Source organism: Dipteris shenzhenensis, chromosome 23 (assembly GCF_047967505.1).
Source record: "Dipteris shenzhenensis isolate YYH24624 ecotype China chromosome 23, Dip_SZ_1.0, whole genome shotgun sequence".
NCBI classification, from domain to species: domain Eukaryota; kingdom Viridiplantae; phylum Streptophyta; class Polypodiopsida; order Gleicheniales; family Dipteridaceae; genus Dipteris; species Dipteris shenzhenensis.
In genome coordinates this window covers 4,482,135-4,554,223 of record NC_141618.1, presented here as the reverse complement: position 1 = coordinate 4,554,223, position 72,089 = coordinate 4,482,135, and the positions used below count along the sequence as shown (strand labels likewise).

Sequence of the window (72,089 nt, the reverse complement as noted above, 5' to 3'; positions counted from 1 at the left end):
TGGGATGGTTTCCCATGCAGATGCTACAGCACACATTGTCTTATCTTGGGAATTGAGGATTTTTAGGTCCTTCATTTGTCAATCCCCCCTTGAGTTGTTGGCTTAGTTGATTCAATAAGTTGATGGCCAACTCTTCCATGTTTATGCTATTGGCAAGTGGGGCCATATCCTTGGCTTCAACAATACTAGTGAGTTTTTCGTGGTTTGGGACACTTTTGATGAATCCACTTGTGTCTTATCTCCTTGGGATTTCTTCTTCATATTATCCCCTAAGCATATAGCAGCCTTGCTACACAATTCAAATGATGTAGAGTTCACGGCAAAAAGATGGTCATGTCCCCCAAGCATATAGTAGTCTTGCTACACAACTCAAACGATGTAAGGTTCATGGCAAAATGATGGTCACGTCCCATAGCCCTATAAGGAAGCATGGTAGCTCGTAGCATGAATTTAGGTGCTTAATGTGGTTAATTTAGTCATAAAGGGACTCAGTCTCCTTCTACTTAACTTCATACAATTGGTTAATAGGGCTCCATTTAGGACCACTAGGGACAAGCCCACTATGAATGATCTTCTTAGCATGTCCCAATTGATCTTCTCCATGGGATTAAAGCCCTATTGAGCTACCTTGCCATCGAGGCTTATTCCAAAGGCTAACCTTGTCTAGGTTGCTAAAGTCCTCAAAGGTTTCACAGATTTGCTCAAATCTTTCCACATGGGACACTGGATCTCCTTCACCCAAGAATTTTGTTATGAGTTTGTACTACCAGTGAAGGTTGGTGGCATGGCCCCCCTTCCTAGTTCTTGCACTAGGATTCTCATGGCCTCATCAATGAGCACCATTTATGGCACTAAAGGAGTTACAGGTGGAGCAAGTATTGTTCCATAAGTAGGCAGTATTGGAGGTGGACTATAGAAGGTCATTGGCTGTACAAAAGTGCAATTGGTGGTTCTTGACCCACTAGGCCCTAGGATTGGCATCTTAGGTGGGCTTGGTCTTATTCGGCTACACTGGTGGTAGCCTATCCATAGGCATACTTTAATTAGGCATCGGTCTATAGGGAATAGCTGCGGGATGGGGAATACTTTTTGAGCAGCTCTTCCAAATTGGGTACAATGGAGGGAAAGAAGCCATCATTTTTGGCAATGTGTTCTCCCTAAGTTCAGTCTGCTCACCCATTTGTGCCATAGGATTTTGTGATCGCTAGCTGCTTGGAATACTTGCTAGAAAGTTCCACTAAATGAGGGTTCTCCCTCATAGAAGCTCACATGCAATTCCATAGAATTCACAGATATGGTGGGAATTGGAATACTTTGCATAACTTCTAGCACCATTGATGTTGGAGGCCTTGTGGCTCCTTCGACACTCTAGTTTGCCTTGTAAATGGGCTTACCATGTAAAGGTTAACCTCCCCATTATGTTGGAAATAGTTTCTCTAAGTGATTGGAGGTGTGTGGGGCCAAATCGAATTAGAATTAGGAGACATGGAGGACTTTGAGATATGTTTTCTCACCCATTTCTCCATGAAAGCTCATGGAATCCATTAAGATTAATATATCGGGGTGGCCTGTGTATAGAGTGTGACCTCAGGGTGAGTTCCTAGATTGAGCTAACACTAAGGCGGGCCTTGGAAATTTGATGTGGCATGATGAGTTGGCATTCATGAGGTGGTAGATTGACATGGCAAATTGAGGTGGAGGGAGTATGGGATGGTATAGATGTTGAGAAACATGACAAATGTAATGCTTGGGCCTGTACCTCAAGTAGTAATTTCTATTGGTACAAGATAAGAAATTTGCTATCTCTTGGTTAATAAGAGTTTAAGATATTTTAAATACACTTTTTGGCCATCTCGATGATGATACTTAAACTTGAATGCATTACTGATCATCTGCCAAATCACAACCTGAAGAGAAAAAGTTTATGTCAAATACTTGCTCAAGTTTAAGGATGTTCCGAGAGATGATGCTGAGTGGATGCCTGAGTTGTTCTTTCAAGCCTCTCCAAACCTCATTAGTTCCTCTAATCAAACACACAATTGAGGTTAGTTACAATCCAAGGAAAAGGGATGTTATAAAAAATCTATTTTTTTATAATTCTTGCTGTGGAAATTATTTTATTTTCAGACAAGTGTGACTATGGCAAAGTGTTCTATAGGAGTGCACCAGATGTGATGGAGGTCTTTGTGTGGTTTAGTTGGGGGCACCTAACTAGCCTATGATTCACCATGGTAGACGATCGGTATTGTGGGTGATTCCATGTTAATATTGATGTTGCTATTGTTGTTGGTGTCATGCTTGATTATTATACTTTGAACACAATTATATTGGGATTAACTGATTTGGTGATTCATCCAATTTATTGTTAACAACTAATGTAATTGGTGGCTTGAGTACAAGGGATGGAACTACTTATGAGGATTGGAATTAGTGCGAGGGTCTACTACAAGTATCTACTACAACAATGGTAGGATCTACTACAGGTGCGGTCATTGGTGGTGCAATTATAGATCCCACTGCTGATGCTATGGCAATAGGGGGAGTGGGGATTTTTGGCTCTTTGCCTTGGAATACACAATTATAAATACTCTAGATGGGAAGCAAGAGCCACCATCAAGAGGGGGCTGATTGGACCCCATGCCGAGTCACTTTCTTTTCTCTCCTTTGTTTTCTTATTCTTGGTTTCTATGGTTATGGTAATTTATGAATTTGTGGGCATGGCTAATGTAATCTTAGTTTTGGTTACAGTTGATGTTTAGTGGTTTAAAAGGAGCGCTTCTCTGTCCCTCATCAATATCTAATGGATTATCCATAGAGGGTTGAGCACTTGAAAAGTTGACTTGAAGAAGGGTTCTTGTGCCACTTTAACTCATCCATCCAAATAGATTATCCATGTCACCTAACCATCAACCAATTGACATAATGAGAGGGTTGAGTAGTTAAAATTTTGAGTTTGAAGGTTCCTCTCCATGCCACTTAAGTTAAATCATTCTTGCAATGGTTATCCATTTAAGTGAACCATCCACCTTCATAACATCATTAGCCCTATCACTTTATATAGAATGGCCAACCCCTACTGCTTATTATCAATCTAACCTAACCATACATACCTTCAATAACATTTTCATCCTTATCATTTTATATAGAATGATGATCTCCTCATGCTTATTGTCCACATAATATGGATAATTACAACATAAGGCTTGTTACCCTCATCTTGCATAGTGCCAAGAACTATGATGTTGTTTTTGACATCATGCAGAAACTTGTACCGTAAATGTGATGATGGTGGGCCAAGGGTTTATAACTTACACTGTGTGTATAAGATAATGCTAACTATAATCAATCTTGACCAAGTTATGCCAAGTTCACTCTCATGTTTAACTACCATAAGTGTGACTACTACACATGTATCGAGTACTTAACATATAAGAAGAGCCAACAAGAGTGTGGAAGGAAAACAAGGAGTGAAGAGGGAGTAAGAGCTCCAAAACTTTCCTCCTTAATTGACCATTTCTTGGTTGGAGTGATGACTTCAATTAAGTGCAATAGTTTAAGTAGTTTGAAATTGTTACACAATAGCCTTTGATTTTACTTCAAGCATATTATAAAGTAGCTTTTGATTTTACTTTAAGTTATAAAGTTATAAGTGATAAAGTCATAACTTAAATTATAAATTTATACTTTTGAAATATAAGTTATGCTTTTGATTTTAGTTGAGTAGCAGAGAAGGGTGGTGGTGGATGGAGAGCTGATGGGAGGTGACAGATGTGGGTGGTGGATGGAGGGGTGAAGGACGGATATCAAGAATTGTAGATTTGAATTAATTACAACAAACTTTTAAAAATTAGTCTTCACACACAAGCATATTTATGCTCATCCTTATGAATCCCTTCCATATCGGAGACTTGATTGTAAGTTAAAATGATGTGTCCAAGTAAGATACTAGCAAACTGTAAATGTATGTCTCATCAGATTCAAGCTCAACCAAGACTCTCAACATTTTCCAAAATAGAGCCAAAGTTGTTCAATGTGTTCATCATTTTTTTCAAACACACTGAAGTCATCCAAAAACAATCTTATGAAAGTTATGAGGTATGGTGCAAAAATCTTCTGCATCCATCCCTAGAATGTGGGTAGAGCATTTTTTAATCCGAAATTCATTCCATTGCTTGTTGCAAACACTCCCCATTCCATCACAAATACCATTTTATCTTTATCTTCCTCCACCATTTAGATCTGATTATACCCACTAAATCCATCTTAAAAACTGTATACTTCATGGCTTGCTAATATGGTCATTGATTTGAGAGTATCTCATATTTTTGTTATTGTTGCTAATAATGAGTAGATCAGAATCCATCAAAACTTTTAGAGTGTGAGCCTACCAGCATGCCTAAATAGGCTACTCCATGCTAAGCTAGTTAGGCTTTAATATAAAGGAAGCACTCCAAGAGGGTGGGATACTTGCACTTGAGGATGAAGGGCTAAACAATAACAAAATACAAGGAGAGTGCTTTAGTTGGAGAAGAAGCTCACAAATGGGAGAGGGAGAGGGAGAGATGGAGAATGGAGGACCACAAAAATGGAGCCACCACATCAAAATTGTATTGGCTCCTTCATAACATGGAAGGCTAGAAGTAATCCACCCTACAAGGGGGGTGACCACCCATTACATAGGAAACAAAGTCCTCATATCCTAATCTAAGTCCCATCCATCATCATCATCCTCCAATCAAATTAAAGTAGATTTAAAGCATTATAGTCATCTTGATGTACTAATATCAACACTCACCCTCAATATGATATGGATAGAGCATTGCACTAACATTAGGCGATATGAAACGGGAGAAGCTTCTATCATTTCAAGCTCATTACAAGGGTTCTGGATATAATCAAAGACATGGTGTTAATTCACAACACACAACATAAGGAGAATGGTGTACTGATTAATGTGAAACAGGAGAAGCCTTTATCAGTTAGAGGTCATTACAAGGGTTTTGGATATTATCAAAGACATGGTGTTAATTGACAACACACAACATAAGGAGAATGGAACCTCCTAAAAAATCCATATGTGTTATACCTTAGTCATCCTCACACAATGACTGAGTAATGTGCACATGGATATGATTCACTTCTACAAAGGTGCACAAACGGTTTCTCTACTAAAAAATGGAGGGTCTTACCACTCTCATTTACCATTACACGGAAGTGTCTACTTTGCAAAATGAATAGAAATAATAGATATGTATGTTACCTCAAAATGCGAATTTAAAATAAGAAGACAAGCATAAAATAGAGTCGACAAAAAATGTCACTATGAAATTGACCTCTCTGCATAATTTTTTTGCCCTCAAGACATCGCTAAAACAACAAATAATTTAATCATTAAGTTTTAGCAAAGCATAATCATGAGTGTGCTCATCCTCGTTCGAATCAAATGCACTCTCAAGATCAAATAATCTCTTAGGAAGATATGGCAATACTCAAATAATATATATGGCAATAGTTTCTTGATTAATAAGAGATTTTAAACAAAGTTCGCCATATTAAAAAATGCCTACAAGAAAAGAGTTTTGAGCCATAGGGCCCAAAGAATGTAAAATAGCTCCCCCTTTTTGGAATGGTTTGTCCTTGAACCATTTAAAAAAAAGACCTTCATTGAAGGTGTTAACACCCAAGGATGAAGGAAAATAGTGCTAGAAGTAAGGCATAACCACATCTCCCTTTCAATGGAAAAATGGCTAAAAAGTGAATAGTCAACTATGTAGTTGATCACCTTAAGGAACTTTGCAAAGGAAGCTTAGGGGGACCAAATATTAAAGTACCATGTAGAATCATTATAGAAGGTTTCCAAAAACCTTATCGAAAGACTTGAAAATAGAGGAAATGGATGTGAGGAGATGTCACACCTATTTTTTCCATGAAGCAAAGGTTAAATATGCAGCAACACCAGACTCGATCAAGAAAGAGTTAGTTCCCAAATGTAGAGAGCCTCATCAAAAGTAAAGCTTCTCTGAGATATATGTAGCCTTCAAGCCATTGCCAACATACAATAGGTTGAAAGCATGTAGATTGAAGAGAAAGGCAATGAAATAGCTATGGAGATAGTCGCTTCTCTGCAATAAAATAGCCGTGATGTGCGATGGAATAGCAAAAGTCTACAAAGCTTGCTTCATAACTCCTCGCAAGAACTTGAGATAGTGGGGACGATTAATGAATATCTTCTACCCCTAACTTCTAGCAGTTGTTGCATACTATCAAAAGTAAGCTTGCCATAGCTCAAGCTCCCTATAGCTCATTTCAACAATAAGATTTTAGAAATGCTATTGGTATAATAAAGGGGGAAACACGTGATTAGGAAACTTGAAGATTTGTCTGGCTTAGCCACATAGATGGAGCAAAGAGGGGCTAAAAACAACAAGGATGAATAGCAGCATGCTCCAAAAATAGTAGCATGTGCTCCTTCTAGCAACCAACAATGAAAGAACTAGCATCTATATCGCCTTCTTGCAAAAATGCAGTCTCCAGCACAAGATGGAAGAGATAGAGCCTTCATGTAACTTATTGAAAAACTTACTCATAGTATAAAGCATTGCACAGCACATATTTGAGAACTGTGACATAAAATAAAGTCCCTAAAAACCAGTAATGGCTTGAAATAGCCTCCAACAAACTTGGGTAGCTTAGCACAAGTGAGAACAATTGAAACCCTTTGCTATGAAAAAGAAGAATTGTAAGGCTTGGCGACAAGATGAAGGGCATCAAGCTAAGGAGAGATGAACAAGAGAGAGCTTCGAAAATGGGAAAAAGGAGAAGGGAGAAGAGCCTAGTGCTCTGATACCATATTACAAAAATACAAGGAGAGTACTCAAGTTGGAGAAGAAGCTCACAAAGTAGAGAGAGAGAGAGAGAGAGAGAGAGAGATGGCAACTAGAGGACCATGAGAATGGAGTCAACACATCAAGATTGTATTGGTTATCACCTTCATAACATGGAAGGCTAGAATTGATCCATGATCCATCATACAAGAGGGGTGAACACCCATTAAATTGGAAACCAAGTTCTCATCTCCTTATCCATATCCCATCTAATATCCTCATCCTCCAATCACATGGAAGTAGATTTAAACCCCTCTAGCCATCCTGATGTATAAATCTCAACACGAACATTGTAGAGCTCTATAAAGAAAACTAAGTGTACATAATGTACGATAGTGGGAGAAGCTTGTCTCATCAAATGGAAAGCCTCCATTTTATAGCCAATTCCCCCTTATAAAATTTGCATCCGACATGAACATGGTCGATGGGGGCATCTTCCATGTGAACATATATGGGCCAAATACTCTCACTTAGGTGTGACAACGCTTACCCTCCATTTTTGCATAAATCAAAATCTAATGACTGACATGGATGGACCCTATCCTTTTATTTTATTGGAGAAATACCATGTATATGTTTGGACAAGTGGAGAGCTCTTACAAAATGGTTGCCACCTCATTCTAGTGTTCTGCTTATAAAATATTATATGCTTGGACTCTACACAACCACCTTCTTAATGCACGTGTGGGGCTATCCATATGCTAAGATGGGCATATGGAAGAGCTTACCACCTCAACCATATGGAAGAGCTTGCCAACTTAACCATGGGCCAATTGCCCTCTTATCCACATCATAGATTCCATATCATATTACATGCAATCTATTATTAGACAACAACATTGAATAGGAATAACTTATGAGAAGGTTTGGAAATTTTTCAAACCCTTTTGACCCTTTTGAAAACCTTCAACTTTTTAAAGGGAATGCTATATGTGAGATAATTTTGGGGAAAGGGGGACCCTCCAATAATGAAGAGGAGTAGCTTTTGGAGAGAAGGGGGGGTGGAAGGGGGGACAGTGGGAGGGAGAGGTGCACTTTCTAGGGGATAGTGTGGAACGCCAAAACCTAAAGGGGTTCATTTTTTAGGGGGTGATGGACCCTCTCTAGGCCTTGTTAGTTTCTAATCCATTCCTTTTAAGGCACTTTTAAGTCCAAATCTTCCCCAATGGTACCCAAGATCATTTATATTAAAGAGAGGTCAACTTGTCCTTCCTAATAGAAATTACATCTTATCCTTGAAGCTGAAAAAGTAACCATGTGAGGACTGAAAGAACACCAAAACTAAGTGTAGAGTAATATATTCAAAAGGGAACTTTCTAGATGTTGCTTTATGCCTTAGTATACAAGAAATGAGGACACATGTGTACACATCTTCTTTTTATTTATCTTATCAAACGGATGTACAAAAAGCCTCAAAATGAGATACTCGTGAGACAACGACAAGGTAGTTGTAGTAGTTGAAAAGGGGTAGCATGTTACCTTAAGATCTTTCAAGAGGTGCCTATGTCAGTGGGGCAATATTAAATTCCCATTGTTTAGGATGCATGCTATCAAATGCCACATGGTACATGTAATACACATCCACAAAACCTTGCCTTTGTCCCACATAGGATTGAGTGTGGTGGAACTTGTTTACAAGGTTTAAAGGCCAAGTGGGAGTGCGGGGATGAATACATGCTATTTTATAAATTTTTACCTTGTAAAAACCAAAGGGGTTAGTAGTGAAGCCCTTGCCAGCTCAAACTGTGTGTGCGTGCGTGCATGTGTGTGTCCACGTGCACGCACGCGTGTGTGTGTGCACGAGTGCGCATGGGCACACGTGCATGCAAGTGTGCATGCACATACAGGTGTGTGTGCGTGTGCATGTGAATACTCTCTCTCTCTCTCTCCATGCACATGCAGGTGTGTGTGCGTGTGCATGTGAATACTCTCTCTCTCTCTCACTCACTCACTCTCAAGAACAAGTCAAAGACAAGGAAGAAAAAGAAAAGAAGAAGAAGAAGATGATTGAGGAAGATGATGATGATGAAGAAGAAAAAAAGGAGGAGGAGAAGAAGAAGAAGACGAGGAGGAGGAGGAGGAGGAGGAGGAGGAGGAGGAGGAAATGATGTATGGAGGTCTTGTCTCATACGTCAAACATGATGAGAAGAAGGAGGAGGAAGGAAATGGTGTATAGAGGTCTTGTTCCATACGTCAAGCACCATGAAGGGCCCTCCCACGTTCTAGAATGGAAATGACATCATTACGAGATTTCAAGAAGTTGCAAGGACCTTGATGAAGAACAAACATAACAAGGTGGTTCCAGGTAAGTGTGTCCCCATTGTTGACCAAGGGTAGTGGTTCCAGCCAAGTGTGTCCCCTTTGTCGACCAAGGTACCACCAAGAAACCCTCAACCAATCCCAAAAAGTAGTAGAGCATAATTCCTCACAATGAATGATCATAGCAAAGGGGATAGGGTGCCGCTAAAGGTCACAGAAGAATGCCAAGCAAGTAGAAGACAAGTAATCTATGATGTGATAGACGAGACGGGGGGGACATACAAAATGAGATGAATGCTCCCCTCTAATATTTGGGAAAGTGGAATGGGATGGAAAAGGTGAGTTGAATTCAAAAGGGAGACCTATGAAGAGAAAAGGACACAAGGGCGGCTTTAAGAAATGATATTAGAAATAGGCAGGCAACGTTCAAGTGTTCAGAAAGCTAAAGTGCGTTGAGCTCTCCTACTCTTTCCTAGAGTTCTCCTCCCCTTCTTGTTTCTAACAAGTCTTCTTCTTCTTCTTCTTCTTCTTCTTCTTCTTCCTCCTCCTCTGTTGAAGGTGCTCTTGCTATGCCCAAAGCTATGGCATCCTCATATCTCTCTGCCCTCCTCCTCACCCTCCTCCTCATCCAAGCTTTCGCCCCTGCCGCCCGCGCCCAACCCACCTCCGCCCCCTCCCCAACCAGCGATGGTGAGTCTCTCTCTCTCTCTCTCTCTCTCTCTCTCTGTTTCTTTCAGATCTGTTTCTTTCTTGCCTTTGAAGCATTTCTTTTTGCTTACCGTGGCTCCCTTTCTTTTGTAGCTTCCACAATCGACCTCGGAATTGCCTACACTCTGATGCTCGTGGCTCTCCTCCTTACTTACTTCACCACTCCCATGAATTCTTTCCCTTTCAACTGGTTATGAGCCGTTACCATGGCTGGGAAGGCTCTGTGCTTCTGCGCGCCTGAGTGGGACGCAGCTTGTGCTACTGGTGTTTATTCTTTCAGGAGGTTTTCTGTAGGGCTTCGTGCACAATCCACAGCGGGCGGTGCTGTAGCTCTCACGGTTCAATCTCTTAAGGTTACTTAGAAGAGTCCTTTTTGCAGTTGCATCGCCCATTGTGATGCCTCCTCTGTTATTCGCCTTGTAAAAAACCATGTGGACCGATCTACAGTTGTGAGTTACAGAATAGCGAAAATTCTTTGCGATTCTATTGTATTTTCTGTTAGAAGATTGCATATCTGTTGAAATTTGCAAAAGTTCTTCTAGAGATTTCTCAGCTCTAACATTGAAATGCGTTTTGGACTGTTCTCGCTACGCAAGCTTGGCGAGCTGGGCGGCTTCAATGTCTTTGAGATGTGTGATCAGAAAACGTTTCTAGCGTAAAGTAAACTTGTCATTTAATGAAACTTTCCCCTCTAGAGTGTGTGTTGTCGTTTGGAGCAACAAGCTGGCTTCTGTCCCGTGCACTGGGAAAATAAATGATTCCGATTCTTTCATGAATCATAAGTCTTAGTTTATGTTATTTAGCCTTTCATCAAACTTTAGTTCCCATGTCGCCAAAGATTTTTTTATTGCAATTTGTTACCAAATTAGTTTAAGCAATCTGATTTTTGAATGTGCATAATTCATGTATCCATGTAAGCAATACATTTCTTTGGACGAATAAGTTCAATATGGTTTCTATAAATTTACAAGGGGCTTCCTATAGGCTCTCTTTTATTGGGGTGTAAATGTGTCGGCTTATATTAAAAGATAAACAAATTTTTTGAAAGATGGCCAAATTTCGGGGGCACTTCGTCCACGGCCAGACATTGTCATGCAGTTTCTAGCATAACTCTTATTGATAAAGCTATCCTTGGTGGCTTCAATCTACCCCATATCCAACAAATACAACTTGATAGCTCGTATGATAGACTCTTCCACATGCCCCTTACTAGTCAAAAACTCTCTTATTTCTAACAGACCATACCCTAATGAAAGGCCAACACGTAGCTAAGGCCAGTGTGCCCCAAACTCTTTTTGTCACTAAACACAACCAGAATAGATGGGTGACATCCTCTTTCTCTCTCCCACACAATTGACAGGAGTCATTAACATCCTTAAATCTTGCCAGCCGAGAGCTAAGGGGTAGCCACATGTGCATAACTTTCCAAAGCAAGAAACTTGTCTAAGAGTTCCTCCAAACATCCTTAAGTCTATCAGCCCACCCTTTTGGCAATCTCCTAAGCTTCCATTTGAGATTTAAATGATCATACATGGTTCGATCTTGAATTAGTCTCCTATAAACTAATCTAGTTGTAATCTTCCAAAGAGTAGTATTGCCCACATACCATGCCATTCAAGGGATGAAATGGGATTGGACGGCCAGTCCTTATCAATTCTTTCCAAGACTTCAGATAGCAGCGTTTCCTCTCTATCATTTAAGAATAAATTCTCATACAAACTCCTCACCGACTTCCAAGCCCTCCTTTGATCCCATAGGTGAAATCATGAAGTAATGACTTTGTTGTGCAACGATTTGGCCCTCAGAAGGTCCAAGATCGCAATCGCTTGACCATTGATAGAGACAACTTTAGTCCACCATATATTTTCTTACAAGCTAGAGTCACCCCTGAGACCTGTACGGCCTTTTCCACTTAAGTAAATCCCTACTTTGCTTCTATGCATCAACTAGCCCATCTATAAGGTCCAATCCCTGAATCTTCAAGAGCATATACCGTCATACCAATTATGCTATTCCAAGTTCCAACCTTTCTACCAGAAGCCCCTCTCTGCAAACCACTTGACACACGCAACCCATGCGGCATTGCTTTCAAACATTCTTGGGAACCATTTGGCAAGAAGCACCACATTTTTACAATCAACATCTCGTACACCCAATCCCCCCTCAGCTTTGGTAGCTTTTAATGCCTCCTAAGGGATTAATGCCACCTTCTATTACCACCTTCCTTTACCCAAAGAAATGCTATGAACAACCTCTCAATCTAAGCCCAATGCGACTTCCTGAATCTCCTAAGTGATGCAAGATAAGTTGTAGATGCTGAAAGTACATGCTTGAGAATTAGTAATGTTGCAATTTCCCTTTGATTTTCTCACGGAACCATTCAATCCTTTGTCTCAACATCACTCCTATTCCAAGGGGGGGTCCCTAACACCTTATTAAAGTGTGTCTTTCTACCCTCTCACACCCAAGACCGGATTCAGCCACCCTAGTGTCGAGCCCACATCATCCCTCATGATAAAGGACTTAGGCCAACTTCATAACGAACCTAATGCTACACAAAACTCCTCCAAGGTAACATTCATATTTCTTACTGATGTCTGACACTCTACCACCATAATTATCATGTCATTAGCAAAAAGTTAAGCACAAAACTGATTATTGGAAGGAAGCTCCACTCCCCAAATCAACCCATTCGACTTTTCTCTTTTATGTGCCCAATCAATGGAACTGCACACAACGCAAACAAAAGGGGTGCCAAAGGGCATCCCTGTCTCACCGACCTTCAAGTCATACCAACCTGCAGCTCCCCCATTCAAACACAACACAGCTAATGCATTGCCAAACAAGGCTTTAACCATTTTGCAGAAGCTCTTCCCAAAGCACAACTTTACTAAAACCTTTCAACTGAAATCCCACCGGACCCTGTCGTAGGCTTTGTCAAAGTCAAAGCCTAGTAGCAGAGACTTCTTACCTGACTGCATTACATAGTCAATTACAGAAGCAACATTGGTCTGCTCTCTGTCCACTACCTTTGAGCACACCCCCTTGATTATGCCTTGGCAACTATTTTGTATGATGTATTCAACATCGTAATGGACCTCCCATCACCAACCTCCTTCAATCTGCTAGGACGTTTTGGAAACAACTTAACCAATCCCACATTAACATCCTGTGACCGTCCCACTCTCCATGGCCTTCTGCACCATCAAACATAATCAACCTTTATCAATTCCCAAAAAACAACATAAAATTCAGTTGTAAATGCATCTGGACCAAGGGCTTTGTCCTTCTCCAGATAGTCTAGGACCTCCTTAAGCTCCTCGTCACTCAAAGGTCTGTCCAAACTCCTCTGGTGGATGTGAGAGACTAGAGCATCAACCACATGAAGAAAAATATCAGTCTAACTTTCCCAATCACTATCCACCTTCCTAGGGAAGCCAAGAATACTCGACAGCTCCTTACAGAATACCTCTGATATATGCCAAAATTCAGTATGCAATCTACCATCAGTATCCATCACTTTGTCCACAGCTTCCATGGAGTGCTGCTTCATCGACTGACAGAAGAATTTGGATGGGCGGTCTCCTAATTCCAACCACGTAAGCCGACGCTGTACTCTGGCCTGATTAGCTCTCTCAAATTCAAGCATCCTCGTAGACTCCTCTGTTTCAAGCATCAAGTATGATACCACTACATTGGGAGAGGCATCCACCATAGCTTTCAATGAGCCCCAACACTGTTGCCACCGTCAAAAATTTCCTTTTATGAGTTCTTACATGTTGATCCCACTCCTTAGCAAACCTCAGAATAGCTCGAATGGCCAAATCCCATCTAGCAATCGGGTCTTCAACACTTGCAATCGCATCTCTCCAAACTTTCTTTACTGCAGAGCAAAACTTCTCAGATTGCAACAGTAATGCTTTGTTGAATTTGTAAGGAATATCCATATACCTTCCCACCATTAGAGGAGATTTGGGGTCTCAAAAGGACCTCCAAGTAGTGTTTCCTAATTTCAAGGGATTAGAGGTATACCAATGAGAGTGCTGCTTTGTGTGGAACAATGGTACATTGAGGTGTACAAAAGGACATGTGCATTTATGGGTGGGGAGACCTCTCACCCATGGTCCTCACTCCTAGCCATATTGATCTAGTCTCCAATCCAAGGGTGGCATTTAAATTTATGATAGATCACTCCCAGCCATTAGATCAAGGGGTAGATCCAAGGGAGAGAATAAGAGGAAAGTGTGCTTCAATCCATAGATCAAGGGGTGGATCCAAGAAAGGGCATGAGAGAAAAAAGCACTTCAATCTAAGCCATAAATCAAGGGATGGATCCAAGGGAGGAGATGGATGCAAAAAGCGCTTCAATATGAACCATAAATCAAGCATGGATCCAAGGGAGGAGGTGAGAGAAAGAGGCGCTTCAATCTAGGCCATCCAACATGATGCTTCAATCCGATCCATCCATCTTGATCTTGTGATCTCCACCCTCCGTGGAGCGCCTCAATCCTAGCCCTTCATAAAGCATCTCCATCTCCACCATAGAACTTGAATAGATCTAATAGCCTACAATGAAACGCATTATCCCTCTTTATTAGGCCTTCCTTTGGAGGCCACTAAAGTCAACCTTGGCCCCATCCAAGGCATCCTAAGCCCTTGATCCATCCTCCATCCAAGGACCAAGATTACCCATGTCAGCTTAGTAAATGCCAAGGGTCCCTTATACCCTTGGGTTACCATAGTAGGTCACTTTTGCGTAACTTAATCTCTTCCTTATTCCTTATGAGACCCTTTTTAAACCTCAAACCTCTCACCTGGGACAAAGAAGTACCACTCAATTGAAACATGGTCAGATAAACCAGAATGAGACATCCACTTACCCCCCATGGGAGCTGCCATCCACCATGCCCCCTTCCGAAAAGTAGAACCTATCAAGCTAATTGGCCCTAACTGGCCCTGAATCCACTCCAGTTCTTCTTTCACACCATGAAAACCCCTTCAAACCTTCACGTTCTATTTCGCAGAGTCAATCAAGCCTTTATCCAAGCAAACATATTCTTACTCCGTAGCCTCCACTCCTGCCAACTCTCTACCATCTTGTGACCTGTCAATATTTGAGACCACCATGACGCAGTCTCCTCCGAAAGGATCCACCTCTCCCCAACTAACTAGCTTCCACAGCTCTACCCTTTCACCTAGAGCATTAGGGACATACATTCCCAACATTGAAGGAGAGACTCTTTGTCCAAAGCCAAACAACATCCATGATCATCACATAATATTTTCTGAAGTACACAATGTCCTTTAGTAAGAATGGCTATCCCAACCCTTCCTCTTATAGAGAAATTAACTACTAGAGCATACCCAATCAAAGCAAAGGCCAGCCACCATAGGCCAGTATCTAACCCAATCTTCAACTCCTATAACAAAATCACATCAGCATTCCATCTCCTAACCACAGCTACACATGCATTTTGCTTAAGCTTATCACAAATACCTCTGACATTCCATGTGACTATAGAGATACTTTCCTTTCTACCTCTAGTGGGCAATGGCATTATACACATCTCGTAAAAAGTGGATCCTATTCTCTTTGCTTCCCTGCCCAACACTCCTTGCCAAATTATTGATGCATTATGGCATAGCCTTGACCTGAAGATGAGATGTCTCCTTCTCCTCTAATACTCTTTTCTTAACATTGGCCTCCAGTAACTCTGCCTGCATGTACCACTTCATCTCACGTAGCCTTCGAACCCTCACCCTCCTTAAGCACCTCCATAGCAACTTCACCAATCCTCTCCCCTCCTTTTGCCTAGCTCTCCTTCTGAGGCTTTTCCCCCACAACAAACTTTTCAGAGGCTGTGACCGCCTTACCTTTTTTACCCACCATCTTCCATACCTCTTCCTTCGCCCTTGCCATCGGGTTGGAAATTTTATCAGATTGACCACTATCAATGTCCGGTCCAATCCTAGACTTTGATCATCTTTCGTTTCCTGCACCAAATATTGCTTGAAAGTCTCGACAACACCAGATTGCAACAACACAACCTCAACTAGATCTACTGGCTTATCACCGGTTTGCTCCATCTTATCCCCTCGAGCCGCCCTGGTATTCTTCTCTCGTTTTGGACATGCCCTTACAAAATGTCTCGTTTCCTTGCAAAGGAAACAAGAATGCTCGAAACATACCTTCTATAAAAAAGAAATTCATCAATATGAAACTCCCGGCACCATGGCAGAACCAGCACCGCAGCACTCGAGAACAGGAAAGCCCTTCTAAGCAGGTTGAGAAACACAACATAACAGGAAGAAGCCTTTCCCCATCACCCTGGCAGAATAGCATTTCGGAGGCATATCGCATTCGTAGACCATAAAATCCCGAAGTTCTGCCAACGATGGAATTCTCCCAGTAAAGAACACATAAACCCCGCCATGCACCAGTTTCTCCAGCTCAGGCTTAATAAGATCAAACTGTAGCCGGCAAACAGCACTGTGTTTCTTTCTCCCTACCAAGCTTACTCTCCCTTCGTGCAATATCCTGACAAAGAATCGACTATGCATCCTTCTTAGATAGCTCAGAGAAACCACCTTTCAGCTTAGTAGTCACTGAGTCGGCATATGACTTCCCAGTCTCCTTCTCAGCTACCCATCCTCTCCTGAAACACAGCTCGCTCATGCGCGCACGATACCTAGGGCGCCGAGCTCAGAGGATCGTGATTGCTTCTTAGGCTTTAATGTTTAATTGCATATTTGATAATATATATTTGAGAATTGAACCAACAAAATCTCAAATTGCTAAACCTATTCGGGCAACCTACTCAAGCAATCCATTGCCCCAACTATAATCTCCAATAAGAAACCATTTAAAAACATTGATTAATCCCAAACCATTTAAATGTCTGCTTCTACTATTGGTCTAGCGCACATCATCACTAGAGCAACCCTTATGGCTTGAAAAGATCAAATTTGGGTTTGGCCCTTACTATTTGTAAGTCACAAGGAGAAACCTTTTGACACGAGATGGAGTCACAAATGATACTTTTAGATCTTGCGCCTCATATCTTGCATCTCCTAAGGTAGCAACACTTTATGATCATAATAAATATATTCAATCTTCTCAGGTTGATCTTTTAGGAGTCTATATTCCTCAAAAGTATTATGGATCTTCTTTGTTGTGGCTCTAATTTTCTAAACACTTTGGCTATGCTTAAATCCTCATGGCGAAGGAACGAAGGAGTTCATAACTAGAACCTTTCATTCTCCATAGTGCCCATGAAGGTGTGGTTTCAACTAGTACTTGCACATTGGTAGATCCAAATAAACCATCCTTGCATTAATACGTAACTAGCTCTTTATAGGACTTAGTGAATATAGCATCTTATGGATAAAAGGCTCAAATTATCGGTGGAAGTCATGACTCTAAGGATCTCTTTGTTACCCAATGCTATGTAATGGACTATGAGCTTTCTTCCATTTCTTTCTAAAGAAATCTCATAGCTCCTTGTCTTTTGATGCATTGAGGGGCCTTTTCATATTTTGATCATCTAGTCACATCAAACGGTTTCTAGCAATTGCTCTATGCTATAAAAGTGCATTTGAGATTTTCCAATGATTAGAGCCTGAGTCCAGATCTCTTTGTGCATCGTGGCATGCATTATTATCCTCATGGTATCTTGAAAAGACTCTTATAATGCTGGTAATGCTATCTTTACTTTCATATCACCCTACTCATCCCAAATCACTCTATTTTTTATGCTCAAACATCCACCTTCAAAATACATCACAATGGAATGTCTCAATTAAAATGTTTTTTTAAATCAATAATTATAATGTGTAAAAAAGGTGCATGCAAGACCTTGTTGCTACAGAATAGTGCAGAGCAGGGAATTATAACATCAGGAACCCAACTCTTAAACTACATATTGCATTTAGCCATTGACACTTAACAAATTCATGAGCATCATGTGCGTTAAACCATAGTATATGCTTGTACCTGTAGAGGAGTGTGGGGTAGAAGAGATGCATCATGGCACAAAGAGTGAGAGCACAAGTGAGGCAAAATCCATATATTAGAATGAAGGAATGACCTCCATTTTATATAAAGAGATGATGGTGTAGGCACCTCCGCTAAATCGGTGGCAATCAGCCCCTACATCAGTGAGACTGGCCTAAATCAAAGGAACCTCCCATGTGGGGGCCTTTGACTTACATCATCACTTAGGTCACACACTAGACACATCATAGCACTAGATGTGCCTCTACAACACACACACACACATATATGTGACTCCCCTAGATGCAAGCATGCACCATAGAGCAAGCCCTTGACCATAATTATCCCAACATACCCCCCTCAAGGGTTTGCCTCTTGCAATGTCAAGGATACATCTAGTCTCATAGTTTCTCATGCCATCTCATGGTGGTCAAGGATAAATCTATGTCTAGGATCTCATGCTAGCAAAGGTGGCTAAGGGTCAAGGTTTACAAAAAATGGGATAGACCAAACACATATCACATGGCCTACATCATATGGTGACCAGAGGTGATTTACAAAAGACAAAACACATAGCATCCCTTTTTTTTAGTACTACTCCAGGCAGAGAACCTCAAAAATTTGACCAACTGATGATAAACAAAAAATCAAAGACAAGTTGCTCAAAAGGCAAAGTCCTTGTCTTCTACCACAAAGTTGGATGCTTCATTTGTTGATGGAGTTCTCTCTTCAACCAGATTTGTCATAGTCCTCTTCTTCTCATTGCAAAACTTTTCAGAGTGATTATTCTTTCCACAATATGAGCAAGGGTTGATTCTATAACAATCCTTCTCAAGGTGATTATGTTTCCCACAGCGTTTACAAGCCTTGTACTTGCTCTTTAAAAACCTCACTGCAAGTGCCTCTGTATGCATTTTGCCCATTCGTGAAGTGTTCTTTCTTTTCTCTTCTTGTAAGGCACTAATGATGCCTTCTAATGCGGGTTGAGGAAGATTCTTCAAAGTAGTAACCACATAGTCAAATTCCTGAGGCATGCACTTTAAAAGTACTGCCATTGCATCATCCTCAGTGACAGGAGAATTAATTGAAACTAGTTGTGTCATAATACTTCTCATAGTGTTGACATGAGCAGCAACATTATCTCCCTCCATTTTAAGTTCAAAGAAATTAATTTTCAAATTTAATTTGGAAGTATGAGAGCTAGCACCAAACAATATGTCTAACTTGTGCCATGCCTCAAAAGGGGATTCCAAATCTAAAATGTGGTGTACATAGTCATCACCCAAACCTAATGCAATGATGGCATAGGCTTTCTCAATTCTTTTTGCATCTGTAGGTGTAGAAGTAGAGTCAATGGCCTTTCCTTTACCTTTTGTCGTAGTTGATTCACCTTCTTGAGAGGTTTGAGTTCCTTCCTTAACTAAGTCCCATAGATTTTCCTTCATAAGCATAAACTTTATCTTCATCTGCCAAGTATGGAAGCCTTGGCCATTGAACTTGTCAATTTGAGAGGGTCTTACCTCTGTCACGTAGTGTCTACTCTCTTACAAAATGACTAATCTTGTTGAACAAAGAAATCTCCCTCACCATACAAATGCAGATTGCTTGAGATAAATTCAAAGAGTCCTAATTGTTTAGCATATTCATACCCTATTGGCTTCTCCCAAAGTTTCTTGGCTGGGGTCTTCTTCAGTTTGAATTTTGTCTTGCTTGTAGTCTTCTTCAAATGATTCGCATTAGAAGAACCTTCAGAGCTTGGCATTTTGACAAGAGATCAGTCCCAACTGAATTTCAAACTGAAAAATAATTCTCTGATCTGTACTTTGGCATTACTTCAATCCTCAAGCATCACTCTAGCATTTACTCTAGCATCAACTGTCCAAAACTGTCAAAAATGCATTACAGTAGACTAGCTCAACTTGGAGGGCACAATTCACACAATTGAAGAAGAGTTTGAGAGGGCTTTCTATGCAAAACTAAATCTTGAATACCCAAGTAAGTTCACCACAGAGCATTGCTAAAAAAGTGCGCCTTTTTGTCTGGAAGAGTTGCACCTTCTTTGGCTGTCTTTTCTCTAATTTCTCCTTGCTCCAGCAAGCATTGGCCTTTAAAATTCATCAACAGTAGGCTCTAGGCATGGACCAACTTGAGCTAGAAGGGATCAGGCAATGGTTGAGCAAAAGAGAAGAATTGTGCATTTTTTCATCTCAGTTTACTTGAATCAGCGCAGGTAGAATACTCCATCTCCGAGGAAATGTTGTGGGCTAGAGGAGCACCTTATAGTGTAGAAACTCCAGTTGGAAGGGCTTGGCAAAAGTTGCAAGGAATGAGGAGAATAGAGCCAAGCAAATTCTGAGAAGGAAGGAGAAAGAAAGCTCAAAAAGAGGTGTTGGAGAAGATGATGAGGTGGCACTACCAAAATGAGTTCTACAAAGCCTACCAGCTCTGATACCAAATGTAGAGGAGTGTGGGGTAGAAGAGATGCATCATGGCACAAAGAGTGAGAGCACAAGTGAGGCAAAATCCATATATTAGGATGAAGGAATGACCTCCACTTTATAGAAAGAGAGGATGGTGTATGCACTCCCCTAAATCAGTGGCAATCAGCCCCTACATCAATGGGACTGGCCTAAATCAAAGGAACCTCCCATGTGGGGGCCTTTGGCTTACATCATCACTTAGGTCACACATTAGACACATCATAGCACTAGATGTGCCTCTACAACACACACACGCAAACATGTGACTCCCCTAGACCATAGAGCAAGCCCTTGACCATAATTATCCCAATAGTACCAATATTTCAAGACGAAGGTGTGAGTGTAGCATGCGAATGCATACAAATGCCAAAACTCTCTTCGTAATAGTCTACTAGCCTTTTGACAACTCTTGACGTTGTGCATGATGATGTCATTGCCAATAATTGTGCATTTGTGTTATGCAAGAGCTAAAAATTACTATAGTTGATATGATCTTTTTGTTTCGTGTATTCTTTGTCATATTATAGTTTTCCTCAAACCATTATAAGTACGAGGTTTCAAACTAACTCCATATCGGTGATGTAATTCCATGCATCGTACATTTGCATGTTGTCCATCATACTTAAAAGTATAACTAGAACATAGAATCAACTCGCCAAGAATGTATTGAGCAATCTTCAATTCTCAAATCCAAATACTCTTTATAATTGATGTACTTAAAGTAGTAATGTCCACTGACAACACACAGTCACTTTGGTTCTATGGATCGTGATTTTTAATTCTCTAATTGAGATGTGCTTGCACCAACACTAGATACATACATGCATACATGCATGCATGCATGCATGCATACACACACACACACACACACACACACACACACACACATGTGTGCATGTGTATGTATGTATGTGTATACTTACATATGTATAGAGTTGAATTGCAAGGTTGTATGATTGGAGGTTGTGCTGGGATGATGGGATATAGGACGCTCATAACTTCCCAAGTTTTTCTTTTTTACCTTTTTCCATTTGCCTCTAGGTTATCTTGTCAAGCAATCACAGCTTCCCTTGGAGCATGGAAGAATGCAATAGATTTATGTAAGGAACCAAGCAAGTGGCCTCTTATCTTAGGGGCACGTTTTGATTTCTTCATGAAACTATGAAAATTAATTGCAAACACCCATTCTAGTCTAATAAACTTATTTTTTGACCCCCACTATTTTTTGCTCTCCTTTGTGCTATTAGAGCAGCCTCAAAAAACACTCTAGCTACACCTTGACTAGAACTCTCATGAGCCGAACGCATCCTCCACCTTTTTGTCATTGTGGAGTTTCATTTTGGTTTATGTTAGCATTAACATAGCCTCATCAACCATATTGTGTATAGTATGAACGAATAAGGTGTCTTACTTCAAGTGCATTTGTAACTTTCCTTATACTTGAAGCGTGTTTCATGGTTCTGAACATTACTTCTTCTAGCTACTACTGATGGTTCTCTTGTTGCACTTCCACTACTGCACACCTATTTACCTATTACTTGTCAATATATATCATGTTTTAAATCAATCAGTCTTAGTGAAGATATAGATCTAAGCATAGAAATTGATGTATGTTATGTTTCTTTATGTTTCCTATGTGCCTGCTAACTTACCTTTTTAAGTTTCATTAACACATTTGGCTTATTGATACAAAATTATTATCATGAATGTAGCATATATCATTATTTAAATACTAAATGTGTGTAAGATCTTCCAAATTCATTAATTTAACAAGGCCTTCTAGGAGAGACAACATTGATCTATAAAATCTTTGAAAAAGGGTATCCAAATATATCTTTCATTATCTCTCCAAAGGTTTTGACAGTAATGATATGTGAAACTTTTAGAACACCTTTCCAAAGGAATTCTACAACCTTGATGTTCGACATTTTGAGAACTCTATCCCAAACTACTTAATCTTCTTTTCACTCTACTGTAAGGGGTAAAAACATATAGCATATGCATACATGACTACAATGAAGGAAAGAATATCAATGGGCCCATATTGAAGTGGCCAATTCAAGGCAAGGTCTAGCATAGACCATGAAGTCTATAAAATTACATCTCTCCTTCCATTTAGAAGCCATATAATCCCTTAGCTCACTCAAGAGAATTGCATAAAATAGTATTTTACAATGGGGAGCAAAAGGTCCTCAACCAATAATCTTAGTTACAAGTAGCTTATTTACAAGCAGTGAACCAAACTAAGCTCAAGCCTCTAGAGTTTTCAATGGACAGTGAGCACACAATCCACAATACAAATGCTATTGAGAAAGAATGTAATGACATCCTTTCAAAACCACATCACTAAATGAAAAGCTGGTCTAGAGCTCTTGATTTTGGGTCACATTATATTCATGTTAAAGATTGGTGCATCAAAGAAAGTTGAAGTATGATAAGTGATTATAAATCTAACCCATAGTATATACTTGAGTAAGTCATAATCTATCTTTGTGAAGAGCCACCTATCAAGGGGTGTGTCTTTTGAATTCTAAATCGTATGTTTTCATGATCCAATTGTTTATTGTATCAATCTTGATGATGACTAGAGTTTGAGATGTTGCAAGTGATGCAATTTTATGCTATAAGAGAGATCTAATTTTATGTTTTAAGAGAGAGAGAGATTTGAGAATGCTCTGCATAATTCCTTATTCTTTCCAGAATGTTATTATCATTGGGCTGGGATTGCCGAAAAGCTAGTATTGGATAGCCATGTCTTATCTTTGTATTTACAGGTTGGTATTGGTGGACAGCCATGTCTTATCGTTGTATTTACCACTGTCAGCCCTAGTTTGGTAGTTTATTTGTATGAGAGAGAGTACGGGAATATGGAGTGGTGGAGGGTGGGAAGGCAGAAGAAGCTTCGTTACTAGGATGAAGCATGTTAGTGGCAAGGAGAAGAGGCCTTGGGCACTAAGAGAGCATGAAAATGAGGCATACATGAAGTGAGAATGTGAGCAGAAGTGATTTGGAAGGGGGTTGGGATGCTATATGATTTTCATGAAATTTATGATAGAGTTTTGGTACAATGCCAAGTGAGAATCTGTAGAATGAGGCTGCCCTTTTATATAGTGGACTTGGTAATGCAACGAGTCAACATCAGCCCTAACACAGTGAGACTGACGTTTTTAGTGCAATGATTGGTGTTAGTAGCATTATTAGTGCAATGGGTAGGCGGTATTATCATAGCGGCTCAATGTTATCTTGAAGGAGTGTCATCACGCTATGGGCCTATTGCATTAGCCAGTAAAGTAGTGATTGGCATGATATAAAAGCGGGCCAGTGTTAATAGTGAATCGAGTCAAAAGGCATTGCGTTAGGCGTATCACAGTCAGCAGACTGAGGCAGCCGTTGTTGCATTAACAATCGTCACTATGTTAGCCTTAAAGTAGAAACTTGTTTTTATGTGACATATTGATCTCCCTGGACTTCACCTACATGATTATGAGTGCATATGGAGTTGTGGATGCCACATGGAATATGGACCTTTCAGTTTCACTAACTTGGAATCTGTGCTTGTGGCCTAGGGACCGTAGGAATGGAATTTGTGCAAGTTCATGGACCCTAATCACCAATTCAAGGAATGATGCTGAAATGACATTCACAAGGAGAATCACAAGTTGATGGAAGGGATCGGTATTTTCACTTAAGGATGGATTGAACTTGGTGACTTCCTATTTTCACCTACAATGTAGGCTTCTTATTCTCACCTAGACTCAATGCATGAACAATGAAATCAAGAGTGCTATGATTTGGAGTACCTGGCTTCTTTCCAAAGCCACATACTTGTTGCTGAGATCACTTGTGAAGAGAGTGGAGAGCTACACCTTGGAATTATGCACAAACGGTGTTACCAGCTCATTGGTCTTGAATCACATTAATAGAAAGTGCTTCTCTTTTCCCCAAAAAAAATACTATCATAATTGTGAATTTCATAATTCATGATGAGAAATGATTAAAATATGATCCTTTTCTATATCAATGAGAAAGAGTGTTCATATATATGATTAAATACACATTTAGCCATGATTCCAAATTGGTACTTTCAAAACTACTTAGTGGATGATTTATTATAGTCTAATGAGATAAAAGACACCACAAAAAGGTGGGTGATATGGATCAACAAATGTGATTCACAAAGAGGTTGTAGTTCTTCGGACTTAACATGACCTAGCCAAGGAAAATTGAGAGTTTTTTCAAGAAGATTTAGGAATAAACGACATGTTTGCCACTATTTAAGATCAACGTTCCTGTAATAAGTGGGGCAAAAGATGAGTTTCCACTCTAGAATTCAAATTTCCCCAATCCAACATCTTCAAAAAGAGGAAGGTTTTTTATACTTTTGGCATAAAAAACAAGTACCGTTTTGATCTCATTGCTCTGCAACAATATTTCAAAAGATTGTTGGTATGAAAATGCAAATGCAAGAGAATGCATTTCAGATTATTACAATGGATAGGATTTTATATCGTACCGCACTTCACTTCAAGCTCGACTCTACCAGAAGTGGAATGAACAAAGTCAAGTACAATTAGTAGATGTTAGAATCCAATTCAATGAACCACCATTGGTGGAGGAAGGAGTCTAAACAAAAAATTTTAATGTTGCAAAAGTGGAAAGTTCTGAAGACCAGTTGAGAAGAGATTCATCAAACTTTATAGCAATTTTCAAAACTATCACCTTGGTCCGATGGTAGGCCAATCGCAGATTATAGTTTGACCCTCTCCAAATGGGAGGAGTGAGATGAATGGAACAACTGCCTGACCTATCGAGCTCAAGGAAACTAATAATGTTGTATCTGAGCCATTGGAACCTAAGCAAAAGATTGGGAAAGCACATCTGATGTGAAAACGAAGAATATAACAATGTATAGAGTAGTCCAAGACCATTGAGCCCACCTCAACAAGGAAGGCTAGGAACACCACCGCCAATACAACCACCCCCAATACCACTAGTCATGGCAAATCTGAATGCAGCAAGCTTGAAATGTAAGCTCACTGAGTTTCAAGAAAAAGAAAAAGAAGAATCGAGCAGCCACGTGGCATAGTTCAAAATATGCTCGCAGGTGAGCAGCTTTGATAAGATGTTTAGATACATGGAGAAATTGCAATAGTTCATTGTTGGAACATTCACTGGAAAAGCAATGAGTTGGTTTACTCCCTATGACATAGGTCATTTTTGCTAACTATGACATTCTGAAAGCAATAATCATGGCACATTGGAGAAAGGAGAAGACGTGGAATGATGTCTAAAAAAGCTTTATAGAACTAAGGCAGAAGAAGCTCAGTGGATGCTTACACCCAATGATTCAGGAAGCTGGAAGACCAACCAATGAGACATTGGGATAGTATTTTTGTAGTGGCTTAAGGAAAGAGATCTAGAGCATTGTTGGAGGCATAGACCTACCAGCAAGTGCACGAGCGTTCCATGCCTTAATTGAATCAGCAAAGCGTGCAGAATGAAGGGTAGGCATGATAAAAAAGAAGTCAAAGAAAGATTTTATGAATTCTGATAGTGATTCAAAGTTCGACACAGACAGTGAGGGCAATGAAGATTTTGGTTTCAAGAGCGACTCATCAAATAACGATTTTGATGATGATGACAAAAACAAAAAGAAGAGGAAAAATAAGAAAAAGACTGTGAAATCTAAAGCTAAAGCTAAAAAAGCAAAGAAGGAGAAGGAGAAGGAGTCGTCCAAAAAATCACCAACATCCTTTGGAGTAGAAATTTAATGGAGCAAAAGTTGAAGATTTTCAGCATGGGCAAGATCAAACAAAATACAACCCCAATGCTCCAATGAATTAGGTTCAGCACAAGTACAACATTTTTCAATGATAGGGGAGAACTAGATCGTTGTGGACCCAATGCAACACCACATGCACCTCAATAGCAAAGAACTAGAACCCACAAAGAAACTAGAACCAGAAAGGAATTCCTGAGGGATAGACTTTAGACAAGGATAAAGATTACAACTATCGCCTCATGAATGGACATCGTGTCGAACCAGATTCTCTCGTTGTGGGTAAATAATTGCATGAAGATGGCTATCCCCAATCATTCATTATTGTAATAATCCTCAATGACAAGAGCTCACTTTCACATGAGCAACAACCACCGCAAACCAACGGTGTCAAGGAGTAACCTAGTAGAACGAGGACATATGTCAATCTAGTTAATAGTCACTATGATCTTCATGAGCCCTATGATTGCTCAAGATGTATCACAACTAAAGATCTACAGAAAGGTCCCGAAAAAGTTGACATCCTTGCAATCACCTATTTGAAGGGCCTAGTCTATGAAAAGGTTTAAAGATAAACTTGACATTATAGAAAGGTATATTTATTTCTATCTCTATTCATCAATATTTCATTTGTACTTACATATTCCTTGAAAAGATTTGGAGTTTGGTGCTCCCCAAAAATGACTTGAGAGTACATATTTGGACCCCTCCCACATTTTTCCCACTCGTCACTCTAGGGCTTTTGGTCGGAAAATGGAAACCTCTAAGTATGCATTTATAGTCTACAATGGGGGGTTTTGTTTGTCACTCAAGGGTTTTTGGTTGTCACTCGGGGGTTTTTGGTCAAAAAATGCAAACCCTCAAGTGTGCATTTATAAGCTACAACCCATAGGAAGGCTAGCGCGCTGGACATTATTGTTATAGTAATTTGACTATAGAGTAGTTCACACTCTTTGAATTTAGCACTTGGTCGCTAATTATCTTAGTAGGTTGGAATCCAAAGATGCTTCAATGGAAGGAATACTCGATCATCTACCAGATGCTATGCTATTTAAGATGGAGGGTATTCGGAGACAGATTGGTGTGACCAAGTGCTACAATTCTTCATACATGGTGTGTTTCCAAATAAGATGATAAAGGATTAAAGGCTCATATTACTACTAAAGAGAAAACCATAATAGTAGGCACGTGATAAAGGATTAAAGGCTGATAAAGGATTAAAGGCTCATATTAGTACTAAAGAGAAAACCATTCTTGGTAATAGTAGGTACACTTTACAGGCACGTGATAGATCAGATAATCCGACAATGTGTTCTAGATCATGAACAATACATTGTATTGTAGGAAGCACGTCGTTTTTGGTGGACTTTTTTTTGTGTGGAATAACATCCAGGAAGATCTTATAAGCAAGGTTTTTGTGGCCTACTACTATTAAGGATGCTCATGAATTTGCCAAGGAGTGCTCAATCAATTGCCTCATAATTCAATACTTCCGTTGGAACCATTCCAAGGAAACTTGATTTGTCAATTAATTCAAACTAGTACCCGAGTACATATGCAACAAATACATTTTGGTACCTATGGATAATTGCATGAATTGGGTTGAAACCCAAGTACGTAAGGGTGATTTTGAAGATAGCTAAATTCATCTATCAAAATATTATGACTCACTTTGATTGTCAATTTGAGTTTCTGACAAGGAAGTCATTTCTTACACAAAGTAATTAAAAATCTCGCTGAGGTGCACATGATTGCACACAAGAAATCCTCAACATACCATTTGTAGGCAAATCTAGAGGAATCAATCTAAAGAAATCAATCTAGAGGAATCAATCTAGAGGCATCAGTCTAAAGAGATCAGTCTAGTCTAATGGGCAGATACATGACCAAAATTGTCCAAGAAAGAGGGAAGTAATGGGTAAATTAGAATATCAAATTCAAAATGTTTAAGGAACGTGATTTGGTATTAATGTACAATTCAAAGTTGGGCAAATCCCTTAGAAAACTCAAACTTAGATATGACAAATATCCTACCATCATCCAGAATCTCAAACAAGGTACATTCTGAATCGCAGATTTACATGGGAATGTGTCAGAGAAGACAATCAATGGGTTCCAACTAAAACCATTTGTCAAGATTCATGATGCAACTAACCAATCGGTTATGGCTGTTGGGTTTGTGGAAAATAAAAAACAAGGTGAGATTCGCCAAACTTATCTGAAAGATATTTCACACATGTGGCAAACATGGATACACAACTGTGCTTTAATTATCACTAAGTGTTTTCAGTGCAATTGTTTCTTGCATGCCCTTCCACCTTTTAATTCTATGTGAAAGATCTTGTCCATCCAATTTTGTCTCAAGATGTGAAAAGCTTGAAAATAGTGCATGAAGATAATCCCAGTGAAGGAACAGCCAGAAGTACATCTTCTAGCTGTAGCTTTTCTCCAATTCAAAACCTTCGACAATAGCTTCAGGCAAGTGTAAGGTGTTGTTCGCGGTGTTCAAGAAGCTCCGTAGTCATCGCACAGTAACCCCCAAATAGGTTGGCCATGGAATGTTTCACTCAATTTCAGGACTTTAAACATGATTTGGATGATTCTCTTACCTAAGATGTGTTATGGCTAGAAAAACTAGGATTATATCAATATCATAAGTTGCCTTGGTAGATGTGGGTAGTGCCATTTAAGCATCTTCAAGAAACAAAAGGGTTTTTAACACCCGAGATGCTTGTTTTAGTTCAATTAATTTTGCAAATTTATTTGGATTGCCTCTGATTTCTCATGCACCTTTAAAGCACAAAATAGATGTTTAATTCAAGTTATGGTCAGGGAATTCGATAAACTAGTGCATACTAAAGGTTATTATATGATTAAGAATTAAATCAAAGACTCAATTCTATTGGTTGGAAAGATTCGTACTTGTCACTAAATATGACAACATATTGAAGAATAGTTATTCTCTACTTCATTATATAGAGTCAAGAATTGTAGTGCACTGGGCAAGAGTAGTCCATGAAAGAATCATGGGAAAGATTTTGGGTAGAGGCAAGAGAAGGAGCATTTCCCATTCCAAGCTCATATCCATTTTGGGTGCTTTATTTTCTATTATTCCTAATGTTGCTAAACCACCATAGATTTTATTATCACCTTCAGAACAAGAAGAAGAAGAGGGAATTCCCCTTGTAAAAGGACATGGTAGAGCCCAGACAATCCAATAGTTTAAGGATTTTGAATACATGCAAGAGGAAATTGATTTTAGTATATAGGTTATCAAAAAAGCAATACATGAACCTATGCAGGAAGCTATTCAACAAAAACAAGTAGCTCTTAAAAGAATATTAAGATTATACTTTGGAGAGGTGATTCATACAAGACCATAGATGCACAGAAATAAGTGGAAGTAGTGCCAGTAGAGATACCGATGCTGCCCACTATGGAGACACAAGTAGACTTGATACAACACGAGGAAGAGATACTTGAGTTGGATTCAATAATGGAAGGGAACCATGTGTAGGAAGAGAGGATGCCTAGGCCCAGAGTGGATCAATCTAAATAATTAGCAAAAACATTTCTTTTTCAAAAGAAAACGAGGCCATACAACTATTGAAAAGGTTCAAGGATCAACAAAAACATAAGTATTTTGGCATGAAACAGACATATATGGGATGTCAATAGTTTAAATTGGATAATAAGAGTCTTCTACAAGAGAATCAGCCTCTCAAGAATGCATTACATTTTAAAGTAGAAGAGCACAGAGTGGTAGTTCAAGAATGTGATAGTCAGAAACATGATTTAGAAGGTGGTCAGTAGAGCTTAAAGATAGATCGGAAGAAAATAAGAGAGGTGTTATGGACTTATTTTTTACATCCACTAATTCAATTGAGACTATCTTAGTTTCTGAGGAAGAAAATAAGAGAGGTATTATGGATGTTGCAAAGCAAAAATTTAATATCTTGCTTGATAAAATCATGTTTGAAGAGAAAACATTTCTACCAATAATGCTCAATATTTCTAGTGTTGAGTATCATGTAGAACCTTTACTTGTTGTTCAGCGTGTTGATTATGAAGAATCAGATAGAAACACTGAGGACAAGCATTGCTATAAAACAAGATCTTTATATGTGCAAGGCAAATCAATAGCTCAGTCTACTAAAGAGATCGCTACTATAGAGACTATGACTATAGACCAATAGTCTGTGTTTTTAAAATTCATTACTCTTACTGATGTCTTAACTCTATAATTTTGGTAACAATAAATTTTGATTGGGTTATATTAGCGAGCACCCCTTTTTGCCATGTAGTTTTTTCTAATGGGTGTAGAGATAGCTGTGTATGGGGGTTTTCAGAACCTTGGTATTGCACCAAGCTCTTATATCAATTCATTGTATGGGGGTTTTCAGAACCTTGGTACTACACCAAGCTCTTGTATCAATTCATTGTAGTCTTTTACATATGAGAAGTTGCATTAGAGAAGGATCTATTATATTTTAGATGACAAAAATGAATCATTTTTTGTGAGTTTAGGTCAAGAAATTTTTCCCCAAATTCCTATCCACCGAGTCTACCAATGATAACCGGTGGTAAATCTAACCCATATTTAAGTAGCCACCTATCATAGGGTGTGCCTTTTGACGAAAAACTATGCTTTCAAGATTTAATTGTTTGTTGAGTCGATCTTCATGACTATGAGATACAGTTTTATGGTGTAAGAGAGAGAGAGATTTGAGAATGAATGAATGAAAGTTTATGCTATGCGCAATTCCCTATTCTGTGTTCTCAAAGTGATATTACTGTCATCCTAAATTGATGGTTCATGAGAGATGATGAAGTTATCATTGTTTTCAGTATAGGTGAGAGAGAATGTTTGCTATATGTAATTCAATCTACATTTAGCAATGATTTCAAATTTCATATTCTGAAATATCCTTAGTGGATAATTATTATATTCTTACTTTACATTATTTTCCCGAGGTCTCACAACCTCGTAAACACCATAATAACTTTGATCAACATGCAAAGTTCACCAGTACCTTAATAAACAACAAAACAATTCAAAATAGGATGACTAGAGTAGTTAAGAAACAAATTAACGTCAGTCACTAATTCAAATTCATCAACTCTAAAATTTGCATCCATCATTAATGAAATCGACTTTTGAGGCAAGTTAGACCATAAAGAAATATCTTTTGAAGTTGATTGGCATCAATAAGAAGATGGATCGATTTCTCCAGCTTGTCTGTTTGTTGTTCAATGATTTGCTAGTAATGAATACAACTAGAAAACCATTTTTAAGCCTTGAACAAAATAGGGCAAAGTGGATATTCATTCTTTTTTCTTATTTTGTCTTTATTTGTAAAATGGTTATGTTTCTTTTCACTACGGTCAACATAGATGCACAAGGGGATTAAAAGCATCTCTTTGACCCACTAAAAGATATACCCAAAACAACTTCTATGACTTGGATCTTTAGATAATAACGATACTAGCTTCCCAAATTCTTTGTGAGTTTCATTAAGACACATAGGAATCCAATCCCTTTGACTTGTAATGAATGTGGACATCAAACAATGTATTAAAGTGTGAAAAATACCATTTAAATAAGGTTTAATGCCTTAAGGAGGCATATTATTACATCCCTTCAAGATAATATACAAGCGTCCCTATGAATTTTGTTCTAAGGCTATACCTACAACTAAGCTATAGATGATGTGGATCACTTGTTTGAGATTATTCATTTTATTGCAAACAAAATAGAGAGTAAAGATATCACATTAGTTAGACTCTTAGTGAGGCATATTTATAGGCTTTGTGGGCTAATGATGGATATTGCTAGTGGCACTGATAAAACATTTCATAGTCATTTGTATACCCACAATGGAGCTAAAATAATTAAGAAGTAACATTAAGGAACATATTAATGAGAGCAACACCATGTTGCAAGACCTTGAGACAATGCGAGTTATACCATCATTAATAGGATCCCTTTTCTTATTAATTCCCCTCCCCCACCTTAGGTTTATGCTCCCTTCGTCCTACCATGGCACGATTGGAGTAAGGGAGGGGCTGCCCTCATTAATAGGATCCCTTTCCTTAATAATCCCCCTACCCTCACTTTAGGCTTATTGCTCCCTCCCTGTATAACCTTGTCACCCCTCTTGCACTTTCCAACTGATAAATAGAAAAATGCACTTCTGTAGACACAGAGGATGTAGTGAGCTTAAGATAACATCAGAAGATAGAGCACAAAGTTATGCTTGTCTGCATATTACAAAAACTTTACTCGAAAGTGCCAAAACTTTCAAAACAATACAAGCAATGAATGCACAAGGTAATCTCCTTAGAATTATAGCCCTTTTTTAATATCTAAGAGAGTTGAACGCTTCTTACAAACCAGCTCTACTAGAAGACATTCATTTGTTCATGTTAAAGAAAATTGAATGGAGATGATAATCTGGGCAATTTAAATAGCATTCTTTCCTACATGGACCAAAAAGAATTCTAAATAAAAAGGAAAAAAGGTCAGGAAGAAATTTCAACTTGGGAAAAAGTAAGCAATCTTTATAAGAGAGTGCTAAGTGGAGAACCGGATTCTCCTTTGTGAATTTCCTAGTGTTATTTTTACAAAAAATTTATAATTAGTTGTGTTCTTTTACATCCAAACTGCTTTTTAATAGTCCTCTTTGCATCCTAAAGCGCCGCTTATCACTATATTACCAGGCAGTGCCCACGTGCACGTGCACTCTTGTTCATATCTTCGTTAATATTCATGGTAAGAGGTCCTGTTGCATAAAGTCATCCTTCTAGTTTATTTCGGTACAGCTGTAAGGTTTTCTTGCAATCCTCTTTTTTGGACGAGTCCCCAGCTGGTACTGAGTTGTAATGCCAGCTCATCTATCGTCTTTGAAATCCAAACTTCAGGATAGTCAAAAGAAGAGGCTTCTTCCAATGAGGCGACCAATTTTCTTTTAGCATCAAGAGACAGGCCCAGACAATCTGGCCCCGTGTTTGTAACTGCATCTGCCAACTGAAGACAATGTGATAAAAGAACATCAGCACCCATCATTCAGTGAGCATCCCCTATTGAATCACAAAATACAAGAAATTTGCCAGAAAGGTAGCAAACCTGCTGAATCCAGGGCACGATGACATCTAGAAAGCTTTGCTGCAATAGTAACTGACTAATTGTTCGTAGTAGTTCCTGGGTCGTGCCACTCGAAAGCTGTTCAAGAACTGGACCAGTTCTGCTCATGAGTCGTACTAACACGAGCTCATCCTCTGCACACAACACCTCAACATATGCTGAATCGACGTCTCCAGAACGCAGACACTCTGCTGCCCTTTTCCACAGACTCCAAAATGGACCTTTGCCTTGCCCTGCTATGTTGTGGCTTAGACCTTCTGACCTCAGCTCAACAATGGGCCGAGCCTTCAAAGTCTCAGGAACTTTCATTCTTGCATCCTCTCCAGCCACTCTGATAGCTGCAAGAGTGGCCTCGTCCTTTGAAGCCTGCCAGATGCTTCTCGCAGAAGGACCTTCTCCAAGTCTTGAAGTCCCTGCCCCTCTTTCCTGCACTTTCTTATTCACCTGCTGATTACCTTCAACATCATTTCTCGTTCTTCTTTGGGCACTATCTGAAGAAACAGCAACATGAACTCTCCAAGAATTATCTTGGGTCTCCAAACGTGGATTTCCTGTCAAAGGAATGCGTGCAGCTGTTCCAGATTTGGACTCATCGTACCCAGCAATTCCTGATTGGAAATTTCTCAATGGGGAATCCCGGGCCCCCCTTCCTATAGATGATGTACTTTCCGATAAGACTGACCTGTCTTGTACATAACCCCGATTCTCATTTTTCTTCCAAAACTTCGAGCTCAAAAAATCAGCACCAGCAAGAAGCTTCCCACAACATCGAGGCGTATTACCTTCACACCTTACATCTGTTACATTTCCGACAAGGTTTCCCAAAACATTCTCTACTCCAGCTACCCTGGCCTCCAATCCTAAGAAACTCTCCTGAGAGCTGTTCATAAATTTCTGTTCATCCATTGTGAAAGTAAAGAAAGTTAGTAACCAGGCAGATGCATGTATTTCATAAAGATACAAATATAACGTACAGCTTTGAATATAAGTTTGAAGTTTCTTGCTTGCTGAATATGTGCTTGTTACAGTCACCTCTGTGAAAGTAAAGAAAGTTAGTAACCAATCAGTTGCATGTTCTGAAATTTTTTTCACAGAAGTGATTGTAACAAGCACATACTCGACAAGCAAGAAACTTCAAACTTATATTCAAAGTTGTCTGCCATAAATCATCAGACCGGCTGGAAGCGTCTCTTATATTTACAACGAAACGTAAAATAATGATTTGCTTCATAGAATGTTAAAAAAGGATATACCTTTGTACGACTAGAATATATCCAATCACACAAATTAAGATTTTTTGTTGTTCTGAAGTCCAAAAATCTAAAGTTCTAATGTTTAAAAAAGGTGTTTGGATGTTTCATGAAATAGAGATAATACATCCAATCAGCAGACAGAACAAACAGAGACACTCCATCAGCACCATGGATTTGAGCAATTGTTCCCTTTCATCTTTTGACTCAATAATTTCCAGTGTTTTTTTCCATCTGTAGAACACAATTAGCCTGCTAGTATGGTATGTGCCCCTGCAGTCAACAAACTGCCCCGTGTTTGAAAGCATTCAAGATTAGAACCAGACCTCGACTACGTTGTCAAAAAAGTTACCCTACATGCACCTTAGATCCTACAGTCAGAAAAATTTTAGGAAACACAGCCTGAAGGAGTCTGGAAACATGCAAAAACGTATGCTCACAAGTTGCTGCCAAAAGGTATGCTTCCAAGATGAAACTTGAAATAGTAAAGTTAAACGGAGGACCTCATTGGAAATGTAACGGTTGGGATTTAGAAACGGTTTAGAGTTTCATCTTCGATGAAACATGCTGAAGGTTCCTCCTTTTCAAAAGAAATCCGTCAGAAAGGGTATTTAAAACCCTAAAAGCAAGTGGTATTGGAATGCAACCAAGTACAACTATTCGTGTGAAAAGAAAAGTTGCACCCATAATAGCCTGAGCATGCGCGAAATATTCCTCATCTCTTGGACAAAAGGAGGCACGAAAGAAAGGTTTGTTTTTTTAATGTCTCCGACCAGATAAGAGGGAGGATTATCCACAGATCAAAGATCGCCGCATGACCAAGATGGTGTCATAGAGTGTGATGCAGAAATGGAATGCAGTCCTAAAGCTGATGGGCTACAGATTCCGCCAGCAGCAAGCACTTCATACAAGTTTGATTCCATCCTAATGTGTGTTTCCCGTTATAAAGAATGTGATAAGAATAACTCAAGCTAATGAGGTAGTGAGGGAGGCAACTCACGAACTACATGTGAGATTGCAAGAGAGCTAGGACAACCTCATAACATAACTTTAGGTTTTCATAGAATGTTAGGTGTATGACTATGTTGGTAATGAGGAATGTTAAAGGGCTTGATATGAGTTCTCCACATCAAAGGGTTCTTTTTAGAGGTCCTTTTATTTTTACGAAGAGTTGATTTTCCTTCCAAATTTTAAACCTCTTGGGAAGGAAGAGTGTAAAGTTCTCATCCAAAACAATTCACGAGGACGAGCAGCCTTGTAAAAGTCCTTGGCATTATTAAAATGGCCCTCAATATGCTCAATAGCAACGAAAAGATTCGAAACCAGACTTTGCCATTGCTGCATATAAGGGTTTTGAATTCTCAATTAAGGAATTCTTCCTATGAACTTTTCTAGCTTCCCTACCATGTTCTTGAAAACGAATAAAGCTGTCCTATAGGTTTGTCCTACATACAGCATATTACTACTATGTATGTTATAGACAACATAAATTACTTGTGTGGCATGAATAGGACTAATAGAAACAGGAGTCTTGAGATGCTTGTTTCTAAGACATCTTAGTTTATTAAGAATTCTTATGTTATTATTAGTATAATAAGTGCTAACTAATAAAGCCTTAAAGTTAGACCAATTAATGTTACCTTCCCCAAAATCATGAAGATTGTTCACGTTTGACCTAGCTAAAAAGTTATACCTTTCTCTATATATGTTTTTTCTAACTTTTTTGTTTTGATTTACTGAGCTAGACCCAACTAAATCACCTACCAAAGAGACAAGACCATCACTAGAATTTCCAATGTTGTTCGGTGGGGTCAAACGATTGGAACTTGCTTGCACTCTCCCTGCCCATCCCAAGGCAGTTTCTCCCTTGCTATATCCCCTAACTCTAGCAAGAGCGAGACAGTATTTAGGAGGGGGCTTGCTTGCACAGTCATTACTCGTCTCAAGGTAACTCCTCCCTCACTACTACAAGGAAATGTCACAGGAGCCAGATGACATCCCAAGAGATCACCCTGTTGGTTTCCAAAAGGCGAATTCATCATAGCATGTATCGCTAATGCCAATATACCCCCAAACTAGCGATTACAGTTAGGGTTAGCCAAGGCCCCAAGGCCACTGTAAGAGCTTAATCAACCTAGAAGCACCCAAGAAAGAGAAAGAGAAAAGGAAAGTTACCAATAATTCAAAAAAATAAATAATAAAGCGGTCATACAGTGAAATAAACCAAGGAGAGCAACTAAAACTAAGCGCAAAAGCACACTTTTTAAAGAAATAAAATTAAAAATAAAATAAAATTAAGGGGGACAGACAGAGAGAGAGAGAGAGAGAGAATTAAATTTTTTTTAAAAAATAAACAAAAAGAAAAGAATTAAAATAATAATAAGAATAAATGAGAATAAGATTAGCTATTTGGGCTTCTGCACCCGGGTAAGATAAAACGATGTAGTTGAACAGCTGATCACCACTTGAACAAAAATTCAAAGAATTTGCATGTCCACTAAGGTGATAGAAAAATATACCTTTGTAAGACTAGAATAAGTCCAATCATACAAATTTAGATTTTTTGTTGTTCTAAAGATCAAAAATCTACAAAGAATATAAAAGAGAAAATGAAAGAGAAGAAAAAAGAGGTAAACAAAATCTTTTATGAAAAACAAAAGGAAGACATACTTTGCAAGCAAAGCAACACTTATGTCGTCGTCAATGCCCAAGCATAAGAAGCTATACTCGGTTTCTAAAGACCCACGGAGTCTCTTGAGCAAACCCAGTGCTTACTAAAATACGTCAAATAAACAAAAGAGAATGAAAACAAGAAATGAAGAAGAAACGAAGCAGGTGACTAAGCAAAAATAAACAAGCAAGTCAAGAAACAAAATCTTCCAAAAAACTGGAAACTCTCTCTCTTATTTAAAACATAAAAAGCTAAATGGTCCTTTACACTTATGTATCGTTTCTACAAAGAGGCAAAAATACATTTCTAACTTAGAAAGCACAAGCATACTCAAATAAACTCTCTTTTGAAACTAAAAGAAGAACGGGCTATTCAGCTCCCCGCTTTTTGTATGCCAATAATACTTATATGGTCGTTGCCTAGAGGCAAGTACTGGTCCAATATGAAAAGGATGGTTAAGTAGAGATTGGCATGTAAAGTCCTTGTGAGTGCATAAGGAGTTGACATTTGGCAAGATGCCAAGTAGAATAAATAGCCGGTCTAGGGAGGTGATCCTAGATGACTCTTATGTATATGTTAGAGTTAGTCTGTTTGGGTCATGCATGTTGGGAGGTGATGAGCCCTTACCCGTATGCTTTGATAACAACTTGTTCCAGGATTTTGTGGTGTGGTGTTACCTATATGTGATAGAATGCACAACATAAACCACAAAATGTGTGTGTGTGTGTGTGTGTGTGTGTGTGTGAGAGAGAGAGAGAGAGAGAGAGAGAGAGAGAGAGAGAGAATACGATATGATTGTATTAACGTCTACGTGAGACCCTTCAGGATCCATGAGACTGCAATCACTATCAACTAATAGTGATCCCTTACATCCAATGAGTGAAAATATTCATCATGTATGGAGTACTTGTTGGGCTAGCTTGTGTGCTAGACCCAATACTTTGTTGCGATGTTCCGAAATTTTCTGCAAGTAGCTTCCTAGCTTTTTGGCTGGTTGCTCCAGCAGACTTTTTAGATCTCTGCTGTCCTTCTCTCATGTGTGTGTAGGATCTACATCTCAAGAGTACATGTTGTTCATTGTCAACCTAACCTGTGGGGCAGAGTTTGCAGATTCTTTCCTCTCTAGGGATTGTGGGTCTTGCCCATCTACCTCTCTCTATCTCGAGATCGTGTGAACTAGTTCTGATTTTGCAAAAAATTTATCCGTTGAGATGTCTTCCCCGAGGCATTTTTACATCTCATAACTGTCCATTGAGTTAATTTCTTGCTTATAAAACTGCATTTTTGTTACTGGGTTTTGCCAGAGTTTGAGAGAGAGAGAGGCACAAGCACTGTATTCATTCTTAAAGTATGAAATGCTAGCATGAGCCAAAATAAAGGATTAAGCCATATATATGCTCAACTCAAAAGCCTAATTTAGAATAAATCAAAGCCCTAAAGTTGCAAAGCATAATTCTTGACCAAGTGAAAGATCTCGAGGTTATCGAGCAATCAATTTAGAGATATATAATCATATCTGAGAATTGTGAGAAAGCTAAAATGTGAAGGCAGGGCCATCCTAACGATAACATTATACTTCGATTGTCCCATTTGATGATCCGGTTATCACGCAGACCCATGGCCTCTCTAGGCTTGCAAATATTTTCATGTGAGTGCTGTCGTGACAATGTTAGTGTATCTTTCTTGTGCAGGGTAATAGATCATCTCAATCAGCTCACTTTTCACCTCTAGCCAATTTGCATTCAACTTAAATATGCTTCATGCGTGTACGATACCCATGATTCTTCCAAGAGTATGCTAAGGGATGGATTGAGAGGACATCTAAGTGCTAGTTATAGTGCTATTTCAGAAGGTAATTGTTGCTGGGGATGAAGACGCTGCACACATAAGCCCTCGATCCCATTCGCATGCTTCTCTTCCACCCATATGTTTTCCTCTTCTCCTCTCCTCCCACAGAAAAATAATAGCATTTAGTATATCTTTGTGTCTTTGCTGATCTTGCCCATTCAGGGTTACAAGATCATGCGAGCTGGACTTCTGGCAGTTTAGAGTAAGGTGGGCCACTATGCCGTATATCCTCCACATATCAAAGAATCTTCTTACCAGCCTTCTAATGCATCCCCTCCGGATGTGCCTTCTACTCACTCACTCCATTGCATGCATAGTTAGGGGAAACAAAAATGGGTAAACGGGAAAACGTTTCGGGGTTTCTACAAGGGCTGAAATGGGGAAACGCCACGTCATCAAGGGCAGGTTTAGAAAGGGGGGTTTTGAGCTGAGCGCACACATGCTACAGCCTGCAGCCGACCTGTAACTTAAAAGATAGTGCATAACATATACCACAATCTACAAAATTACAATTTTGAAGATAGATCATAGTATAGAACTCAAACCTTAGAAGTTAGAGCAGTAGGAATAAATGACAAATCTGAAATCAATGAGAAAGGCTAAATAGTAAAGATTGACAAGTTACAAAATGCCCATATTGAATATATGGCTCAAAGTTTCCAACTTCATATATGTCGAGAGTACAAAACCCAAAAAGCCTAGGCTGTAGGCCTTAAAGCCATCCACTACATCAATGATGGATATGATGAAACAAGCCTCAACCTGAACCTCCTCTTCCCCCTCCTCCTCCTCATCATCATCAATTGCCGCCGCTGCCGCCTCATCATCATCGTCATCATCATCATTAAGGGTGTCATCAGGCTTATGAAAACCAATAAACGTGTCATGCATGTACTCCTATCTCATCTTGTTGAGCAAATGCAAGTTTGCATTAAAAAAGTCGCCCTTTGTGCTTTGAGATCGTTCCTCTTCTTTGTATGGATGTTGGCAAAGCTGCTCCACATGCGCTCACAAGAGGAGCCACAACCCTGGCTAAGAATCCGAATGGCAAGCAATTGCAGCTCAAGGGAATCAGCTCCATAATCCTCCCAACCATGTAAGAGTCACGACTCACTAGTGGCTAAATAGTATAATCTGAAAATTGAAATTAGTTAAGATTACCCGTCATGCTGGGCATCTCGCCATCCAAATATGCCCTCCTCATTGCAATAACTGACGAGCTGGTCCTTCACATTCCGACGAGCATCCGAAGTTAGCACCATCTTTTGAAGAGTTGGGTTCCAACCATGGACCACCTCTTTATCACTTTGTTTTGCGCTTTCCTTGTGTTGAAACTCTGGGTCCAACACAAATGCAGTTGCAAGAATGAGAAAAGTAGTATTGGTTCCAGCTGCTCACGGCCAAGTTCTCCAACTCTCTCAACCTTTGGGGATCTTTCTTTAACACTATGATTTTTCTATCATGCGATCCATCCCCTCATATACTTTGCCAATATAAAGCTCATCTCCATCAACCTTTTTCAACAACAACATAATCGGCTTACACAAAGCATACAGGTGGGATGCATCAGCCCAAAAGTGCCTATACACAAGTCATAGACCAACATCCCAAGGGCCTGCCTAGAAGTGGGCCATGCATCCCACAAACTACTTTAAGTGCAGGTCTCATTTCAGTGAGTCTTCGAAGCACCAGATAATTGGATGCAAACCTTGTCTCCGCATACTTCAATAGCTCCTTGCTTGCAAACTTGCGGTGCAAGGAGAGAGAAAAACGATGGCGTGCAATAAATGCAACTATCACCCAGGGCACTTTGCCAATGTCTTTCAACAAATTATTCAAACAATAGGCAACACAAGAACTCCACTGAATGTGAGGATACTTTTGCTCCAATGATGCACCTACAACCTTGTTGGTATTTTCACCATATGAAACAAGCTGCACAACATTGGATGGCCCCACATATTCCATTGCATTTGCCCACATTTGCATCAAGACATTTGCCATTTTTTGTTGTACTCCACACTCTATGGAGTGTATGTAGAGAGAAGATTCTCTACAATATGCCAAAATGCCCTCAAGTGAACGACTCGCACATCACTCCATCTGTAACCAAAGTGACCCCATACTTATGCCATTTCTTCTTCACAGGCTGAATGGCTTTATTAATTGCCTTCACCTCATCCTCTAGAAGATTTCCCCTCAATGCATCAAAAGTAGAAGGGGTATCTGTGGACCCAAATGCTGTAATTTCAGCCACCATTTCCTTGAAATAAGCAAATCTTGCAACATTGAAACTAATCCGATTTGAATTTTAAAAAAAGGCCCATGGCTGCATCTACCTGTGCCTTCCGTTGTGGATGCCATGCTGTGTAAAGGGTGCTTTGCCTTCGTGCAGGTGGGGCAAGTGAAGAAGATACAATACGAGTACAACCTATAGCTCCAAGAACATGTGCACTCCCAAAAGAAGAAACTGTAGTAGTAGCAACAGAGGGAAGAGGAGTCCTTTTTGCAATAGCCATATGAGAGCCTGAACTAGCTCCTCCACCAATAGATGCAATAGTCTTTGGTCTCTTCGCGGGAGAAAATGATTTCTTTGCCTCAAAGATTACACTGCATAGCGTAATTCTCTCCCCCCTCCCCCTTGATGCCAAAAAGATTGACCTTCACCCTGTCAAGGATCCCACCTCTTTCCAATCCACACCACCTCCGCATGAACTTGCAAGTGCCTCCTTTCTCAGTGTCGTAGGAAACCGGCAGATCAACTTCACTCCACCAAAAAACTACTTGGGTGAAGTCCGCCTCGGGATGAGACTCAAGGATATGACTTCTTGAAGCCATGGAAGCTTGAAAGACAGCTGAAACTACAAAGAGGACTGAAGCGCTGAAAGACAAGGCTGAAACTTGACAAAGGGGGCTGAATGAGGATGGAATAGAGGGATGAAAGAGAGGGATGAAAGAGGGGGCTGAAAGAGGGCCGAAAGAGAGGGCTTAAGGAGTGGAAGCTGAGCTAAGAAGGAGGGCTGAAGGGGAGTTGATGGGGGGTTGAAGCAGCTTGCAGAAGAGAAACGACTCCCAGGGAGTGAATGGGGCTCAAGGAGGACTAGAAAACCTTTAAAAGTTCAAGAGTGTGAGGTTGAAGGGGTGGAGGGAGTGAAAGTTTGCAAGTGGAGGCCAAAACGAAAACGCAAACAGCAAAAGAACCCACCGGCACAAATCGCAAAAGGCGTGGCTTCCATAGAGAGACCCAGAGAGCTTTCCAATGGCTTGCAGACAGGTACAAGAGCGTCTTGACCTGCAGGCCACAAGGATCCATAGAGCAAGTTCATGGGGGTAGTATGACCAGGCAAGTTTTACAAACTACTGGCCCAGTAGGTATGAGAGGAGGGCGATCAGATCCACTCGAACCCACAAAAGATCCTGGCGACAACCATGGCCTTCTACAGCCAGTTGTTCCAATTCAAGGAGAAGATCTATTAGGTCCTTTCAGCCTGGGAGCCCATGTGGGGACACTCCACCAGTGGTGTCTCAAGGCATGAGTAGAAAATTGGATTCCCCATTGTAGGAGCCCTCCCATTAAAGAAGTGCCTAGGAAAGGATGGCTTGAGCCCGGCCTTCTTCAAGTGCTTTTGAGTGCATTCATGGCACATGCTCCCTGCGGTTAGCATTTCAAGAGATTTTTGATTTCGGACTGCTCCCTTAGTCGCTCAGCCATTGGCCTAGACCCAGCCTTCTTCAGGTGCTTTTGCGAGTGCATTCATGCTCTCCTGCACTTGGCGTTTCAAGAGATTTTTTATTCCGGACTGCTCCCTCAGACGCTCAGCCATGACTAGATTTACTTGATTTCGAAAGGGGCAGACCGCGTTGACATTTGCCAATGGATCACGATCACCCTTCTAGTTACCGCTTACAAGAGCTTAGCAAGGGGTCTTGCACTTGCGGTTCCGCCCCACCTTGCTGACATCATACATGACACGCACACAGGTTTTGCTCAAGAGCGCAACAGCGTGGACACCTCTTCACTTTTTGAGAGGCAAGGGATTAGGCACAATAGGAGTCTCATCCTATCACAGTCTTTCTCTTGGATTTCGAGCAGGCTCATGATATGGTCGAGTTGCCTTTTCTAGAGGGCAACATGAGGAGGATGGGCTTTTCCAAGCCATGGATTTGGGGTGTTTTCGCCCTATACTTGTGGACTGCCAGTCAGATGCTTATTAGGGGCCATACAAGGGAGGACTTTTCCCTCTCTTGCTTAGTACGCCAAGGCTGCCCTCTAGCACCCTTCCTTTTTCTATTCGTGGTAGAGGCTCTAGACTACTTCCTGAGAACCCAAACGGCTGGTCTCCGTGAGATGCGCTTATCGATCTGCCAAGAGGGCATGCTTCTAGACTCAAAGTTTGCAGACGACTGCGAGCGCCGAGGGAGTCCGAGGTGCCCTTAAGGTATACTACCAACCATCCGAGGTCAAGATCAATTGGACCAAATCGGTTTGCTTCCTTACGACTAAGGAGGCTCGTGAGATCATGGACTAGGGAGCCACTTTTGGCTTCTGCTGGATCCCGCAAGGTCAAACAGCAAAGTACGTAGGGTGCCAGGTGGACATTGATATTTCAGCGAAGCAGTAAATTGCCCTTGTGCTAGGGAGTGTGTGATGCAAGCTCTTGTATTGGAGCTCCGCCAAACTCTCCTTAGCAAGGCGGGATCTGGTGGCCAACCTGGTCATCTTAATCAAGGCCTGGTACATAGCCTCGTGGTGGTGTTTTCATAGGGCATGCATGGGACAACTCAAGAGCTTGGTGAGCAATTTCTTGTGGGTAGGATCGGATTGCATGAGGACAAGGTCGCCTGGCAAACGATGAACCTTCCCCAAGCAGAGGGAGGATTGGGCATCATAGATCCGGAGATGAGAGCAGAGCCCTTATGGCAAGCTAGTAGTGCGAGGAGAAGCTCTTGCTTCAAAGAACACCCCACACACAGGTGGCCACTGACAGCAATCTCATCAGTGGATTTTTTCAGAGACAGCAATCTTGGGGAAAGGCTCTCCATTGATGAGGAACCTTCATTGGGTGTGGCAGAGACTATTTGAAGGTCATATTCGGGCCAGCCCTCGATGCCAAGAGGAGTCTGCATGCCAGCCCCTTCTTTGGCATCTAGAGGTTCGTGATTAGGAGGACTCATGCTAGGATAGAGAACACATATTAGTTGGGCACAGTGGGACAATGGCCTAGCCGGTTATTTCAAAGCATAGAACCATCTCGAGAGCCCTCTCCCATATAAGAAGAGCAGGCATGCGAATGCTAGAGATTGACTCTACCATCCCTGAGTCTTAGTGGGCTGGACTCAACAAGCTTTCAGCTCCTCCACAATGTACAGGCATGTGTCCCCCTAAGGATACAGTTTTTGCACAAAGCCCTCAGCTCCTTTTGCTCTAGACATTAAAGAGTGGCACCGTGGGGGGCTCCTCCAGCCGTTGTTTGATGGAAACCTAGAGGTGGATGCAACCCTTGACTTGCTTGAGTAGCAGAGGATTAGAGTAGTGCAAGGCGTGGACCGTTGACTTAGCACCAGTCACTTCAGAGCTGGATGGGTCACAGTGCCTCTCATTGTGGGAGGGCCATCCCCTTTGAGAGGTACAGTGAGGTATTTTTGGCCAGCCAGGGTAGGATACTTTGAGGTACACAAGGCTTGGCTAGCAAATATCCTTAAAGGATTTTTAGAGCTACAAATTGACTGGATGTATAGCCCCCCATCCTCGCTGTTAGCCCCTATACCAGAGTATCCATAAGCAATGGGCTGGGTTCTTGGTAACAGGATGGTTTTTCTAACAAACAGTTTTCTCTTTATTTTCCACGATCATCACCTGTCAGATTGCTGATTTGTATGGTTGTTTAGAAAGTTATTTTGTCTGAGGAAAAAGAAGTCTGGTATCGTTGAAAAAGTCAAATATGGTACAAGGACTTCCACAGATATACTTTCAGAGAGATGTTTATGAGTCATGTTGCATGGAAAAAGTAACATATATAGCCATTTTCAACATCTTGGTCCACCATCAAATATGCAGTCTACAATGACAACTCAGAGCAAAGACAAGAAAAAAGTGCAAGATGTTGTTGATCGTTATCGTTGACAAACTAGAACTTCCACTGCCAATGTAAGAAGGTCCTCTCATGACAAAAGAGAGACAAGCAAAAGGCCTTGCAAGACCAACTTTTCCTTCATGGCAAAAGTAACGGAAATTGATGAACCTGCTACTTTTCAATAGTACAGGCACTTGAATGTCAACATGCCATGGATGAAGGGTACAATGCTCTCACCAAGAATCAAACTTGGACTTTATCTCATCTTCCAACAAGCGAGTCAACAGAGTTAAGCTAAATCAGGATGGTACAATGGACAGATACAAAGCTAGACTTGTTGCAAAAAGATATGTATAAGAATGTGACACAGTCTATGAGGAAACCTTTGCACCACTTGCAAAGATCAAGGGTGTCAGACAATCACTGCCCTAGCATCACATTTTGCTTAGATTAGATGGATGTTAAAAATGCCTTCTTGAATAGCTTTTTAGATGAAGAGATCTACATGCAACCACCAGAAGGATATGTGACAAAGGTCAAGAACAGAAAGTATGCAGATTTCTTGAATCCTTGTTTGGATTGAAGCAAGCATGGAATGCTAGCATTTGAAATTATTTTTGTCAATATGGCTTTTCAGCCATCTAACTCAGATCTTTCCTTGTATATCATAAAGACTTCACAAGACATAGTTCTTATTGTTTTAGAATCTAGATGTGGATGATTTGATAATCCAAATATATAACAACATATGTGGATGATATGATGAACACATAGATGTTGTTTGATATGTGGACGATTTGATCATCTTAGGGTCCAATGGCAGCCTTATTTTAGAAGTCATGATACAGCTCATAAAATTTGATATGAAGGACATGGGAGACATCCACTATTTTCTAGGCATAGTAGGTAGTGCTTGCTATGCATGATGGAATTTGTGACTGTCATGAGATTAAAACTAAATTATGTGTAGAGGATGAGTTTGGGCATGTTCCTAGATTCATGTATATTTATTTCAAATGGTATTATACTGTCACAATGCAAGTATACTGAGAGGGTATTGAAGCAGTTCCACATGCATGACTGCAAACCCTTGCCTACTCCCATGGAATCAAACAGCAAGCTTTCAACTTATCACAGATCATCAAGTGAAAATCCTCAACAATATAGACAACTTATTGGAAGCTTGATATATTTGACCATTACCAGGCCAAACATCTCATTGTCCTAAGTCAATATATGCAGATTGGGCTCATCTAGATGCAGCTAGAAGGACAGTGTGGATGCAAAAATGTATCAATTGTTTCTCCTTCAGTCTTGGCTCAATTGCCTTATCATAGCAAAGTAAATCCACTAAAGTAGAACAGTAGCATTATTCTCTACCAAATGTTGCATGTGAAGCAGCTTGGGTTAAAGTGTTACTCTCAGATTCTATGAGATGATCCTATCACACTTTATTCCAATAATGAGCAGTATTTAACTGGATAAGATTCCAATGTCCCATGCCCGTACAAAGACATTGAAGTGCATTATCACTTCCTCAGAGAGAAAGTTCTCAGTAGTGAGGATGGTCCATGCACCAAAAGCAGTATCCACAAGCTATCTGTAGTGCTGCCAATAGTGATGGCCAAGGCCTCCGCATCACGCATCACCCAGTCTCTCACTGCTATAGGATCCGCCAGTGTCGTAACCGCAGCCGCAGTCACAGTGGCCACAGTCATGGTGGGCATCAGCTCCGCTCATGTAGTGATCTCCGAACTCATCCTAGGCCTTCATTTTCCACAAAGGATAATTTGAACCATCAAGCTTGCCTGCTTCCCCAAAGTTTGGAATTGGATACCTTACAGCCATGATAACGAAATGAAAGGGCTATGAATTTTGTATATGTGTCCGGATCTAAGTCACCATCCTTCTCATAAGGGCACTTGTCCTTCAGGCATAGAAGTTGATTTCTAAAAGCTGAACCAAGGTCTCTTTTCCCAAGGTTCGTGCCTTCGATCTCCCACCACTTGTAAACTCCCTCAGGGCTCTAATACCATGTTGGAAAAGATAGAGTGGGAGAGGTTGCTTGCTCATGCCAATGCCCCTTGCATGCAATGAGAGATCATTCAAATCCAACTTCTTTCGATGCACAAAAGCAATGTGGACCTAGAAATATATATTCGTCCAATGTGGTGAACAAATCATATACAAAAGATGTGTGTACAATGTACAACCCTCTATCAGCAGAGTGATCACTAGATGTGGACCCTTGTTCACTGTAAACCTATTCTCCTACCTTCTCGTGGCACCTCTAAAACACTTGGCCTGTGTTGCTCTCCTAGAGCTTATGTATGCCTCATATGCGTGCCCTGCAATCACACCTCCCTGCTGATTCTTTGGAAAGCCTGTTGTAAGGCAGTGCTTGCTCCGGATCCTTGACTTCCTTGCTGCTGTGAAGGCAGCCCAAACTGAGGCACAAGTCTCCTCCTGATTCCTTCTTCCTTTGCTGCTGTGAAGGAAGCCCTTTGATAAAGACTTCTGAGATCTCTGATTGCTGCAAACAGCCATCTCCCTTCCTGTACCAGATGGACCCTGGTTGGCTCCCTGAGGCAGGTTGCTCTGCCCAAAATCTGACTCCAGAATGAACTGAAGAATGAGCCCTAGAGGGGCTCTTTTTATAAGGCTGGAGGCTGGCCAAAAATCCCCAACTGAGCTGTCCCTACCAGACCCAGTTTGTGAACCCTACAGACTGGCGGACCTGGTAGATGCCTATAATAGGCTCCTGAAGTGCTCTGTTTCTTGCGCCCTCCTGCCACGTGTCATATCTACTTTCCCTGCCTGTCTGTTGGTCCTCTACCAGCCCTCTAACACCTGCTGCAGGCCTTCTCCAGGCCCGTATAACTCTTGAGTCTGTGCTTCAGCCTGCGGCAAAATCTGCTCCAACCATCTGCGGCATCTTCCAAACTCTGCTCCGACCTGTGGAAACTTACTTAGTGGTATTTCCAAGGGCTGTAAAAGTCCGGGTGGCTTCACCCACTCGGCCTTACTTACCTGACATGAGAAACACCGTGTCACATATTCATGAATATGCTTTTACATCTTTGGCCAAAAGAAATCTCGCTTCACGAGATCATATGTCTTCTCGACTCCTGGATGTCCCGCACACGGGCTATCATGGCACTGTCGAATGACTCTCTGCCTGAGATCATTCTGACCAAGTACTACAACCTTGCCATTTCTAACTAGCATACCATCCCTTATGGTATATCTTGCATAAGTTTGGCCTTTTCTCGATGCCAGGTCATCCTTTTCATTTTCCCCGGGTTTTAACACATGAGCCTTAGGCCATAAGCTCCGGACAAACTCGTCCACCTTTTGAGTTTCTCTAATCTCGGTCATTAGAGCACTCTCTAATACCGTGAAACTCAGGTTGTGCATAATGCGAGACAACGCATCAGCCACCTTATTGTCTTTTCCTCTTCGGTACCGAATCGTTAGATTAAGCTCCTGCATGAGCTCTGCCCACCTAGCTTGGCGGCCCCTCAAGTCAGGCTGTTTACAAAAATGTTTCAGAGTATCATGATCCACATCCACATAAAACTCTGAACCATACAAATAATGCCTCCATGTTTTCAAAGCATGGATAACAGCATACAACTCTAATTCATGAGTTGGCCAATTCCTTTGAGAGGGAGAAAGCTTCTTGCTTTCAAAGGCTACTGGCCTTCCCTCTTGAAGGAGAACTGCTCCTACCGCAATGCCACTTGCATCGGTTTCTAGGAACAACGGTTTCTGGGGATCATCTATTTTTAACACCGGTCCTGAGACCACAGCTTGTTTTATGGTGTTAAAACTTTCTTGTTGATTCTGTCCCCAAATAAAAGGTACTTTATCTGAGGTCAAATCAGTCAATGGCGATACTATTCCGGAATATCCTTTGATATGCCTTCTATAAAACTGGACAAATCCCAAGAATGATCGCAACGCGGTCAGACTCTGAGGGATTGGCCAAGTTAGTATCGCAGCCACTTTCTTCGGATCCATTTCTAACCCCTGTGGAGTAATTATGAACCCTAAATATTCAAGCCTAACCATACATAGTACAGTTTTCTTCTTTCCATACAGTTTTTTGTTTTTCATATGGTCCTGTTATTTCTGCACCGTAGAAAAGAAAAGCCAACGCCCGTGTTTGATTTAACGTAGGAAAAGAGATTCAAGCTAGAGATAAAGTCGTTGACAGTTGGTATCAGAGCAGGTTGAGAGAGTAAGGGACAAGATGGAGGCTGTGCGTGAAGGGACCATGTGGATGGGCAATTTCGTTCGGTGATTGATCGATCGATCGATCGGAAGCCCGTGAGGCGTTGACGGATAAATGACCTGCGTCAAGAGAAGCGTAGGGCCTAGGAAAAGGTAGACGAGAAATTCGTCACGGGGTCAGACGTGACGCAGCGCAAGTTGGCTACCGTGGCCTACGAAGGACTTTAATTAACGAACGGTTGAGCTTGGGGGTAGCGTGGTGGTTCGACGGTCGACGGGAAAGAAGACCAGACGGAGCTTTTGTTTCGTGGCGGGATTTCAGGGTCACGTAAGGCAGCGAATTGTGGCAGGTGGAGCGCAGAGGTGACGTGATCTGTCGAATGATTGCGAGACCTCCTCTGATTGGCGCATATTTTATCTCGTGAGGTTGGGGAGGACTGGCGCAGACCCTTGTAGTTCCCGATGATCTAGAAGCTGGCGAAGCCTACAATTTGACGATTTCACAGCCTACAAGTCCTTGATTTTATACCTGCAAGCACGGACTTAATTTGCATTCTTTTGGTAGCATCAGCCATCAATTATTGGATCTAGACTCGACGAAAGATGGCTCCAGTTTGTATGAACCAACAACTTCAAGTGAATGCTGGTCAAAATGAGATCAGGGAGATGGTGCAAGCCTTGTCGGCTAGACCGTCTAGAATTGATAAGGGCAAAGCTCCAGCAGAGCCAGAGCCCAGTATACATTCATTAGAGCGCGCAAGGGTCAAAGTGCCCAATATCGCTAATTATGACCGGAGAAGTACGCTGGTCGGATGACCGAGCGCAGCTCTGATGTGATCGAGGTTTGGTTACACAAGTGGGAAGAAGCCTTCGCCATTTGTGAAATTAGATCCGATCTAAAGAAAATCCACGAAGCCACACACCTGTTTATTGAGGCAGCGGATAGATGGTGGATAAAGCAACAGAAGGATCAAGTTGCTCCAACCACCTGGGAAGGGTTTAAAGCTGAATTCAAGAAACACTTTCTCCCACCTGATGAAGAATCCCGAGCTTGGGATGCTTATAGAAATCTTCGTCAGAGGAGTCTGTCAGTGGCAGAGTACACTGACAAATTCAGGGAATGTGTCATGAAAATAACAGACCCTCTCCCTATGTCGGTTCAGTTAAAAGACTATATCTATGGACTGAACGACAAGATCAAAATGGAAGTTCGGGCTAAATATGTGACTACATTAGATGAATCTAAAGCAGTAGCCCTGAACTATGAGGATGCCAGAGGCAGATCTGGTGGATTTGTGCAGGCAGGGACTCAGTATGAGCACCCGAGAAAAGGGGGATTTCAGAGGAAATGGATTTCAAAGACAAGTGTCTCGCAGCCAAGTGGCCAAACCAAGCAGGTGAAGCCGGTTGAGGGACCAGTAAAAACAAGTACCACCGTTGGGGTGAAAAGGAAAATAACTCCAATGGCAGCCCGGGCTTGGTCAAAGTCCTCGTTGACCCCTGAACAAAAAGAGAAAGCTAGAAAAAAAGGATTGTGCTTCGGCTGCCTTCAGCGACATCAGTGGAAGAATTGTCCACTGAATAAAGACCATCGCACGGCTAATATGATAATATCTGTATGCGACGTAGAAATGCAAGAGAGTCCCAATGCGGAACATATGCAGATGCAACTGGCGGGACCTTCTCAGAGGTTAGTACCTTGTTTGTTATGTGTGTCTGTTGCTAAGTTAGTGACGAGTGCACCTGATAACATCCTATCTAAGCCCGCAATCTAAGCCCGCAGCAACGGGGTATACAGCCTTCAATGATACGGAGTTAATTAAAATGAAAGGGCAAGTGGCCAGTCATGATGTCATTGTGTTGTTTGACTCAGCGTCAACTCACAATGTGATTAACTCCAAGCTCATGAAGAGGCTGAAATTAAAGACAAGTCCATCTGACTATGCGTATACAGTCAGGATGGCAGATGGAAGTTCAACTGAAGTATGGGACCAAAGGGTTACCCAGTTGGAGCTTCGGATTCAGGACTATGTTGAGAAGCTTGATTTTGAAATGACCAAGCTTGCTCATGCAGATATAGCCCTGGGTATGGCGTGGCATTCTAGGAAGAATCCAGCCATTGATTGGAAAAAGCACGTATATCAATTCAAGATGAATGATGTGCTTTATGTCTTGCGAGGTGAAAAAGATATACCTCAGGGACCGTTGGTTTCCGTGATGGAAATCAGAAAGGCTCAAGTAGAGTTTTTATTCCTTTGCACAGCATCGGTAGAGCCGGTTGATGATTCTTTGGCTAGCACTGATGTTACGCAAAGTGGCGAGATGGCCAAGTTGGCTAATCTTATAACAGAGGAGTTCTCTGAATGTTTTAGGGATGAACTACCTTATGGGTTACCTCCAGAGCGGAAAGTTCAACATAAGATTGAACTGATCCCGGGGGCAGAACTAGTAAATAGACCTCCCTATAGAATGAGTTTTGCTGAAGAGACGGAGGTGCGTAGACAACTGGAAGAATACCTCAAGTTGGGGCAGATTCAACCAAGTTTCTCGCCTTTTGCTTCGGCAGTGATATTAAAGAAGAAAAAGGATGATACGTTTCGCCTCTGTATAGATTACAGAGCATTGAATAATATCACTGTTAAGCACAAGTATGCGATGGCTCGGATTGATGATTTGCTAGATGCATTACATGGAGCCGTGATTTTCAGCAAGATAGATCTTAAGTGCGGCTACCATCAAATCCGGATTAGAGCCGAGGATGTGCATAAAACCGCTTTCAGAAGCAGGTTTGGTCATTATGAGTTTTTGGTAATGCCCTTCGGACTTACCAATGCTCCAGCGACCTTCATCATGCTTATGAACGATTTACTACGTCCGTATATCGGAAAGTTCGTAGTATATTTTATTGACGATATCTTGATATTCAGTAAAAGTGTTACTGAGCATCGTGAACACTTAAGGATAGTGTTCAGTACTTTGAGGAAAGCCAGTCTTTATGTGAATAAGAAGAAAACTGTACTATGTATGGTTAGGCTTGAATATTTAGGGTTCATAATTACTCCACAAGGGGTAGAAATGGATCCGAAGAAAGTGGCTGCGATACTAACTTGGCCAATCCCTCAGAGTCTGACCGCATTATTGCGATCATTCTTGGGATTTGTCCAGTTTTATAGAAGGCATATCAAAGAATATTCCGGAATAGTATCGCCATTGACTGATTTGACCTCAGATAAAGTACCTTTTATTTGGGGACAGAATCAACAAGAAAGTTTTAACACCATAAAACAAGCTGTGGTCTCAGGACCGGTGTTAAAAATAGTTGATCCCCAGAAACCTTTGTTCCTAGAAACCGATGCAAGTGGCATTGCGGTAGGAGCAGTTCTCCTTCAAGAGGGAAGGCCAGTAGCCTTTGAAAGCAAGAAGCTTTCTCCCTCTCAAAGGAATTGGCCAACTCATGAATTAGAGTTGTATGCTGTTATCCGTGCTTTGAAAACATGGAGGCATTATTTGTATGGTTCAAAGTTTTATGTGGATGTGGATCATGATACTCTGAAACATTTTTGTAAACAGCCTGACTTGAGGGGCCGCCAAGCTAGGTGGGCAGAGCTCATGCAGGAGTTTAATCTAACGATTCGGTACCGAAGAGGAAAAGACAATAAGGTGGCTGATGTGTTGTCTCGCATTATGCACAACCTGAGTTTCACGGTATTAGAGAGTGCTCTAATGACCGAGATTAGAGAAACTCAAAAGGTGGACGAGTTTGTCCGGAGCTTATGGCCTAAGGCTCATGTGTTAAAACCCGGGGAAAATGAAAAGGATGACCTGGCATCCAGAAAAGGCCAAACTCATGCAAGATATACCATAAGGGATGGTATGCTAGTTAGAAATGGCAAGGTTGTAGTACCTGGTCAGAATGATCTTAGGCAGAGAGTCATTCGACAGTGCCATGATAGCCCGTGTGCGGGACATCCAAGAGTCGAGAAGACATATGATCTCGTGAAGCGAGATTTCTTTTGGCCAAAGATGAAAAAGCATATTCATGAATATGTGACATGGTGTTTCTCGTGTCAGGTAAGTAAGGCCGAGCGGGTGAAGCCACCCGGGCTTTTACAGCCCTTGGAAATACCACTAAGTAAGTGGGAGAGCATTTCCATGGACTTTATTGTAGGGCTACCTGCAACACAAGGAGGATATAATTCTATCCTTGTGGTGGTTGATCGTCTAACCAAGATGGCTCACTTCATTCTGACTAGAGAGTCTGTTAGTGCCCGGCAAGTGGCGGATTTGTTCATTAGACATATATTTCGTCTGCATGGATTACCTAGATCCATAGTGTCAGTCCGAGATGTCAGATTTACCGGTCATTTCTGGACAGCGGTATTCGAGACACTAAGGACTGAGTTGGGAATGAGTAGTGGGGATCATCCTGAGACGGATGGTCAAACGGAGAGAGTCAATCAGACTTTAGAGGATATGCTGAGGGCATATGTGTCATTGAGGCAACATACATGGGACAAGTGGTTGCCATTGTTGGAGTTTGCCTACAATGATAGAAAACATTCATCTACCGGGTTCAGTCCGTTTGAACTGAACTATGGTTATAGACCACCCAATCCGACTATAGTTGGAGTACCTCAGAAAGTGCCTAGTGCCGCGAACTTTGTAGTTCAGATGCGGGAGATGCTAGCACTTGCGAGAGCTAATATCCGCCAGGCTATGGATAGAGCCAAGGTGTATGCGGATGAAAACCGGTCTATAAGAGTATTTAAGGAAGGAGAAAAAGTTTTTCTCAGAGTTCCTTCGCACTCGAAGTCATTGACTTTAGGAGAATGTGCTAAGTTATCACCTCGATACTGTGGGCCGTGGTTAATTCTAAAGAGAATAGGCAGTGTAGCCTATAAATTGGAATTGCCACAGGGGTGTAAGGTGCACCCGGTTTTTCATGTTTCGCGCTTAAAGAAATTTTTGCATACAAGTGACTCACTAATCGAAGGTGTGGTTTTGTTTCAAGAGAGAGAGGATATTGCAAGGCGCAAGCCAACAAGAATCCTGGACCGAGAAACAATGCAAATACGAAATCGGAAGATACCCACGGTGTTGGTTGCATGGCATGGTCAGCCTCTATCGGAAGCTACCTGGGAATCCGTATACCAGTTACGGAGAGTGTTCCCAGATTTCATCATCGAGGACGCTGATGCTTGAAGAGGGAAGGAATGTTATGCTCTAGCCGAGATAGCAGGACCTCGGATAGATCGGTGGGCATTCTCTCTTAGATGACCAACTTTTGTAATAGTTAATGTGCGTGATTGAAATGGTCAAGAGAAGTAACTGCCAAGGTCCTAGGTGAGGGTGGAATGGCATTGACTAGGTAGTTCTGAGTGCTAAAGCCTAGGTGCACCTAAATGTGCAATAATGCCAAGGGGCAAGTGGTTTTTAATGTGCCCCAAGAGAGGGGTAAAAAGGTGCACCAAGTGGAGAGGCTAAAATGATGACATTTGGCAAGGAGAACTATCTAGGGAAATGAGGGTCTCATGGATAAGCATGAAAGAAATAACGAATTGATCTGATGATCTGCGATCCATGAGAATAGGCTGGGTGGAATAAAAGAAAAGCCAACGCCCGTGATTGATTTAACGTAGGAAAAGAGATTCAGGCTAGAGATAAAGTCGTTGACAGTGGAACAATCCCAAACTCAGCACCTGACTGCCGCGTGGCAGCCTGATCATTGTGACCCCATTCAGCCCATCCGATCTGCTCCAAACACACACCAGGTGCAATGCAGACTTTCAATGCCTCTTGCAGCATCCAATGACAGCCAAGTAAGCTCCCTTGTGCTGCCCACATGGCAGCCTGGTTTCTTTATGTACATGCTGTACTTGCTGCCCACATGGCAGCCTGTGTGCTGTCCATGTGGCAGCCTTGCATTCTCTGTTGGATCTGCTCTTGTGGTAGACTCTCTTACTGCCCCCATGCCATCTAGCTTATCCTGTTACACTCCCCATGCACTCCTCATTTGTGGGCTCACAGACAGGGAGCTGGCCAGCTTAACTGCAACATTGCCTCTACTCCATTTGTGTTGAGGAGTGAATAGGACAGTTAATCAAAAGAATACCAAAAACTGATGCTCTGATCCCCGCCATGCTTGTGAGTTTTACACACAGAATCACTCACAAACGCCCACGCGCGCGCACACACACACACGTTATCTACTGTTACAGAATCAGTGCCCTTACCACTACCTGCCATCATAGTTTATTACGTGGTGCAGACCTGTTAAAGGAATAGCAGGCCCGTCAACGCAACAATGGCCAGGAACAACAGCAACACAACCCCTTTATTTTTCTATAGAGAAAAGAATTTTCTATAAATGCTTGAAAAACCGTCCATACAAATCAGCAATCCATGAGGCACTGATCGTAGGAAACAAAGAGAAAACTGGCTGTCAACCAACCTGTTTTCAGAGTACCAGCTCACTACCTAGGAAATGTCTGATACAAGGGCTAACAAGCAGGGTGGGAAACTATAATCCAGCGAATACCTCGCTCTGTGAATACATAAAAGACACATGCAGGTCAAGCCTTGCAAAAATGCATCCGCCTCTCAATATTCACCCTAGATCCTGACGTCCCGCATTCCCATATGGGCGTAGGGTGTAGATAATATGGCAACAAGGGTGGCTACATGGGAGGACTTTATAACCTCCCATCACCAAGCTGCAGTGAACGAGGAAACCAGATGGTGCCAAGAAGGTGTAGTTGCATCCTATTATCTCGATTGGGAAGACACTCTGTCAGTGAGTTCTATAAGCTAGAACATATGTGCGTTGATGGGAGTTACCACCGCTGCACGGATGGAGACTTGGAGATGATCCCAAGCCCCTTGGATGGCAGCTTGGATGTAGAGGTTGCAGCCACACTTTACTTGGGGCATGGCAGCTTGGTTGACAGAGGGGGGCCCACACCTTCTCCATGGACACGGTCACCCCTAGAGCCTGATGGGTAGACCCCCATGGGCAACCATCCAGAAAAGAAGTAAAAGATCATTTGTGGATAGTCGCTAGGCCATAGGCATGACTAAAATCTAGAGATGACCTTCAAGGGCACTTGCTACTCAATCCAATGTCATTCTCTCGAGGGGGCATAGGCAGCTGCCTAAGGCCTCCAGTTGGAGGTGGTAGTCGATGCATGTCGTGTACAAGAAAAAGGGCATCTCCACACATCTCTCCCAGTGCCCTATTATAGGCGCAAAAAACGACTCGCCCAAATCCCACCATATCTCCCGTAGGGGATACCCTCCCACATCCCAAAGGTGCCACTATGATCCATCCTACTCTAAAGGGACTGATGCCGGGTTGATGGTCCACTCCTTGCTCAAGCAACCCACTGTTAGAAATCACATAATAGAGGGTACTCTTAACGGAAGACAGAAAGATAGCCCACGAATTCACATAGAAGTGTTTATCTATGGAATACAAAACTTCTTTACTTATGTGTACTTAAACATACATATGTGCAAGCCAATAAATAGACAAGGCTCCAAGAGGAATATAGAACCAACAAAAGATATATTTCCGTCCAATAGACCCAATACAAAAGAGTCCAGAGTCCCACCAAACCATGGTCCTCTGTCCTTACCAAAGTGTTGTCCTACTACCTCCTTAGCACGTCTAGATCCCTAAGCATGCGTCCTCCTCGATGTGCTTCTGTAGACTTTAGTCACCTATGCCAACAAACACACCTCCAAGCTATTCTCCAGAACAGCTACATGGGAGGCAGTGAATGTCTAGAAGACTTATCCTCCTTACTGCCCTAATGTGCAGACAATGGTGAGGCCCAAGCTTCTTGACTCCCGTTCTCTTGACTGCCCTGGAAGATAGCCAAGGGTCATGATCCTTGCGTGCTCTTTGTCTACTGCTAATGCCCACCTTGTCACATGCACCCCTACACTATGGAGCATGGTGACACACACTCCAACCCATTTGTCGTACATCGTGACCCCATTGTGAGACGAGTCAGGCAAGAGTTATGGGGGTCATTCCCAGTTCCCAAAGTCACAAGCCACCACGGAGCAGTTCGGGTCGCAAGGGCAAAGCGTTGCGAGGTATCCACCTAGCCACAAGTTCAGAAGAGGGGAATGTCACATGCACCAAGGTCAAGCCCAGGTGGCAGTGACACCTGGCTGCCTAGCCTACCTGAAATGACCAAAAGGGCCTGGTTTAATAGGCAAGGGCCAGCAGCCTGGTTGACCAAAACCAACTAACCAGCCAGTTGTGCTAGCCCAAGGTTGGCTGGTTCCCAGCCCTATATAAGGGGCCTTCAGCCCCCCTTTTCACTCACTCAGCCTTCCTCAGTTCACGACTCAGCTCCCAACCTCCAGCAACGTTCCAGCCAGCATATGCGCAAGGTTTGGGTGTGTCCAATTTCCACAGCATAGTTCCATCTCCTACATGTCGTCGTTAGGGGAGTGGTCTCAGCACAGTTTTGTATGCCATTTTGGCAACCATGTATAAATAAAGCAGTGTACTATAGTTAGGTAAATCTCTTGTGTCTCTCATGCTTCTTTCCGCACAGCAAGTCTCTGCATGTTACATTGGTATCAAAGCAGTATGTTTCCTTTCCTTCATATCTGAGTTAGGTTGGAGGGAGTCCTAGCAACAAAGCTGAGTTATGGGGACTTAGTTAGCAGAGGAGGGAGCATGTCTTGGATACTATCTAATTTTGTATTTTGGACCTAGCCCGGACTAGTGGTAGCACTGGATACTATCTACTTTGTATTTTGGACCCACCTCGGACTATTTTGGACCCACCCCGGACTATTTTGGACCTACCCGGACTAGTGGCAGCACCGGATACTATGTAATTTTATATTTTGGACCTACAGTGTACCCCTGAGTATTTTGGAGCTACCCCGGACTAGTGGTAGCACCATACTCCATTAGCCTCTCCCTCCCAACCTTCATCGCGCATGGTGCTGGCTCCCGTCTTCACCTATATACGTTTACACCTTGTGGGGCAAGGTTAGGAGGGAATTTTATTTCCTCTAACAGTCATTATTGCAGCAGTTGATGGGTCTTCCAGCCATCCATCATGGACCCGTCCAATAGAGCAGCTCTCGGGCGAGCGTTCAGGGAGCACGATCATCTCCTTGAGCATAATATGCTCTTTTTTGAGCAGCCCGAGCAGGCCAAGAAGACAAAGGAGGATGCAACGACCCTGGACCATTTTCAGCTTCTGTTGGAATAGGAAGTCCTTGAGGCGATCGCGCAACAATAACTTGGCAACATATGAGGTCCGATGCAAGCGAGACCGAGAGCAGATGCTTGTACAGCACCAATAGTTTCTCATGGCCTGCCCACAGTTCCTCTCCTCAAACGCAGTACCCACATACCGTGCATCACCAGGAAGTCCTTTATCTGCACTGGAGTCTTCCATCTCCGAGCATAGTTCAGTAAACTATTTTGCAGCCGCTCAGACAGTGGTTTCCCTTGGGTCTACCAATCCAAGGGATTGTTCAGTTTCCACAGTCACCACATGCAATGCCTCAGGGTTTTCCACCCATGGGGGTAGTGCAGCCATTTCCATAGCGTGCTCTCAGGGGTCTTCCATCCCAAGGGCGAGCTTAGCTCATTCCACACGCCCAGATGATGAACTATTGGGTCTACCACCCACGGGGATCATCCAGCTTCAGCAGCCTATTCTCTTGGAGTTTCCACCCCAGAGGATCAGTCAGTTCATGCAGTTATGTCGGATGGGTCTTTTATTCTTCCAGCAACTTTATCATGTCCAATTAGTTCCTCTGGGTCTTACACTCCAGGAACTCAATCAACTGGATCAGCTTTAGCAGGGGAACATCTGGTTTTCACAGCTATGAGGGATGGGTCTTCCACCCTTGGAGATATCTCAGACCCATCAGAATTGGCCATAGATGAGCCTCTTGGGTCCATCGCCAAACCCACTAGGCCTCTTCATCAACTCTAGTCAGTTCCTGTGGGGCTTCCGCCCTTGCAGCTCAGTTGGCCACATCAGTTTTAGTCGGCATGACTCACATTTCACCTTCTCATCAGGAGTGTTCAGGACTAGGGGGCTCAGTTTCCAATGCCACTGGCCATGATGCTCAGCAGGAGAGGGCGTCTCAAGAGTTTGCCAGACCAGTGTCAAGCCTAGCAAGAGGAAGTACCCTCATAACTGGAGTCGCAAGTATAGCTATCACCATTATGGAGGTTGATGATTCCTCGGCAATTCGTGAGGATAGTCATGCAGTTCCCTCCGCAGCGCCCCTTCCTTAGCACTTTAGTGAAGCAGCAGTTGCAGAACCAGTCAACAAAGAGGTTGACAAGGCCTTCCCATCATTGTGTCCTGCACTGCGTGAGGTTAGTCATACAATGTCATCTCCATCCGATCGCGAGCCACCAGCAATAGTAGTGACCAGTGTCTACATCGACAGTTCCCTTGGTGATGACAGCAATTCGGTCAATTCATCAGAGGTGTCCTCAGCAACCTTCGTACTTCCTCAATACCTCAGGGGGACATGCTTAGTCCCAGTATCCCATCAGAAAGAAGCTATGCCAGACATGTCTCAGTTCTTTCGAGAGGCATACCAGTCATTCATGGTAGACGAGGTGTTCTCAGCACTTTTGGACATCACAGTTCTTTCAAGTAGCATCCCATTCGGTTAAGTCATTAGAGGGGTGCCTAGCAGCTCCTCCATTCCTTCACAGAGCATCCAGTACAGTCTCCTCCTTGGAGGGGTGCTCTACAATGCCAGTCGCTGCTTAGCTCTTTGGAGAGACAGCCACACTTCCATCTCTCTCGGAGTTTCTCAGAGAGACAGCTACAGTTTCCACAGCTCCCAGCATCATGCAAGTTCTTCTACAGATATTTCCATCAACAGTTCCAGATTTCAAGAGGGTGGCAGAGTTTTAACCCTCAGCAGTTATCACGCCAGCAGAGGAGGCACGTTCATTCCAGCTTTCCCTCACTGTAGTCATGCAGACAGAAGTACCACACTTTCCAAGAGTGCATGTGAGTATGCTGGAGTTCCCAGGTTTTCAGTTTTGGTTGCTAGCTTCAATGGCTTTCTCATCACCTCAGCAAATCCTGGAGTAGCACTAACATTTCTATGTCAGTGGGTCTTCCGCAATGGGGACAATGCATGCCAGCAATTGGTAGCGAATCTCATGCCATTGGACTTCCCGAGTGCAGTGCCTCCACATCAGCAGCCCAATCAGTCATCAGCAGGTCACGAGGACAGCAGGCAGTTTCTATGTCCAAGAGCCTATCAGAGTGCCATACCACCCAAGGATCAGGAGTTCGCAGTAGTAGCGTGGTGGGATGACTGGCCTCAGCAGTTCGGCTTCCAGTCTTCACGGCAGTACTGGTTCTCAGGAGTTTTTATTGAGCCACGGTGTTATCATAAAAGAACATTCGTTCCTCAGCCTTTTGGAGTGCTACCAGATCAGTCCCAATGCCAGACTGTTATTCCGCAGTTCTTTGGGAGGAAAGTCAAGTCTTGAGCAGGAGTTGATGGTCAGCACAATCAGGTTTGCTTTGCAGATTCACTCAGTCCCTTAGCAGCTATCATCATCCAGAATTTAAGCAGGAGGGAATGTCACAAGCACCCCTACACTAGGGAGCATGGTGACACACAGTCCGACCCATTTGTCATACGCCGTGACCCTGTTGTGAACCCTAGTCCATGGAGGAGCAGGCACCACCTACGGGGGTCCGTTCCCAGTTCCCAAAGACACAAGCCACGGCCGAGCAGTTCAGGTCGCCAGGGCAAAGCGTTGCAAGGTATCCTCCTAGCAACAAGTTCAGAAGAGGGGAACGTCACATGCACCAGGGTCAAGCCCAGGTGGCAGTGACACCTGGCTGCCTAGCCTGCCTGAAATGGCCAGAAAGGACCTGGTTTTATACCAAGGCCCAGCAGCCTGGTCGGCCAAAACCGACCAACTAGTCAGTTGTGCTGGCCCTAGGTTGGCTGATTCCCAGCCCTATATAAGGGGCCTTCCGCCCCCCTTTTCACTCACTCAGCCTTCCTCAGTTCAGGATTCAGCAGCGCTTCCAGCCAGCACATGTGCAAGGTTTGGGTGTCCTATTTCCGCAGCATAGTTCCATCTCCCGCATGTCGTAGGTTAGGGGAGTGGTTTCAGCACAGCTCTGTATGCCGATTTGTCAACCATGTATAAATAAAAGAAGTGTACTATAGTTAGGCAAATATCTTGTGTCTCTCATGCTTGAGTTAGCCTCTTATATTCATCTACTTTCCGAACAGCAAGTCTCCGCGTGTTACACACCTCCCTTGTCCCTGAACTGGTCCTTGAGGCAGGCTCTCTGCAGCTCCATCTGCTGCTCAAGTGAATCTCAGGTGAGTACCTTGATCCGTGTACCTTGCTGCCCCGGAAGACAGTCAAGGGTGCAGTCCTTCCTTCAGCTTCTGCAGTACCCAGTCCTCCTAGATGTAGGTCCGAATGTTGCTGGTCTGCTGCTCCAGTCTGCTCCTTGAAGGCTGCCACAATGGATGAGTAATGCCCCTTTAGGGGCTCCTTTTATAGGCCCTGAAGGGCCCCAAATCAACTGACCCAACAGCCTCAAAATGGCTGACCCAGTCAAATTCCACTGGCCGACTGGCTAATCTTGCCCCATGCTCCAGTCTGCCCCTTGAAGGCTGCCACAATGGATGAGTAATGGCCCTTTAGGGGCTCCTTTTATAGGCCCTGAAGGGCCCCAAATCAACTGACCCAACAGCCTCAAAATGGATGACCCAGTCAAATTCCACTGGCCGACTGGCTAGTCTGCCCCAACCAACCAGTTTGACCAGCCCAACCAGTCCTTTATGACAACACCTGGCCACGTGGCAAGAAGCCAGTGGCCCAGGCTATTCTCAGCCTCAAATCGAGACCTGTTGCGGGCCCTATACCTGCTCCATGTAGGAGCCTACCTGCTCCTGCAGTTCCACCCTTATCCAGGCCATATCCAGGCCCTAAAGCCTCTCCAACAGCTCCATACAGCTTCTGCAAGTAACCTGTACAGTACCCGCCTGTCCCGCTCTGTCTGAGCTCTTTTCTTCCTCGGATCTGGTCTCTTACCTGCTGCAGCCAGTCACATGTGACCTGCAACCACCTCGCCTCTGATCCGTACTGTCCCAGCCCTCCAGATAGCCTCGGACATGGCAGGTATGTCTTGGGGTGTGCTGCGCAAATGGCAGCATGTGTGCTTCCTGTGTGGCAGCCCCATGCTTTCATGTTTTGCTCTATGTATGCTGCCCACATGGCAGCCAATATGCAGCCCATGTGGCAGCCCTAACCGTAAGTACAGCTCCCCCATGCTCTCCTCACATGGGGGCTTACAGATGGCGAGGTGACTTTTCCCAACGCCCACTACTCTGATCGTCTGCCACTCAAGCAAGTCTAGGGGCCCATCCATCTCTGAGTCCCCAACAAACACTGGCTGAAGGAGTCCCACTTATAATGCTTGGTGCAAATATTGGATCCACTGGGGCACCCACGTCTTAGAAAACTGCCCATCCAACAGGAGAGTTCTCACCCGTGCCTCCCGTGTATGGCCCCAAATAAGCATCTGACTAGCACTTCCCATATACAAGGCCACAACCTCGAGTCCAATGCTCCGAGAAGCCCATCCTCCTCATGGTGCCTTCTAGAAAGGCTCACTCCACCCTGTCATAAGCCTTCTCCAATTCCAAGAGGAGGACTGCAATAGGCTGAGATTGCTCAAGTGCCCAATCCATTACCTCCCAATCTCTTTAACAAAACATGTCTGAGTGCCATGTACGATGTTGACAAGATGGAAGCGCGACCGCAAGCTCAAGACCTTGGCTAATATCATGTAGGCAGTATCCAAGAGGGTGGTCCGGCAAATACAGCCTCAACTGAGCGGAAGGCCAACTGCAGAGGACTATGAATGCACTCTTAAAAGCAACTAAAGAATGCGGGGGTCAGGCCATCCTCTCTTGGGCACTTCTGCGATGGGAAGGCCTTGAGAGCCTCTATGAGCTCCTCATCTATGAAGGGGGAATCCAACTATCTGCTCATGCCTTGAGGGACCGTTGAAGGGATGTGTGCCCACACGTGTTACGGACCCTCCGACTATAAGGACCTATGGGTTCTCCTCTGATGATTGAAACAACTGCAGTAGAAGGTCATGGTCATCTCCAAAATATCTTAAGGGTTCGAGTAAATTTGGCCGCCCTCGTCCCATAACCGCTGAGCTAGGTCCAACAGATGTGGGCAAGTGGTCCCAACAAATTGGTCATCCTATCCCTTGCTAGACCCACTGTGCCCACGAGGAATGGTATGAGAACTCTGCTCTACGGATCTCTGTGGCTTGAAGGTCAAGGCACATGCTCTCGTACCTATAAACAAGCCAATGGGAGGGCAGGTCCCGCTTTCTAAGTCCCTTTGTGGAAACCAAGTCAAGTCTCCCTAAAGGGATATGTGAAAGGGTTTTGCCCTGCAGCATCTTTGAGTGGATCAACCATGCATTTTAACTCGACAGCATTTTTGGTTTAGTATTTGGAAGACCTACAAGACAAGGGATACGATGACATCCATTTCCATACATTATAATGAGGACTTTCTAGCAACAAAAAGGTTGGTTGAGGACCTAGTACGCGATGAGGAGTCTGTACCATCAGATGGCATGGCTACCACCACTGTGAAAGCCACAACCCTTGTGAAGGACATGCCGCGTCACTGGTGCCTCTGGCTATAGCTCCTCTTTGCTTCTCTGGATCATTGCTACTGCCCAGCTGGCCTAACCATGTTGGGGATGGCAAAGTCAGCTGCTACCAAATCTCTGCAAGAATCTGCATCCCCTTTTGGGGGGAGTCCACGACAGGGAAGCATTATTGGGAAATAGTTCGACATCATCGTCCCAACTAAGATACCTATGGCTCCTCCTATGTGCATCCCAACATAGAATCTATGGAGGCACTCCGGTGAGCATCATGCCGTCTATGGCCGAAACGAGTAGCTAAGGCTACCAAAGAGTCTGGAGAACTCTGCCTCCTACCACGGATCTCTCCACTAACTACAAAGATGAACTTGCTCCCAAGTATTGCAAGAATCGCAGACCCACTTGCTTGTCCTCCTCAAACTCTACATTGTTTAAGCCTCCTCTAACAATCCACATGTCTATGTTTGGGAGACACTCTGCGAGCCGTCTCCAAAAAGCTGGCCTCTGCTGCCGATGGACTAGTGCGTAAACATTCAAGACTACTTGTCCTCCTATTAGCTCACCCTAGTCAAAAGCATCTAGGAACTGAAATGCATTCCCCCTACTATCGGGGACCAGATCTCTAGCCCACATCTCAAAAGGAGGTATCACCGTCGTCTAATGTACGAGGCTCAGAACATGTGCTCATGAATTATGAGACAATTAACAAAACAACCCACCAAAGCTCGCTGCAACTTCTGGGGAAGAAGAAGCTGCTTGGCTGCTGGCATGCCCGATCAAGAAGACCATGTACGCTCCAACTCGCCGTGGTCCAACTCATGGCAAGGAGGAGGGGCTGGCAAACAAGGCCCTCCTGTAAGTGGAAGCATGTGTCATGATCACAGATTTCGATGACATCGGTTGTGGTTTGGATGGGGAGTAGTCTGTATCTATGCAATGGCATGCCAAAGTCATCACTGGCACTACACCTACCTTTAAGGCCCATTGCATCAAGGACGTCTCCACTCCTAGTCGGCTGGCGTACAGGTTTAACAGCCCATGTGTTACCTACTTACATTGAACAAACGGCCCCAAGCGATCACAAGACCCAAGCCACGTCTCTCGCACAAGGAAGGTGGCCGTGTGGCCGTGGGAGGTCCACAACTCTCTCCCCTAATGATCCAGACACTACTCCATCATGCGGAGCCTCTATTCCCACAACATAAGGTCAAAGAGAAGGGAGGTACATTGCTCCTCTTCGATGGATGCAAAGTTGAAACCCCAGAAAGAATAGAAGGGGTCAACTGCTTTAATGGAGCCCCCCTTCCAATGCTGGAGAGTCATGACCGACGGGGTACCAACTCTCTAATGGAACCACCCTTCCGATGCTGGACAGAAAGGAGTGAAAATCTCCATGGCGGTGGGGCAATCATCCGGGATGTCAAGGTAGTTCCAGGTCCCCAGCCTCCAAAACTCTCTCAAGAGGAGCTATCCTAGGCGAGGCTTCGGTCTTGGTACCTGAGAGAAGAGGGAAGCTGCCCCTGTTGGCTCTGAAGAAGCCAAGTCTTGATCTGGATCGAGGAGGGGCCAGGCTGAGGCTGAGAAGATGAAGCTGAAGTTGAAGCTGCACCCAAGCCGGATCCTTGCGAGCTTGGTACAGCAAGATTGACGTCTACTTTGGGCAGCAAGGGCTCACAAGGGATGAACAGGGTCATGGGGGTATGTGTGAAATGGAATGCAGATGTCCACAATTATAGCACTGTAAGAGGATGACCTCATCATAGCTGGCAATAGCAACAAATCCATTCATGAGGTCAAGATTAATATGTGTGGATAGTTTAAAATGCATCAAATTATTTTCCGTGCTGCTTTTCTAAGCTAGACATGTACCTAGACTCTATGTTGGAGCAATTCAGAATGTTGCCATACCTATTAGTACCCATACAGACGAGTCACAAGAGTTGAACCTTTGGTATCTAATATCATGTGGTAGGGAAACGAAAGCAACCTGATGCTAGTCCCAAGCAGAACCAAAAACAAACATCACGCTTAAGATTCAGATCTGGAAACGCAGCAGAAAGTAAGCTTCAAACAGATCCCTTTATCTCAAACACATTGTGGGTTTAGAAGACTCAAGTGCTTGAATCGAATTTCAGATAGGGAGCTGAAAAGACTAAAGGCAGGGGATGCCTTGAACTGCTGCTCTTATTGCTCTCCTGTGTACCTTCGCTGAGGCTTGCGTGGTATGAGAAATAATGGCAGCAAACCCTCCTTTGTGAGAGTAGTGGGGGTAAGTTGCCCCTGCATTGGAAGCTGGCTGACTGGCTCTTATATGCCAACCCAGGGGCACCCAACCCTAGCCAACCATGTGAGCGAGGCCATGTCTGCCCCAGAACCAACCTGAAACAAGATCCCATAATTCGGCCTGCATGAACTGGCTCAGCTACTTATTAAAGCAAAACCAAGTTTTCAGCATACGTACAAACTCACTCAGTCTCTAAAATAGATCTATTCTGCCCACAGCCCTAGATTGGCATGGATTCCTCCTCCTAGTCCAGCCCTGATGTCTCCACTCATTGATATGACATTGCCTAGATCTAACAGATTGTACACATAAGAAACTTTCGCGTGGCTCCTATGCATCTACATTTTACCTTCATACTTATCATAAACTCATGAAAGGCAAATAATAGCATATACGTCCAAAACAGACAGTTCAAATACAAGTGGCCACGTAAGAAAAGGCGGGTCAAATTAAATAGTGAAGCTTCATTTTCCCCATGCAAAGCTTTCTAAATAAAGCATGTTTCAAAATTAAAGGCAGAATGTGGCACTCGCTGATCAAACCGAATCATGTCATAAAGGTTATGGAATACCTGCAGTAGCTCTACGAGGTTTGATTGCTGACTCTCTATCTGATATATTTGCCTTCGGATGAAGGCTAGTTCATTTCCACTATTGGCACTATGGCAGCTGGTAGTGCTGTTACTAGAAGTGCTGCCCAGATCTGCCCCAACAGTACAATGTCCGACAGCACCCTCCTCTTGCTGCTGCAAAGCAGTATCGAACCATGAATCGGGTTTTGTGATATTCGACCTTGAACGCCTAGTTTTTGTACAGCTCAGTCCAACATTTTCTTCAAAAATCTGATTCTCAATCACAATGCCGGAAGTCTGGATTCTATCTTTAGCAAAACCAATTTCGCCATATGAAGAGCTGTGTCCCAAAGTGTTGTGCTCTTGGAAAGTATTCATTTCTTTGCTTGCGAGTGTAGTTTGTGATCTTGGGACATTAAATTTGGAAGATTCTTGTAGACTGGCTGGCAAAGCAATGTCGATTTGCCAGTCGTGAGAATCCCTTTTTTCCAGCTTTTGAAAGAAATCAGGATTAGCTTTTTTGTCTATAAGAGGTGCCCGCTTCTTGATTTTATTTACAGTAGACCTTGCATGACCAAATTCATAGCTGCTATCTAGTGGTTGAGAAGACGAGTTCACTTCGGAAGTACGCTTCAACACGTTGGCGTTGGCGTCCACTTTCTTCACTGGTATATGGCAATCGTAATTTTCATTGAAATCGTTCTCTGCAAACCACCCCCAGGGAATCCAAAAATACAGAAGTGCATCAAGATTCAACCAACTCGCAAGACATACAACTCAAAACGTAGCCTTCATAAAATGCTTAACGATAAAACAAAGCTAAAATACTGTGTCAAGAACAAGTCTGGGCGAAGCGGTCTTAGAAGAGCGATATACGTATTGAAATAGAGTTCACAGTATGAAAATTACAACTCATGTGAAACCCAAAAAAAAAAATTGCACACTAGTCACCTTTCACAGCAGAGTTTCTGTCTGGTGCCATTTCTGAGCTTGGAATTCTTTTCCAGACTGGCAAAGTTTGAACCACCGTATCTCGGACGGGTTTCACCTGTTCGAAAGACATCAACGAACTTCATTGAACAAATGTTGCAATACGGGTTGACAATAGCCCAATGACCACTCCAAAAAATACTGACCTTGTCAAATCGGCAAGTTTCGAGGGCTTCGAGAACTGAAAGCTTGAAGGTGGCCAGACAAGGACCAACGCTGGACGCTATGCATGCGAGCGTCTCGGAAGCAGCCTTCCTTGTTGCCCAATCATTGCTTTTCAGACAGACTTGCACACAAGTCATCAGTGTTGCCAGGCACTGATAGGATGTAGCTCCACCCGCCTAAAAATTTTTGCATGAATCAGTGTCCGTTCCAATTCCAACCATGACTACCATTACAGTCTCATCTCAGAAGATGGAGAAAAAGAACAATTAGTCCCAACGCTGAAGGTGAAATGGGGAAGCGACCTGGATGATACTTGCGACAGCAGACAGCAGCGCAGCTTTGGCAGTGAAGGTGGGACTGTTGAGAAGCTTGATGATGCGAGGGCAAAGGCGTTGCAAGGAGCCGGGAGGTGGATCTCTGAAATTGTCAATCACGGCAGCTAAACACATCGCCGCTCCGACTTGAACGCCTCTATTTTGCTCGCTCAGCGCCTCAAACAGAGGTTTCGCAAACACTCCGAGGGGTCCTGCAAACGCACCCGAAGCTGCATTGTCTCCTCCGCACTTCGCAGCACCTGAGGGCAAGACCTTGCCCGCTAGCGTCCCCATAGCGTCCACGCATGAATCGCGGATGCTGGAATCGGGGTCTCTGAGGCGTCTGACAATGTTAACGACAATTTTGGGAAGATGAGGAGCCAGGAGATCGTCGTGCAAAGACGCCAAGGTGCCAAACAGCTTGACACATTCTTTGCGCACAGCACTCTTCTGCTGTGAATCGGTGTCATAGAGGCAGGAGAGGCACAGGGAAATTCCTTCGGGGGAGAGAGTCTGCGCGATGCGTTCCAAGTCTTCCACAGCAATGTGCTGTGTATCGCGATCGGCGAGCTTGTTGAGGGCAGAAAGGATGCGATGCTTGAGCTCGATGAGAAGGATTTGCGGGGGAGGCCCTGGTTTATTTCCGCTGCTGTTGGTGCTGCTGGATCGGGACTTGCTACCGCCATTGCTGCTACTGCTGATTTTAGATTGCGCCATGACTCGATTGCAATGTCGATCCGCTCTTGCTCCTGCTTCTTGCGGTTAAGGCATCGATCGAAGCGCAATTGTTGAAGCTATTCCTCTGCTACTTAGGACCGATCGGAGCACAATTGCTGCGGTTGCTCGTCCTCCTCCTCCTCGAGTCGTCGTCCTCCTCTTCCTGCCTCCTCCTCGTGTCCGACCACAATACAGAGGAGCATTACTTCAGCTCTTCATCAGGGGTGCGGTCGGAATGGCGTGGGAGCTGCAAGCTCTTTCCAAAAGCGAAGCTGTTCCCTGAGCTGCATTTCTGTTGTAAGATAGGACTTGGCAATGATGGTTCGGCGGCTGCTCCAGTTCTTGTCCAAAGGGAAGATCGGGATGAAGCTACGGCTGCTGATGAAGTCCCTGCTCCTGCAACTCCTCGTGTTTCTCCGCCGTACCCCCTTCTCCTCTACTGTCCCTGGCAAGATCTGCTCGCTGCTGCTTTCCAGTTCTTGTCGAAAAGGAAGCTTGGGATGAAGCTACAGGTGCTGATGAAGTACCTCCTCCTACTCCTCCTTCTCTTCGTCTTTCTCCGCCGACCCCCTTCTCCTCTACTGTCCCTGGCCTGTCTGCTCGCTGCTGCTTTCAAGTTCTTGTCCAAAGGGAAGATTACTGGTGCTGATGAAGTCCCTCCTCCTCCTCCTCCTCCTGCTCTTTCTCCGCCTTCTCCTGTACTGTTCCTGGCCTGTCTGCTCCTGCTGCTTTCCAATCTGCGCAGGGCAAGAGAGGACTGGGTTTGGCTTTCGAAGATATACACAGGGGAAGAAGAAACGACGATGATGACATGGCACCTGCGTTCACGCCTTCGCCTCCTAAGCACGCTTGCCTCCGCACAAGCGGCGCAGCATTTCATCATTTATTTACACTTTTATTTCTTTTTATTTTTTTATTTTTTTCCCCCAACCGTAGGGCATGTGCAATTAAAAGCCGGGCTGTCCTCTGAGCGTACTTTTTGCAGTGTAAACGTCACCCTTAATATTTATAAAATATCTTTTAATTAAAAAATAAAATATGTGATAATTAAAAAATAAAATATGTGTGCTTTTTTGGCTCCTACATCCTTTGATTAGTCCGAATCATTTTCACCCCCTCTTTTTGGGACGAGTTTGGTTTCAACGTTCAAGGAAACATACCACCTCTCTAAGGAGACCAACGTTGACCAAGATATTGGGTTTTTTTTTTTGCACATAGTTTGTTTTGGGTTCTCTTATTATTTGAAGGGCTTAAATGAATGCTATGATTAGAAGGATAACGTGAGAGGGGATTTAAGGGTGAGGTTGTCACATCTCCTTTGGGACGCCTAGTGAAATTTCACATTGTTCTTTCATTTCCCAATGCTCCTAAGCACACCTTTCTCTAAGAAAAAATCCCTTAAACTTGAACTCCAACTAGATTACCAAAAAGTGACTGTAAATCCCAAAGAGCTCTGTTGTGCTCAAGCCAAAACCTTACCTCATGGCCAAATCTTCTTGCTAACCTTCAATTGCATCATTAAGCAGAACCTTGAAAAGCTCTTTAACTACATTAAAAGTTTTTCCAGGAAGGAACGCCGTCATCGTCCACAAACAACAATTAGCCTATTCTATTTGTGCACACCAAAAGCTGAAAATCTTTCAACATAGGTAAATGCCCACACATTTGCCCATGTGCATCGGCTCTAAACAAAGTAAGACCACACCTAGTGTTCCTACACAGAGGCTCGTGACTCTACACCTTCTCGACACACAATCCCACATTTCACAAAGGCAAGAGCAATAGTCTAGTAGAACTTCTGTTCAAGGGGGCATTCTAAATTTACTAGTTTCCTCACTAGCTCTACAAAGCTGTCCGCAACCTCAACACTAAAGGGAATGCTATAAAATCAATACCATGGAGCATTCTTTGCTAGCACAACCTCCACACGAAAACAGAGTAGCAATGAGTTTCCAAGCATTAAATATCATGCTATCAAAATATCCCCACCAACAACATCATGACTACCTCCTCTAATGAATTTGAGCATCCATAACCTTTGCATGCCATGAGTGCAATTGTGTGCTATTTCAATGCTCAATGCTTTTCTTGAAAACAATCTCAATCATATACTATCATTCAACCTCCTTGGTCATAGTGACATGAGACTTCAAGTCACCAACATCTAGCACCTTCTTCTCATTCTTCTCAAATCCAAGCAATAAAGCTTCACTGTAATGCATCCAAGTGAAACGTCAAATCCCCCTCAATTATCTATAAATAACATGATCATTTATGCATCAATTAAGCACAAATCAACCATAGGTTGATTACTTCAAAACTACCCAAATAACAAGATCATTTGTGCATTAGTTAAGCTCAAATCAATCAGAGATTGATTCATTCAAAACTATTGCATAAAATACCTTGCAAGCTTCAAAACTACTTGAATACCTTGCATTTGTTCACCTAAGATTAGAGCTAGATCATTTTTTAAATCTTTCAAATAGAAAGTTTGCAGTCTCTAGAGTCTGGCTTTAGTCAACTTAATGAATCCACCTTGACCTTCCTACCCCACTCCCATATAACCACCCACCACTCCCATACAACCACTTTTGCCTTTAGATTGAATGAATCAAAAAACACGTTGCATTTGAAAGTTCTCCATGCATCACATCTTCAAGTGAAAGGGAAAGTCTTGCCATGCTAAGAACGTTATCCATAGTATCATAAAGTTGATGTGAATGGACTGAGCACCTCAGTGAATGAGAATACCACCATCCTCAACCAACAACAAGAGTGGCAGTTCAAAATTACTAGCCAACTTAAATATCCCTCACATGTTCATTGCATTACTATTACAAATAAATAGGATGCACACTTTCTACACTTGTCCTTCTCAAATAAATGTGCATCAAAGTCACATGCTTGCACATATCCAAAAGACAAAGGGAGATGGCAAGTAGATTCTTTGAAGAACATGGATCAATCCTCCTTTGTATGAGTAGTCATCCCTATGTGGCCTAGACATTCTTGTGCAACCTACTCTA

General features: G+C 42.6%; 1 protein-coding gene across 1 annotated transcript; it reads right to left on the bottom strand.

Annotated features, from left to right (window-relative positions):
• Positions 1-32,602: 32,602 nt before the first annotated feature.
• Positions 32,603-69,751, bottom strand: LOC147886891 (microtubule-associated protein TORTIFOLIA1-like). The gene is made up of 6 exons (XM_087394390.1): positions 68,332-69,751; positions 68,011-68,205; positions 67,826-67,922; positions 66,875-67,578; positions 33,230-34,141; positions 32,603-33,130 (listed from the first exon to the last, which is right to left on the bottom strand). The coding sequence occupies exons 1-6, from the start codon at positions 69,058-69,060 to the stop codon at positions 32,912-32,914; spliced, it is 2,856 nt and encodes a 951-aa protein (XP_087250516.1). The 5' UTR covers positions 69,061-69,751; the 3' UTR covers positions 32,603-32,911.
• Between the last annotated feature and the right edge of the window lie 2,338 nt (positions 69,752-72,089).

Excerpts from the sequence above, each read along its gene's own strand:
- LOC147886891 (XM_087394390.1), bottom strand. The coding sequence starts at position 69,060 with ATGGCGCAATCTAAAATCAGCAGTAGCAGCAATGGCGGTAGCAAGTCC. Across the intron at positions 68,206-68,331 it reads CTGTCGCAAGTATCATCCAG|GCGGGTGGAGCTACATCCTA; the intron begins GTCGCTTCCCCA and ends AAAAATTTTTAG. Across the intron at positions 33,131-33,229 it reads TCGTGCCCTGGATTCAGCAG|TTGGCAGATGCAGTTACAAA; the intron begins GTTTGCTACCTT and ends CATTGTCTTCAG.